The following is a 72,089-nucleotide window of genomic DNA, read 5'->3' as shown; positions in this document are numbered from 1 at the left end:
ATACAGGTTGCTGGGCACATCTGTTCATAACCAGCATCCCAACGGATAACGCACACGTAGGAACACTGAGCATTTCTAAATGGATGCCAGTATCAATATTGTGATCCTTCAAATCACGCTTTTCATATAAATAAGGTCTGCTCGTCCCGTCCCGTCCCGTCCCGTCCCGTCTTAACCCGCCGGTATTAATATTGTGATCCTTCAAATCACGCTTTTCATATAAATAAGGTCTGCTTCGTAGTTATGAGAAAAACAATAGCTATGGATAGAGAAAGAATCGTGTATTATATCGTCCCCATCCTGTCCCATCCCGTCATAGCATTTCAGGAAATGAGTAAGTTTGGTTTAACCCTCATATACACTGAACGAACAAAGTCAGGGAAAGTGAATATTTTGGAGGATGTTTTTGTTGTGAAGATCGGAGTAGAATACGTCTTCAGCAACCCATGCTTGCCGAAAAAGGCGACTATGCATGTCGTAAGAGGTGACTAACGGAATCGGGTGGTCAGGCTCTCTGACTTGGTTGATGCATGTCATCGTATCCCAATTGCGCAGATCGATGTTCATGTTGTCAATCTCTGGATTGTCTGGTTTAGACTCGATTATTTACAAACCACTGTCATATAGCTGGAATATTGCTGAGTTTGGCGTTAAACAACAAACAAACAAACAAACAAAGTGAAGACCGAGCATCCATCTAATACCCCCCCCCCCCCCCCCCCCCCCCCACAAAAAAAAAAAAAAAAAAAAACACCAAAAAACCACCCGGCCACACTGCTTGTGGTCTGGAAATGCAACAATTACAAATTATTTCACAGTGGGAAATATACCTTGTTATATATCGGAATGCAGTTATACGCCTGACTATCTTTCAACTATGGGCTATAACAAATTGAACTAGTCAATGTAGTACATTGTTTGAGTTTTTGGAAGTCTATTTTGTCTGTTGAGGCCGTTTGTATATTTGTGACAGGGATGCAAAGGTCGTGATCCTTGTTGATAACTTAGAAAGTCAAAAGACGGTTACCAGTGCCTGCTATGCTGATTTGCTTCATCGACTGAGAGATTCTATGAAAGAAAAAGCTGCGAAGAATGCTGAATCTTCATGACAATGCCTCTTCTCACACCTCTCGACTTGCAAAGGCTGCTGTGCGACAATGTGGGTTCGAAGAGCTTCCTCACCCTCTATACTCGCAAGACCTGGCACCAAGTAATTTCCACCTGTTTCCTAAACTGAAAGAACACCTTCTTGGAAAGTGCTATGACGACAACGATGACCTCAAAGATGCGGTGAGTGGGTTTTTCAGGGTGGTTTCAGGAAACTTCTTCCTGGCTGGAATTGAAAAGCTTCACCATCGATATGAACAATCGCCCAAATGCAACATGACCACAACCACAACGCAGTTTTTCGAACGCAGCTTTCCAAATCATGCATTGTGCAGAGTTCGAGTTTTTCGCTCCAAACTGCATTAGATATTGCATTCTCCGCATTACAATGCATTTTCATTCTAATTCATGGAAAATGATTTCTGTTTATAAATTAATCATCATAAATCTCACATATGCCTTTGTTTTTGGTGTTTGGTCAAGTGAAGTCGGTGAAAACCTTCTTTTGCCCGGTAGTTTTATATGCTACCTTACGTCTATTTGGCGTCCAGAAACTATGATAGGGGTGTCAACATAATGGACACCGGGATTCAGCCTCCGTGATATATCTGAACCCGCATGATTGCAAAATGTGGAGAGAAAAGCAACCAAATCGAAGTTTTTCTCATAAATATCGATCAAACGTAATATATGATTAATTCATTAATCACTTCGTCGAATGCACTGACCAAGGAAGACTGCGACGATGTCTCAATACTGAATTGAATCATTGATTTATTAACGAAGGACCAAAGAAGCACTTAAATGAATTGTTGTACGTTTTTTTTACATAATGTTTTATTTATTTCCACATTATTAATTGGTGTGCTTTGTTTAATGGACTCGAGATTAAACAGTGCTACTTCAGACACAGGTACCTGTCACAACCTTTCATTGGTAGAAGCCAAAGACAGCAAAAGGCCCGCTATATTCGACAGCCGATGGTTTTGTCATGTCTGGTCCATTCTATTACGATAAATAACACGTCCCTATTCGGCAACATGGAGATATTATGGAGACTGAAATATAACGGGGTTTAACGTCGCAATGAAGATTACTCTCTCTCTCTCTCTCTCTCTCTCTCTCTCTCTCTCTCTCTCTCTCTCTCTCTCTCTCTCTCTCTCTCTCTTCTCTCTCTCTCTCTCTCTCTCTCTCTCTCTCTCTCATAACGGGGCAACCAGTTTCTTTCAAGATCTGATTCCTGTTTGCTATATGACGGCGGTCTGTAAATGTGCAATTTGGATCGATGGCATGCATCAACTAAGTCAGCGAGCCTGACCACCCGATCCCGTTAGTCGCCTGTTACGGCAAGCATGGTCGCCTTTTACGGCAAGCATGGTCGCCTGTTACGGCAAGCATGGGTTGCTACCCCGGATCTTCACGGGTCGCCTGATTCTTGAGTGAGTGAGTGAGTGAGTGAGTGAGTGAGGTTTTACGCCGCTTTTAGCAATATTCCAGCAATATCACGGCGGGGGACACCACAAATGGGCTTCACACATTGTACCCATGTCGGGAATCGAACCCGGGTCTTCGGCGTGACGAGCGAACGCTTTAACCACTAGGCTACCCGACCGCCCCCCTGATTCTTGAGACTGATTTGGTGAGGTGGGGTGGGGTGGGGTGGGGTGGGGTGGGGTGGGGTGAGGTGAGTTTAAATGGGGTTGGACGTCGCGTCCAAGATTATTTTACTTATATAGCGACGGGCATGTACGTCTGTTTGTGTGTGTGGCTGCTTGTACTAGTCCGGACTGATGCCGATTTATAGTGCTAGTCCACTGAGATACCATGCCGCAGTTTAACATGAATACCCCACTCAGACACAGTATACTGACTCCGAGCCGACCAGTCCTTGTTTTAGCCCGTCAATGCCGAGCGCCAGACGGTAAAAATAATTTCCATCTTTTAACGTCTTTTGTTATGACGCGGCCGGAGATCAAACCCATGACCTTCCGCTCTCCGGAAGGACGCTCTACCATTAGACCACGGAGGCGGTCTGAGACTGATGACTACACACTGATAGATCCATTGTTTGACATTTGGATTTTATCAACTTTATGTGAAAGAATTGCTTTAATGCCACGGTCACCAGTCACCAATGTCACCAATATTCCAGCTTTATGACGACGGCCTGTAAATAATCGAGTGTGGACCAGACAAACGAGTGATTGAAAGCATGAACAATGATGCACGCCATCGGGGCAAAATGACACTCAATCACCGAGTAACCGATCCTGACCACTCGATCCGACCGATCCCTTCGGTCAGCAAGGGGCGTGAGGACCCTTCCCCCGAATCCCACAGCGTCCAGACGAAATTAGTTTTTGTCATCCCAAACTAGCTACCACAGGAGATGGGTGCATAGATGAGTGAGTGAGTGTGGTTTTACGCCGCTTTTAGCAATATTCCAGCAATATCACGGCGGGGGACACTAGAAATGGGTTTCACCCATTGTACCCATGTCGGGAATCGAACCCGGGTCTTCGGCGTGACGAGTTAACGCTTTAACCACTAGGCTACCCAACCGCCCCGGTGCATAGATGAGGTTTAGATAATAACATACTAGTTTCGAGGAATTGGGGAGTATCTGTTCGAGTAAACGATGTGTGGTTATCCTGTTTGCTTGCTTGTGTGTTGTTTAACGCCGCACTCAACAACATTCCAGCTATATGATTGGTTTGTTGTTTAACGCCACTCTCAGCAATATTCCAGCTATATGACGGCGGTCTGTAAATAATCAAGTCTGGTCCAGACAATCCAGTGATTGACATCATGAGCATCGATCCACGCCATTGGGGTCGATGGCTTGCATCAACCATGTCAGCGAGCCTGACCACCCAATTCCGTTAGTCGCCTTTTACGACAAGCATAGTCGCCTTTTACGGCAAGCATGGGTTGCTGAAGACCTATTCTACTCCGGGTCTTCACGGGTCGTATCGGTCCAGCTATGTGACGGCGGTCTGGACCAGACAATCCAGTGATTGACATCATGAGCATCGATCCACGCAATTGGGAAACGATGACATGCATCAGCCAAATCAGCGAGTCAGACCACCCGATCCTGTTAGTCGCCTCGTACGACAAGCACAGGTTGCTAAAGGCATATTCTTTATCCGGATATTCACGGGTCTTGTGTCAATCACGAGTCTTCAGTGCGAGACAGCAGTCTTTCAGCTATTCCGCCATTCCGAGTTTCGAGTAGGTTATTCTATATATAACTAATGACGTTGTAAGCGATAAAATTAAGAAAAAAACATATATAAAAGGTCAACCATACAGAAATACTTCCCTGAAGGAAGCCTATTGTTCACGATGGCGTAATGAAACCATATTGTGACGTCATCAACAATGGATGACGCCATATCGTACTTTTCTCAACAGTGTAGCACTGTGACGTCATATATCTTCATTTCACCAATCTGCCTCGAGAATAGCTCAAATACACACGTGTAGATATCGGAATGTTATTACAGATGATCAATCTACCCTTATGGGTAATAGATATAGAATACTAAACGAGCTCCCGTGTAATACCGATTTTATGAAATGAGTGAATAGTTGTGGTATGTGACGAGCGAAAGCGAGTCAGATACCACAACTATTTACGACACCTACACGATCCACGGCATTGACAGAATAATACTACAAACACGTCAAAAGTATGAGTTTAATACCATACAACGGTCCATTCAGGCGTCCGTTCCACAAAATTGTCGTGGGGCTAAGACTATCGCAACTCACATACTTTACTTAGACTAACGACTGTCGTTGCGCTACAATACGATCGCCTCGAGGAACGGCCTTGCACCTAAATGTTTACAATCACGTCACAATACCCGATGACGTAAATTGTTGAATTTTGTTGCACGATCCATCGGCGTAACAATGCAATGTGACATCAGCCTTGCAACAAGGTTGCTGGGGTCATCAAGTGTGCATAAGCTCCTCTCAGTGATCCATCAACTCCGCACGCAATGTCGTTGAATTAGCCAAGGGATGTTGAGAGCTTTCAATATTTGTTCATGAAACGTGTTCCGAGAGTACATAAGCAGGCGTTTTGGTATTACACAATGTGTAATACAGCTGTATGTTTATTAAACGGGTGATCTCTTCACGGGCAAGTAATAGAAAGCGATATCTCCTTAGATATGTGGTCGTAATGATGTTGCATCGCAATGCTTTTCAAACCATTGCGATGCCAATGGTTACCATGACGTCACAATCAAATGACATCACTAATCTTTCGGCCAATGAAGCTGGTTAGCTGTATTTATTTCACCCAAGACACTGGTTATTACTGTATATAAGATAGCTACGCGATAAATCACAACGAACAATGAAGAACGAAGCGTGGTTTATTTCACGATAAAACATTGTTCTATCATGACGTCATTTTTGGAGATTCGAACATACGCTCGCAACTGATGACATCGTAAATAATACGACCTTTTATGTGTCTATTAAGTTGTTCCCAATAGATGTAGCTGGACAACGCAGATGAACGCAATGGCGGAACGATAGCACACAAAAGTGGGAGAGATATATGACAATCGGTATTGGGATAAAATGTGCAGATAATTGACGTGAAAATAGTGAGTATACAAAACTTAACACACACACACACACACACACACACACACACACACACACACACACACACACACACACACACACACCCCCCCCCTGTACATACAATGGAGTTGCAGAGGTCGGATTGAATTCCAGTGGATTTATCATTATTTAAATACGGGTAAATAATTTTAATCTTGTACAGTTCATTGACATCCTTAAAAAGGCTGTATAAAATTGTGATGTCTCATGTAAGAAATAAACGACACGTAGTCGTTGTTTATCGTATAATAAAACGCAGTAGTGTACGATAAACAACGACCACGAGTCGTTTATTTCTTAATTACAAAGTGAAAAAGTAGGAAGAATGATTTTTGGTGATTGTGTCTTTTGATATTAAATATATAAAAGTATATTTATCAGCTGGTGTTGGTATATTTGATGTCAGAAGACACAAAGATGACATTCTCTTTATTCTGTCATTTTATATATTTCTGTCATCAAATTAATGATGTTAAAAAATCAAGTTTGAATTTGCTTTGTTTATATCAAATTTTGAAAACATTCACACATCTATATTTCGCAAAACAATATTGCATCCTGACCAATATCATTACATACCTAAGCAGGTATATCCACTAAATCGTATTAAGTGCCCATGGTATATCTAATGCGGAGGCTATATGTACCACTCCATTCTTCCTTGATCGTATCTCAAAGTATAAGAAATTTGTACGACAATATAGCACCGTGCGATCTCTTTGTGGAACAGACCTTTCTCGTTCAATTAACCGTACGTTTTGTCAAGATATAGCGTTAGAGGGTGATAGTTTATCACTGGACGAATTATTGCAATAATTCATTCAAGTACCAACTCAAAATAGTTTTCTTTTTTGTTTAACGCCGCACTCAACAATATCCCCACTATGACACCATATAAAACACCAGCCTCGGGTTGAGATAGGAGATTAGGAAGGGTAAACGTTTTCTTAAAATCTCAAAATGTTTTCTTCGAGACACACCTGCATTCGTTTCCTTGAAGTGAGTTTGTAACGCATGAAACTTGAAATCATCAAGCAGGTGGACTAGATGGTTATGGGGTTGATCGGTGCGTCTTTCATTGTATACAGCAATAAGCAAGAGCGCGTGTGTAGTGGGCTTGAAAGCGTTGAGGGAGTTTTTGGACTTGAACGTATATTGGGTGATTATTGTTGCACACATGGATGACAGCGATAATAACTATTTACCCCATATTTCAGCTTCATCTTGTCTGGCGAAGTTTTTCTTGTTTGTCGGGAAGCATTTCTTAACAAAAGGAATACCTCGCGCTTGACTGACTTTTGATTCGGGAGCGTGTCGTGGCCATTGGGGCGCTCTGTGGAGTAAGGGAGACAACCCACTACAGATTTTATGACGGATGTGTTAACTGGTGTAACTAAGAATCAGAGTGAGTGAGTGAGTGAGTGAGTGAGTGAGTTTGGTTTTACGCCGCTTTTAGCAATATTCCAGCAATATCACGGCGGGGGACACCAGGAATGGGCTTCACACATTGTACCCATGTCTGGAATCGAACCCGGGTCTTCTGCGTGACGAGCGAACGCTTTAACCTCTAGGCTACCCGACCGCCCCACTATGAATCAGAGACCATTTTCCGTCGGTATATGGTCTCTGGGTTAATGTTTGTAATATTTGGTCAATATTGGTTTTGAAATGTTTGATATGAAGTGATATGAAAGTTATTTAGCATGTTCGTATAACTGATGGCCTTAATTATTTCTATCACTTACAAGTTTGATTGTTTTTACATTCTATGGTACGTATAAAAAAAAACAACTATACACATAAAAATGGAAACGGCGGAAATCTATCGATGAGCATGTCAATGAGCCACGATGAATATTTGACCGTATGTTTGTACTGTCTATGCCTACATCTAAGACAAAATGTCGGCTTAACATTTTAGGTTGTTACATGTCTGATATACGTAACTGTTGGGAAGAACAAAGTCTTAGAATTATTCTCATTCTATTCGGAGTGTCCTCACTTTTGACATCAGAGGTGACGTCACAGTAGAGGGAGCGTCACAATGAATCACTGTTGACGTCATGTTAACTTAAAAACAAAAGCCCCCCGGCACTGTAGCTCACGCGAGATGTTCAGTGTCCTGACTGCCGATTCTTTATTTGTTTGTTGTTTAACGCCGCACTCAGCTATATTCCAGCTATATGACGGCGGTCTGTAAATAATCGAGAATGGACCAGACAATCCAGTGATTGGTATCATGAGCATCGATCATATGGGATACGATGACATGCATCAACCAAGTCAGCGAGCCTGGCCACCCGATCCCGTTAGTCGCCTCTTACGACAAGCATAGTCGCCTCTTACGACAAGCATGGGTTGCAGAAGACCTTTTCTACCCTGGATCTTCACGGGGGACAAGCATGGGTTGGAGAAGACCTTTTCTATCCCGGATCTTCACGGGAGACAAGCATGGGTTGCAGAAGACCTGTTCTACCCCGGATCTTCACGGAGACAAGCATGGGTTGCAGAAGACCTTTTCTATCCCGGATCTTCACGGGGGACAGGCATGGGTTGCAGAAGACCTATTCTACCCCGGATCTTCACGGGGGACAAACATGGGTTGCAGAAGACCTTTTCTACCCCGGATCTTCACGGGGGACATGCATGGGTTGCAGAAGACCTTTTCTACCCCGGATCTTCACGGGTCCACTCTGCCAATGTCAGAGTGAGGGAAGATGTCTACAGAGCCCAAAATGCATGTTGAGCAGTACATGTTTGGCAAAACTGTCAAAACATGTTTAGCAAAACAGTGGCCACCTCTTTCAAAATAGCTGCCGTGGTGGCCATATTGAATCAGAATCAAACATTTCCAGATGACATCGTTGATGGGAACAAGAATGTGACGTTTAAGCTTCATTGGTCAAGTGGCTACTGAGGAGATGTCTACAGTGCGAGGAAATTCATTTTGAGGACAATTGTCAGCATGATCAAAGTGCAAAGGTGAAATAACGGTACAAACTCAAAATATTTTTTTATATCGCAAATACTGGAACACATGTCTCGAGGACCACGAAACTAACAACACATATATCAAATATCATTACACTTTCAAAAATAATGGGGGCGGTCGGGTAGCCTAGTGGTTGAAGCGCTCGCTCGTCACGCCGACGACCCGGTCTTGATTAGACTTTGCATTTTGACCATACGGAAACACGAAACTGAGTGAGTGAGTATGGTTTTACGCCGCTTTTAGCAATATTCCAGCAATATCACGGCGGGGGACACCAGAAATGGGCTTCACACATTGTACCCATGTCGGGAATCGAACCCGGGTCTTCGGCGTGACGAGCGAACGCTTTAACCACTAGGCTACCCGACCGCCCCCAATGCTCGCATGAACGTCAATTTGGTTTGGTATCAAATATCATTAAACACACGCAGTTTGTCACTGAAGACTGCAGCAAATACAATAGTATTCATATTTTATAAAAAATAAACGATAATCATCTACATCCGCTCGTTTTACCGCTATACACCAATTGGTTTAGAAGGGCTGTAAAATATATTTCTTTAATAACTCATCGAGGTGAGTTTTCAAATTTTCTATACTGTTGAACATTTTTATTTTCTTTACTTTTTTGACAATGTTTGTAAGATATGTTGACTTACTTTCATATGTCATATAAAACCATATGTGCATTTAACTCAAAAACTAAGATTAGGACTCACAGACGCAGGCTAGAATCAAGGGACATAACTCCTCCAACCTTATAGGACGAACTGTTGCTGCTATGGTTCTCACTGCTTGTTTGTTTATTTGTTTGTTTGTTTGTTGTTTAACGCCACTCAGCAGTATTCAAGCTATATGACGGCGGTCTGTAAATAATCGAGTCTGGACTAGACAATCCAGTGATTGACATCATGAGCATCGATCCTCGCAATTGGGAAAAGATGACATGCTTCAACCAAGTCAGCGAGCCTGATCCTGTTAGTCGCCTTTTACGGCAAGCATGGGTTGCTGAAGACCTATTCTACCCCGGATCTTCACGGGTTGTTCTCACTGCTTTTCCTTATCGTCCACTATTCCAAGGACAAACAACGATGTACCCGGTCAGGTCAAACGTCCTCGGTCTCGAGGGGAACCAAGAGCAGGCCACTAATAAGTACATGACATATAACAGTTCTGTGTCTGCTGACTTCAAACTATGTTTCACAAAACAAATCGAAATAATAAATGTGTACCACTCAGAAACTTTTAAATCCGCCAGGGAACAAGATGGAAGCAGATTTCGAAATTATTTTTAAGACCAGTCAAGAGGACTAGTGGAAATCTTATCTCACAAGTCGGCAAAGTTTGTAGCTAGTCCTGCTCGAAGAAGACAAAACTGTTTACTATGTTTAATTTTCTACTAGTTTTATTCGGTTCAAATGTTCAGTCAAATCGATGCATTGTGAGACCGCCTCCGCGGTCTAGTGGTAGAGCGTCCGCACGGAGAGTGGAAGGTCCGGAGTTCGATCCCCGGCCGCGTCATACCAAAAGACGTTGAAAGATGGTACTTGTTGTTACCCTGTCTGGCGCTCGGCATTAAGGGGCTAAAACAAGGACTTGTCGGCTCGGAGTCAGTATATTGTGTCTGAGTGGGGTATTCATGTTAAACTGCGGCATGGTATCTCAGTGGGCTAGCACTATAAATCAGCATCAGTCCGGACTAGTACATGCAAGCAACCACACACACACGTGAATGCACGTCGCTATGTAAGTGCAATAATCTTGGACGCGACGTTAAAACCCAATTTCACTTCACCTCACCGATGCATTGTGAACTGGTTCAGAATTATATTCCTACTAGTCAATAAGGACTTTTACCACTGGATTTTCACTTGTCCCCAGCACAATTTTGTTGTCTCGGGCTAGCGGACTAGCGTGAATTTCGAAGGCTGTGGAAGGACCACGAAACTAACAACACATATATCGTTACACTTTCAAAGATAATGGGGACGGTCGGGTAGCCTAGTGGTTAAAGCGCTCGCTCGTCACGCCGACGACCCGGTCTTGATTAGACTTTGCATTTTGACCATACGCAAACACGAAACTGCGCATGACCAAGACATGTAATTACTCAGCCATTATCTTTGAGTGAGTGAGTGAGTATGGTTTTACGCCGCTTTTAGCAATATTCCAGCAATATCATGGCGGGGGACACCAGAAAAGGGCTTCACACATTGTACCCATGTCGGGATTCGAACCCGGGTCTTCGGCGTGACGAGCGAACGCTTTAACCACTAGGCTACCCGACCGCCCCCAATGCTCGCATGAACGTCAATTTGGTTTGGTATCAAATATGATTAAACACACGCAGTTTGTCACTGAAGACTGCAGCAAATACAATAGTATTCATATTTTATAAAAATACCGAGAGGTTGTGTGAATAATTATAGATTGTTAACTTCTGTTTGACAGAAAATATTAAAGCACTTCAAAAGTCTCGAACTTTTCTCATGTAAAATACCCATTCAAACACCCATCTTCCCAATTCCTTCAAGTTGTAAGTAAGTTTTCTCTGCCTGATGTAAGAATGGTTTCTAGGAGTTGTATCCGACGTGTATAAACGATAATCATCTACATCCGCTTGTTTTACCGCTATACACCAATTGGTTTAGAAGGGATGTAAAATCTATTTCTTTAATAACTTATCGAGGTGAGTTTTCAAATTTTCTATACTGTTGAACATTTTTATTTTCTTTACTTTTTTGACAATGTTTGTAAGATATGTTGACTTACTTCCATATGTCATATAAAACCATATGTGCATTTAACTCAAAAACTAAGATTAGGACTCACAGACGCAGGCTAGGATCAAGGGACATAACTCCTCCAACCTTAAAGGACGAACTGTTGCTGCTATGGTTCTCACTGCTTGTTTGTTTATTTGTTTGTTTGTTTGTTGTTTAACGCCACTCAGCAGTATTCCAGCTATATGACGGCGGTCTGTAAATAATCGAGTCTGGACTAGACAACCCAGTGATTGACATCATGAGCATCAATCCTCGCAATTGGGATACGATGACATGCATCAACCAAGTCAGTGAGCCTGACCACTCGATCCCGTCAGTCGCCTCTTACGACAAGCATAGTCGCCTTTTACGGCAAGCATGGGTTGCTGAAGACCTATTCTACCCCGGATCTTCACGGGTCGTTCTCACTGCTTTTCCTTATCGTCCACTGTTCCAAGGACAAACAACGATATACCCGGTCAGGTCAAACGTCCTCGGTCACAAGGGGAACCAAGAGAAGGACTCTAATAAGTATAATAGTTCTGTGTCTGCTGACTTCAAACTATGTCTCACAAAAAATCGAAATAATAGAATGTGTACCACTCAGAAACTTTTAAACCCGCCAGGGGTCAAGATGGAAGCAGATTTCGAAATTCTTTTTAAGACCAGTCAAGAGGACTAGCGTAAATCTTATCTCACAAGTCCGAACAGTTTGTAGCCAGTCCTGTTCGTTCCCCGGCCGCGTCGTACCAAAAGACGTTAAAAGATGGTACTTGTTGTTACCCTGCCTGGCGCTTGGCATTAATGGGCTAAAACAAGGACTGGTCAGCTCGGAGTCAGTATACTGTGTCTGAGTTTGGGTATTCATGTTAAACTGCGGCATGGTATCTCAGTGTGCTAGCACTATAAATCGGCATCAGTCCGGACTAGTACAATCAGCCACACACACACGTACATGCACGTCGCTATATAAGTGCAATAATCTTGGACGCGACGTTAAAGGGGAAGTGTACACGCAAAAAATCACTTTCTTTCTTTTTCTAAACAAAACGCAATTTTAGAATTAGTTAGTATCTGTGTTTGAAAATATACACTCATTTTTTTTCACAGTGAAAGTAGGAAGCTCACAATAGTGTGAAAGTGATATGCCGTTATGAGGCCTTCGTTTTACGAGCGAAATAGGCCTGAGTTATCCCCCTTAGATTATGACGTAATTGGTGCCAATTCAACTGGGTCCCTGTCTATTCTCAACGCAAAAGATATCAAGGACCAGTTTGCGGTAAAACAACATGGTCTACGACACACTCCGGCGCAGTGGTGACTCAGCATAACACAATTCTGGCTGGCATCTGAGATGCTAGAATCACAAAACTGTACCTACACCACGTGAAGCGGCTCTAACAAAGCATGATGACGTCATAATGTTTATCAATTGGCACCAATGACGTCATATTGCAAGGGGCATAAGCCATGGTGTTTTTGTTATGGAAATAGAACACTTGGTAAATGTGAAAAATATAAATCGTTTTAGTGCAATAAATATGTTAATTAAATATGATGTTTTTATATTTTTGTCTATGACACTTCTATGTTAACACTTTTAATGTGGAAAAAGTACAAGAAAAAATGGTTCATTTGTTCATGAACTTGCCCCTTAAAACCCAATTTCACCTCACCTCACCCGTGCATTGTGAACTGGTTCAGAATTATATTTCTCCCAACTACTAGTCAATAAGCTCGCTGCGAATAGCTGCAAAATTGCTGATGCCGCGTTAAGCAATATTCACTCACTCACTAGTCAATAAGGACTATTATCACTGGATTTTCACTTGTCCCCAGCACAATTTTGTTGTCTCGGGGTAGCGGACTAGCGTAATGGCCGTGGAAGGGGAAATGGTGATCTCCAATAGCGAGCAGTGATAAGGTTCTTAATACCAGGCACCCAACAGGAATTGCATGGTCGGATGTTACAATGTTATGGACATTCGTCACCACTCGCCCCTTTCCGTAACCGCTATTCGGCTTGTCCCGGAATAACACGAGTTGGTCACGAATGAGTTATGGAGACAACGTCAATCACCTGCTATCACCTGTAGCAATCCATATCTTTCTTATCATTTGATGTCCATCTTTTGAGTAGCCAGAAAAACGAGTTGATGCATACATTATTGTTAATTATTTAAGTTGATTTTTTTGTTAATATTGACATGATGGTGAAAGAAGTAAAACAACTTTCACTAAAAATATTAGAAACGATATCTTTAAATGTATGCATATATGAGGAAAATAAAGAGTAAGAAATTATGACGTGCATCTTTCCAGCCTGTCTTTGAATGTATTAAAGAAGCATACGTTTTATACTTTCCCAATACTTTCCACATAAATAACAAATACCATAACGTATAACGATACAGGACTTCTCGCTGTCAGAAAACACGTATAAATCATATAATACTCTTTCAAAAAATGTTTGACCGACGGTATAAAACATACGTCAAATAATAGTCTAAACACCGCAGTGCCTGAAAGAAAACAAATCAAGCGCATAATTTTCAGTGACATCAATGCCATGCGTTCGTTTGACTGGGCACCTGTCTACCTAAAAGAGCAAAGCTTGCTGCGCGACTTAACAGTAGAACCAGTTTAATCCTGTTTCTCACTCTTGACAACATTTTATTCAGTTTATATATTTGCGACTTCTTGTAATGTGTGTTAGAGATATATAATAATACACTTCATGAGATCTGAGCATTTGAAATGTCCATCGCAAACGAGATTTCAATGTCGCCATGGTCACGGCGTAATCACCGCCATCTTGTTTGTGGATAATGGCTGGACGTACTTCGAAGCTAAGATATGCGTGAAATTTTACAGTAGCAGTACTTCCTAAACATTAAAATGGCAACTCAAACACAAACACTACGTGGGAAAGCTAGCGTTAATCCTTCCAGGACCCACGATTACCTGTATGGTATGTATTTAGATTTTAATATGATACAATTTCGAGTTTGACGGTCAATGTTTACACTAAGTTAGGGTTATTTATCCCTTCTTACAGACAAGTTAAATCGTTGCTGTTTTCGTTGAATCAGAATGTGGTCACATGATAAATATGTTGTCTTAATTCTGATTTCATCATTGCTGTGAAAATACTTGGACGAAATGAGCAGATCAATCATAGAACCTTTGGAAATGTTGCAGGTAGATCTACAGTTATGTGACTTGACTATGAAAAGTATAGTATAGACTCCCTTGACGTCCATTCTTGCAAAAATAATTTCCACAGGTTTATTTGCGGATAAAAAAACATTCGGTTTGGAAGTGAAAAATAATATGTATGACTCACGACTAAAAGAGATGAAGGTTATTGCTTCCCACAAGTAGTGTATTAACCACTTTGATCTTGAAAATAACAAGAAAAAATGGGCACTATATTTTTTTAATGTATCTGCAAGTTACGGGTTTTCAAGCCCCTAAGAATTTTTGCATAGGTAATATAATGGGGGAAAAACAGGTTGGGGGAACAAAAGGAACTCTTATTGTATTTCTGATTAAGTGTCTAAGAGCAATCCCAATACACTTAAATTAAGTCTTACCTTTCAGAACTTATTTCCATTAACACTTGGATGAATATCCATGTCTTGTTAATTTTGTAATTCTTTGCCAAGTGAGTCAAGTCGATCAGACACCATCTTGTTACTGTCACTTGATTTTGAGTCCTCCATTACAGTCAAGTTAAAAGTAGTTGCACGATATGGTTAGTCACTTGACTTTACAGCCAGGAAGTTAACAAACAGCAGCCGTCAGTGCATACAATTGTTTTGATGAAAAATTATCATCAGATCTAGTTTGATTAAAATGTGCAAATGAGTAAGTTTTGAGGTATGTTTTCATTACTTACCCGCCTACCGAATATCTTTTCTTGTGTAGCTTAATTCACAACACATCTTCAGCGGCAAGTGGCAAACACTTTGATGTCTTCATAGGTTTTGAAGCGTCTACTTTGATTATATCATAAAGCATGTGGTCACGTATATAGTCTCAAAATGAGGTGAGGCTTGAAAATGTGTGACGTGAGGATACTGCAACTGTCTTTTGAAATGCAGGCCAGTTGGTTGGAACACTGTTCTTAATGTTTGGGGCCCAGTTGGCCCAGTTGTCTAATACCCCGTTCACATGACAACATTTACTAATGGAAGTAATTTTACACGTTTAACTATACATACGTTTATATATGTAAATTTATTATGCGTTGTGAAAGGGGTATAAGGTGCAGCACTTCACTGTGCAGGGTTGTGTCCCTTAGGTGTCCCAGGAACCTATGATTTGGGGTTTACAGATTTTATTTCTAGGTTTTTCAGCACCATACCCGTGCTCGTGGGTTTCACCGAAGTGGTAAACGTCTGAGACCTGCATCAGTTCGGGCTTCCGCCCACATCAAGCTGACAAGCAGTGTTATAACTGAATTAATGCTCAAAGCGACCATAAAGACTCTAAAAGATGTTATTAAGGGACAAAAACAAGGATTGGTCAGCTAGGAGTCAGTATACTGCGTATGGAGTATCCATGTTAAATTGCCGCATGGTGTTTCAGTGGACTAGCAATATAAAACCAGTAGAAGTCTGGACTAGTACAAGCAGCCACACACATGCATGCTCATCGTTATAGGCCATCTCACCTCACCTGAAAGCCAGACTCACTCATTGACTGTTACTGTTTCAGACTCCCACTATGTGCTGGCCAGTGAGAGGGATCATGCAAGGGCCACGTTTAAAGCCCACACAAGCACAGACAGGGTTGTAAGTAAAATGGAAAAACTACCTGTTACAATTTGGTAACACTGTTATGTTGTTTGAACCAATGCTCAAGAGGCGACCGTGGTCTAGTGGAAGAGCGTCCGCCCGAAGAGCGGAAGGTACGGGGTTCGATCCCCAACCGCGTCATACCAAAAGACGTTAAAAGATTGTACTTGTTGTTACCCTGTTGTCAGTATACTGTGTCTGAGTGGGGTACTCATGTTAAATTGCGGCATGGTATCTCAGTGAGCTAGCACTTTAAATCGGCATCAGTCCGGACTAGTACAAACAGCCACACAAACACACACACGCACATGCACGTCGCTATATAAGTGCAATAATCTTGGATGCGACGTTAAACCCCATTTCACCTCACCTCACCCGATACTCAAGAACGCATCACATGTGACGTCATAGATCTATGACACGAGATGCACCATTTGTCTCGTGCAGGATTAGCGTGTAAAGTTTGGAAATCACGTGCAGCATATCGTGATAAGAATAAGATAAGATTGTTAGTTCTGTCATTAATTAGTACACAATAGTACTCTCCTAATGTACATACCATATTCGACGTAATAAGCGCCCCGCTCTAATAAGCGTCCACAGCGATATTTGCTAATATACTGGCTAGTGAACAATCCCAATTGGCACCCCTTCCGATTGATCAATATACACAAGACCTATTTATTCATGTATAATACGCACTTGTGTGTAATATGCACCCTCAATTATGGGCAATTAAATTCTGGAAAAATATATCTGTCGTACTTCTCTTTGTTTCTATGGTACACGTTTCTTTTGCCGGTGAGTATATGTACAGCCTTTTGACTGATATTGAAGTCTGTGTTATGACTGCAAGCTTGAAATATTATTCATGAGACAAGGTGCATCATGGGATGCAATACCTTATTTAGACTGTCAGTCTGTTGTCATTCAGGGTTATCTACACACAGTGGGAGTCATCGTCCTTATCAAGACTCACTGTTATTTTTTAATAAGCTTTGTAAACACAATTTTTAAAGTTACGCATCAGTGTATTTCTTTGTCTTTAAAATATTGGCGATGATTATAAATTAAAGCAAATATGTTTCAATATTTGTCAACATAATAGTTTAGAAATTCTATGCATGGTAAGGATCAGGAGCAGTGTGTTAATTGAAGCAAGTTATAAAAAAAACAAAAACATATAGCATTTCTGTTACCTTGGTTACAGGCCCCAATGCTAATATTGGCTGATGAAAATGGGTTGTGTCAAATGTGACTTTTGGAAAATGATTTTGATTATTTTGGATTAGAATCACGTCAAATGTGCATAGGGGTGGTCGGGTAGCCTAGTGGTTAAAGCGTTCGCTCGTCACGCAAGAGACCCGGGTTCGATTCCCGACATTGGTACAATGTGTGAAGCCCATTTCTGGAGTCCCCCGCCGTGATATTGCTGGAATATTGCTAAAAGCGGCGTAAAACCAAACTCTCTCACTCACTCAAATGTGCATTATTTCTGCATCCTGGTCATTGGTGTCAAAATTGCAGCAGTGCACAATCCTGCACCTCCTGATAATGAACTCGCCAATAACATTCTCTCCCCAGAAACGTGTGCCCAACTATACGACGATGTTCAGCGAGCTTCGTCATCACCCCAGATTTGGAATGCGTCTGGATGTGACGGATCCTGTGCCAAAGTTTATCTCCCGCCAGTGGCGCGGCTATGCAGACCAGCAGAGAGAAGCTCTCATCAGATACACAACGTGAGGAAATCTAACAAACCTAGCTTCGAGTCTGAAGTTGAAATAATTTGAGATGTTATTTCTGAATAGCAAATGTTACAATGAGCCAAAACTAAGAGTGGATGTTAGGTTGCTGTTATGTTTATTACCTGTATAGAGAATGTTTGAATCTAACACTGGTCCGTTGTCCCAGTTGAGTAAATCTTCACAGGGACCAGTTGTATAACTGTGCTAGTGGGCCTGTGGTCAAGTCTTATGTTAATTAAGTAAGAAACGAAAATCTGGCACAAACTGTACCCATTTGCAACCTCAACAACACTGCATGGCAGAGTTGATGAAAGTTGAAGGGTGGTCAGGTAGTCTAGTGGTTAAAGCGTTCGCTTGTCACGCCTAAAACCCAGGTTCAATTCCCAACCTGGGTACAATGTGTGAAGCCCATTTCTCATGTCCCCTGCCGTAATATTTGCTGGAATATTCTTAAATATTGCGGCATATAACCAAACTCACTCCCTCACTGATGAAAGTTTAAAACTAGTTTTGTGGAGGAGTGTTAAACTTATATTGACTGTTGTTGATATATTTAACATCCAACAACACATTGGTTTTCTTCCTGGTTGGACCTGCGAAGAGCTGGGTAGAGGATAGGTTTTTAACAGCTCATGCTTGTCGTAAAAGACGACTGTGCTTGTCGTGAGAGGCGACTAATGGGATTGGGTCATTGATTGATGCATGTTATCGTATCCGAACAGCATGGATCGATGCTCATGATGTCAATCACTGGATTGTCTGGTCCAGACACATTTATTTTTCAGACAGCCGTCATATAGCTCAATTATTGCGTTAACAAACAAACAAATCTTTCTGGTTGTTGATTGTGGCTGAGGGGGCACGGGTGGCCTAGTCGTCTAAGGCGCCGCGATTCGCTGTGCAGAGTTGTGTCCCTTGGGCACGCCAGAAACCTATGATTGTGGGTTCGAATCCTGGTTCACCCGGATTATGTTTCTAGGTTTTTCAGCACCATACCCGTGATCGTGGGTTTCACCAAAGTGGTAAACGTCGGAGACCTGCATCACTTTGGGCTCTCCTCCCACATTAAGCTGACACCGTGATATAACTGGAATACTGTTAAAAGCCGCGTTAACCCCAACTCACTCACTCACTGATTGTGGCTGTGGTTGGACACACCAGGAAACCAAAGAGTATATAAAGTGTTGCAATAGTTAGTATTTGATGACACTGGACTTGAAAACAGAAGAAGTGGGCTTTGAGTGTGCTGGTACTGTTCCTGCAAGTTTAGTGCAACTGTTTTTCCGTTTAGCTTCAACTATGACCCGTCTGTGCAAGTTTCATCCAAGCATTTTGCCAATGCTGAAGTTGCTGGCAGAAACAGATACAAGTTCTTCAAGAGGTAAGATTGAGATTCCTTAAAACAAGTTACACTAATATGAAGTAATTAACAGATTTACCATGGTTTTGCTGGAGAGAAAAATGGAAATATGACATTTTCATGATTTTATCAGCCTTTGATAGGATTTTTTCTATATCAATAACAAATTTGGAAAATATCTTTAGGAAATTTTGGATGGTAATCAGTAAATATCTTAGAAAGTGGACAGGCCCTGATGATAAGTTAAAAAATGGATTTAAGTCGGAGTTTTGACTCAAATTTGAAAAAACTGAGCAAAATGCAATTCTAAAACAAAACTGAGTTCAGTTTTTTTCTTAGACTTAGTTCAAACCATGTAAAGCCTATGTATGTTAGCCTACATGGTAACTTATGTTTTAATATGGATATAAATGGCGATTGCTAATAGACATAAGGGGAGATTGAGATGGAGACATTTTTTTTTAGGGGCTTACCGATCATGAAACACCTCGGACAAAGATTTATTCCTTAGATTTAGGCTTTGGACATAAACGACTATACATCGTGTCTCGTGTCCAACAGCTCTTATTTTGCTGAGTTTAATTCAAGAAACCGCTGTTGAGTTATAAAATCAGCTGAGTCTTCTTTGCAAACTCTTTGTAAGATTTGAGTAAAAATCGGGGCCAGATCTGTTACCCTGAATAAGTGTTTAGTTTGGTTCTGAAGCTGACAGGGGCTTGGTGGCCCATTTGTCTAAGGCATCATAATGTGCAGAGTTGTGTCCCCTTGGCATGTTGATCATGTGTTTTGCTCTCATTGTGATCCATGGTTTGTCTACACCATATTGTTTCACCAAAGTGTTGAGTGTCTAAGACCTGCATCACAGCAGACTTTCACCCACATTAAGCTGACCTGCGATGTTTAACTGAAATACAGTTGCAGAAAGAGGAAACAGCATCCTTTGGTGGTATCACAGCAACATCGTCACAGCATTCAAAATTCATGCTAGTCTGCTAGCCTGAGACTACTAAATTGTGCTGTGGACAAGTTATAATGCAATGATGTTAGAGGGCCATTTTTCTTAACCGGTTCTCAATGCTTACAATTTGCTACAAATTGGAACTGTATAAAACTGACAGTACATGTAAACTTAGTAACAGCGTTAGAAATTGGCACTAGTCCTGTGATCCTTACCAAACTGCCCAATAGTAAAGGTATCCTAAGGACTAGTAGAAATTGGCCCATTTTAAGGGTTTTGCTATAGGTTATGATTATAAGTACTAGTGGGCCATTTTTCTTAACCAGTTCTCAATGGTTACAATTTGCTACGAACTGGAACTGTATAAAACTGACAGTACATGTAAACGTAGTAAACGTAGTAAACAGTGTAAACAGTTAAGTCTCAGTCATTCAAGCAGGATCTGTTTTAGACCAAGAAACCTTGTGTTACTAGTCCTCTGGACTAGTCTTAGATATATTTCTGAGGCTGCCGTAATGGCAGTTATTATAGTTGTGTACATTTCTGCTAGAATCAGACAACTTGCCACAGTCAGATACATACATGTGGCTCCGGTGCTCTGAAGTTTGTCTCTTCAATTTCAGACCAATCATCCCGTTTCTGCAGCAAGTTCCTCCTGAAGTCCTGCTGGCCACATCAAGGTAGAGAACAGTCTTTTAACATCTGCTGGGGATTCCACAGAGAAGAGGTCCCCATGCTTGTCTCCCAATGGGTTTCCAGGGCAGTACAGGTCCCCAGTACCCCTTGCTTGTCTCCCATTGGGGATTACAGGGCAGAATAGGTCCCCAGTACCCCATGCTTGTCTGCAAGGGGGGATTTCAGGGCAGAATAGGTCCCCAGTACCCCATGCTTGTCTCCCAGTGGGGATTACAGGGCAGAATAGGTCCCCAGTATCCCATGCTTGTCTCCCATTGGGGATTACAGGGCAGAATAGGTCCCCAGTACCCCATGCTTGTCTCCCTTTAGGATGCCAGGGCAGAATAGGTCCCCAGTACCCCATGCTTGTTTCCCAGTGGGGATTACAGGGCAGAATAGGTCCCCAGTACCCCATGCTTGTCTGCAAGGGGGGATTTCAGGGCAGAATAGGTCCCCAGTACCCCATGCTTGTCTCCCATTGGGGATTACAGGACAGAATAGGTCCCCAGTACCCCATGCTTGTCTCCCATTGGGGATTACAGGACAGAATAGGTCCCCAGTACCCCATGCTTGTCTCCCAGTGGGGATTACAGGACAGAATAGATCCCCAGTACCCTGTGCTTGTCTCCCAGTAGGAATTTCAGAGCAGAACAGGTCCCCAGTTCCTGATTTTAACAATACTTTAAACTTGCTGACCACAGTAACACTTTGTTTCTATTTATTTTAAAGTTTAATTACAACATTAAAACATTTCATTAAAACTCATCGATTTCCCTGCCAGACAAGATCCCCTGGCCGGTCCTGACCAGATCCAGATGGAGCGACCTCCGACACCCCTGGTGAAGACCGTGGAGACACAGACTGATTATCGTGACTCTGAGGCTCAGACTGACCCCTACACCCCCGAGTATGTGGTGAGACCAGGGGAGGCGCCGGAACTCCTGACTCTAGCTACATTGTCATATGGTGAGTTGTACACTGTTATCATGACTGACCCCTACACCCCCGAGTATGTGGTGAGATCAGGGGAGGCGCCGGAACTCCTGACTCTAGCTACATTGTCATACAGTGAGTTGTACACTGGTGGCATGACTGACCCTTACGCCCCCGAGAATGAGGAGTAATGAATATCTTATATCGCTAGTCCTCAGACTTTTAAGCCAGTTCTGCTTGAACAAGACAAAAATGTTTGGTATGTTTGATTCAGTTCCGATTTATAGCAAAATTGAAGCTTTGAGAACTGGTTCCGAATCATGGACCTCAGATGTTAATAGTACTCATTAAGGACTAAAGTCATGAATGTTTTACTTGTCACAGTTTAGTAGTCTAAGGCAAGCAGGCAAGCGTGAATTTTGATATACTGTAAATCTTGAAATTAACGCGAGCGTGAGTAAAATGCGAAAGATGCGAGTGGTCTTCGCTTGCATTTTTAAACATCGCATTTAATTAAGGTGAGGATTCTAAACCTGACTGAGGACATCTTTAGATAGAAATCCACTGATGCTTGAGAGGAGCGAGTGTTGCATTCATATTGAGTCACATTTTTGGCTAGGGTCCAGTGGTCGCATTCTTTTGGAGACGCATTAATTTCACGATTTACAGTAATTATAATACAGATATAACACTGTGGATAGTAGAGGATGGACTTCACCGCCTATGAGTAATGCTATCTAAATATGACACTGTGTATAACGTCTTGGAATCTGCTCAGGTCGGGGTCTCCCAGCTGGGCTTGCTGAGGTTGAAATGATTGAACGTGCACGAGCCAAGCGGGCATGGGAGGCAACTCTGCCGCCCCTGAGCGACACGTCTCAGCTGGACAAGAGACGTCGCATGATGGATGAGATGGAGACGAAGGAATGGGCGCTGAGAGAACAGGAGATTGAAAAGTAAGTAGGGACATTTCTGACTTCAAGTTGTTATTTGGATCTGTCAGTTGTGTTTTGGCTGTCTAGCCAGGATCAATTGAAATGTGACTGCCTCCCTGGTCTAGTGGCAGAGCGTCCATCCGGAGAGAGGAAGGTCTGGGGTTTGAACCCCGGCTGCGTCATACCAAAAGACGTTATGATTGTTTGTTGTTGGTTTGGTGTTTAACACCGCACTCAGCAATATTCCAGCTATATGACGGCGGTCTGTAAATAATCGAGTCTGGACCGGACAATCCAGTGATTGACGTCATGAGCATCGATCCATGCAATTGGGACCGATGACATGCGTCAACCAAGTCAGTGAGCCTGACCACCTGATCCCGTTAGTCGCCTTTTACCGTAAAACAAGCAAAGGCGTTATGAGATGGTACTTGTTCTTACCCTGAACTTGTTGTTCCACAGCAGAGGCATCCAGAATGGTTTTGTACAAGAACTAGAGTTATCTGCCCTTGTGGAGAACATGGACACTGATGGAACTGTTTCTAGTAGAATGGCTATACCCATATACGAACAAGGGAAATTCAAGTCTTTTATTGACCTTATCTCATTAAAATCAGACCATAGATCTCACTACCGCTAAACAAAGATCTCAGGTCATCCCATTGGTATCATCCAATAATGTTGGAGGGCAACAGAGTCAGATATATGCATGTGTCTCCAATGCTCTGAAGTTTGTCAAATTCCATTGCGGGTCACTTGACATCCCCAATCTCATTAAAATCAGATCTTAGTTTTCGCTACTGCTAACCAAAGATCTGAGGACATCCCATTATGGGTACGTCAGAACGACCTTTCGCGAACATTGACTGACCAATGAAATGACTGACATGAAATCGACATTAGCCAATCAGAAGGCAGCTATCTCGAGCTTTACAGCACTAGTTTCAAACTGGCGACTACGCTTCGAAACATATTTTGACGTATTCTTGATTAAAAAATTTAAAACTGACCAAAACAACATTCTGGAATGGCTCATAGATGGCCTAGAATGTATGGATTAATCATAAAACCTGTAACTGTCGTTCAGAATACCTCGTGTTAAATATATCGTGGTTGCATGATTAGAAAACACATTCCAACTGTCACTTTCAGTATCTGGTAAGCAACGCTCTGATTGGTTGGATGAAAGGTCGTGCTGACGTGACCCTTAATGGGATGTCCTCAGATCTTTGTTTAGCGGTAGCGAGAACTAAGATCTGATTTTAATGAGATTGTTGACGCCCATTTCAGTGTCCAACCAAGACCGTGCGATTGCGTTATTCACGCTAAAAAAATCAAATCGCCCCTCATAAAAAACTCAAAGCACGATCTATCGCGCACAGTAATTTCTTGTACAGTCACTTACTTTATCAGCTGTTTATCCCTACCTTTAGATTCAATACTCACTAAATCTTTAATCAATTAACGAAGAAAGACAGTTCACAACAAACATTGTAAACAACTGTCGAAGACCGATTGATAATAACGGGAAGTTCGATTACGAGTTACGTCCCTTGGGTTGCTGAATAAATTATCGACAGGATTTGCACAGGAAACGAAATTTAATTTAATTTAGTAGTAAGTGTATCAAAACTTTGATCAAAATTATGTTGTATTTTGTTGTTTAGTAATCAAAAACTTTTCACAAGATGTTAATAGACAATAAATATTCTATCTTGAATAGTTCTGAAAATATTTCGTTTTAGTTTCGAAAAAATCACAAAGCATTGTTATTCATTTCAGTTCTTTATTCTGATCTGTTACACTTTTATATGATGATGTACCAGTACATAATACAAAATAAGACATTTTTTAAGAAAGCAGTTATTCCCCCCTACTTTTTCAAAATCCCCCCTATTTTCTACATAATGGGGGGACAAGTCCCCCCTTGATTTTCAATTTTGGGTTGAACACTGCCTTTTACCAGCCGTTCAGGGATTTGCCGCCACTGATAATGACCGCGAATAAATTCACAACAGTTTCATTCCCACCAAAATGACTGACCTGTGATACGGTGTTCAGACTGCAGGAGGCCAGGCTGGAGGTCCTGAAGAAGCTGCTGAAACACAGGGAGGAGAACCACCAGGAGCTCAACATAAAGAGACTCGATAAACTCTGGTCAGTGCCACTCACAAATTAGACAACATCAACAGGTTTATGGATTGTTGGTATGAAATTAAAATTAAACCCTGTATAATTCTACCAAGGTTGCACTTCATAAATGTTTTAATGATTGAATATTGTTATAAAGCAGTTATTAGTGTTTTGATATTAATTCCCATCAACTGTAATCCGTAAATATATCATGGTCAAAAGGGAGGTAATTTGATTAGGGTGAAGCAGTTGTCTCCCTTGATCTGGAACTAATTCTTGTCTCTGTTTCCTCAAAGGTCCAAGAAACAGAGAGAGAAGGAACACCGTGTGAGGAAAATCAGGAATGAGCACATCAAGAGTAAGTGGGAAAAACAAACATAACTGAAATACAGCTTAGACAGGCACGAGGACTTTGGCAGTGCAGCGTTCTTACTTCCGGATAGCATTTTCACCCGAAAACTAGGAAAAGTCTATCTATCCTCCTTTGCTGAAGTCAACCAATTGTTTGTTTTTTGGGGCAAGTGAGATGAGAGTTTGACCTCTTTGTAGTGGTATGCTGCCATGTGTATAGCACAGGTCGCAAATCTGTTTATTTACAGATATGCCTGCTTTGGAAAGTTGGTAGATAAGTAACTTGGCAACATTGACTCCGGAAACATTGGCCACACTGTCACACAGCTTATTTAACTGTTTTTTTAACTGAATTTGTGTGGAATTTGCAGTGAGTGGGTACCCGGTAGGATGTGAATGCAGACTTTGCCTTACAGGCAGTTTGAGTTTTATTCTTCCCAGGAAGCTGAAAAAGCAATTTGAATACATACAGATCTGTTGACTGGGTTAATAATTGTGTTATACCATGAACATGTATTATTATTATTGTTATCATGGTTATTGCTGTTGTTGTTGTTATAATAATAATAATAATAATAATAATAATAATAATTTTTTCTTCTAATAAATAATGATATTATTATTATCATTATTATTTTCATTATTATTATCATTATTATTTTTATTATTATTTTTATTATTATTCAGTGATCAGGAAACTAACGGGGAAACGTGAACACGTTGAAGGGAAACTCCAGCGCCGAGACGTGATTCAGGACTACTCCGACTTTGCCTCCCAGAGCTATGCCCCCAAGACGAGAGTGGGCATCTTCATTGACAGGGGTTCTGAGCAGTTTGTTGTCAAGAGCAGGCATCTCACCACGTACCAGGGTTGGTAACAGTTTACTTCATGTTAAAAGGGGCGGTCGGGTAGCCTAGTGGTTAAAGCGTTCGCTCGTCACGCCGAAGACCCGGGTTCGATTCCCGACATGGGTACAATGTGTGAAGCCCATTTCTTGTGTCCCCCGCCATGATATTGCTGGAATATTGCTAAAAGCGGCGTAAAACCATACTCACTCACTCACTCACTTCATGTTAAAAGTTAAGGATATGTATTTCGGGGATCAGTCTGGCATCTCACCACATACCAAGGTTGGTAACAGTTTACTTCATGTTAAAAGTTAAGGATACGTTTTTCGGAGATCAGCCTGGCATCTAAAACCTGAGCATCACATTTTCCTGGAGGGGGGGTTCTGGGTTGGAATAGGTCCTCAGCAACCCATTCGGGTGGTCAAACTTGGTGACTTCCCAAATTGCTTGTCATCAAACCCTATTTTTAAGGTGCCTAGAGAATCATGCAATAAATATATATATACATGTTTATTTATCATTTCAAATTTGAGGCTCAGGAGTAAACTACCTTTGTAACAAACACACTAATAAAAAAACTTATTTTTTTATCCTGGTCATTTGCCGTATATGTTGTATATATGTTGTATATATGTTGTATATATGCTTATAATGAACTATGGTTATAATGAACTAATATTAGTTCGAGTTCGTTGTAGCCGTAGTTTACTATATTACAATGCTTTAATTATCAATAAGTGAGATGTAGCACCTTGTGATTGCAATATTCACAGCAGTAAATAAGATCTGTGAGGAAATGGAGGTAGACAAGTTGAAAATTTACCACAGTGTTACTACTTGGTTTTTGAAATTGTTCATGTGTATTTGTATGGAAACAGCTCAACATTAATTGGGTAATGGTGATTTAATTTAAATATTTTATGCAAGTACGGTGGTTATATGGAGCAGTGGTGTCTACTTTAGGTCTGTTGGAGTTGGAGGCGTCACTGCCCGACTTTGTGATGCAGCCCCGGGTGAAGGCCCCGAAGCCCAAGACGGTCACCAAGGCCGGCTTCATCAAGCGCAAGTACCGCCAGCAGAGGGAGCTGATGGAGATGCACGAGGTAGGATGCTGACATGTCACTCTCTCCGTCCCCGGACAACAGTTGGCCTTGCAGAGTTGTGTCCCTTACTTGTTCCAGGATCCTATGATTTTGGGTTTGAATTTGCCCTGGTTACGATCCTTGGTTTGTCAGCACTAACATTTAAAACCCGAATCAGTTTGGTGATCCTTCCCAAATATATATGACACAATGAGATGCCAACAATTAGTATTTTGGCAGAATCACAAAGTGGTTGTATGTGTCGTATGAAAGAATATAGTATGAAACGGTCAAGTATTGACGATGACAAGTGATTGAGTGAATAGTGTGTACACAGTGAGTCACAATGCATGAGTCTCTCCTTTTGTCCCCTAGTCCATCAAGGAGGCCAAGTTCCGAGGGGAGGAGGCTGCCAAGCCTCTGCGATTCCTTCAAAAGATTGAGAAGCCAGTGCCCCGCCCACCTACACCCTCAGTGGAGGTGCCATCACAGGTAGGAGCTGTCCCCCTTCTTCTCTGTATCCCTTACATGATTTGTTCGTCATCGTTAACATGTACATGTACATCTCCACATCTTCCTCTAATAATGGAGCACCAATTCACCGTGTCAAGCTCCTTCCCAGCGTGTAACACCTTTGTTGCCCTCCCATTACATCTCTGCCACCAGTGTGCAGCCAGCCATTACATCTGCAAATGTAACGACATAAATGTGAATAAAGTTGATGGTGATGATGATGGTGATGGTGATAACGACGACGGCGGCGGTGGCAGTGGTGGTGGTGTTTAGGATGATGATGATGATGATGACGGTGATGATGACGATGGCGAAGACGATGGTAATGATGGTGATGATGATGCTGCTGCTGATGATGATGATGGTGATGGTGATGATGATGATGATGATGACGACGGCGGTGGCAGTGGTGGTGGTGTTTAGGATGATGATGATGATTATGATGATGATGATGACGGTGATGATGACGGTGATGATGACGGTGATGATGACGATGATGATGATGATGATGATGATGATGATGGTGATGATGATGATGTTTCAGCTGGATGAGGAGAGAGAGCTGGCCACCATCTTCCTCCAGCAGGTGATCCGAGGCAGAGCCATCCAGAACATGGTAAGCCCTTCTGTAACCATGGTTACAGCACATTAACATGGAGTATGGGGACATCAGCATCAGTCAGCGCTGTGATACACCTGTAATTAGTGCTGCTGGTGCAGGTGCAGCTGTGATACACCTGTAATTAGTGCTGCTGGTGCAGGTGCAGCTGTGATACACCTGTAATTAGTGCTGCTGGTGCAGGTGCAGCTGTGATACACCTGTAATTAGTGCTGCTGGTGCAGGTGCAGCTGTGATACACCTGTAATTAGTGCTGCTGGTGCAGGTGCAGCTGTGATACACCTGTAATTAGTGCTGCTGGTGCAGGTGCAGCTGTGATGGCTCAGATGAAGTAAATGCCTGGTGCCTGAAGGGCAGGTTAAGAAGCAATAGGTTTTTTAACACCACAATGTTTTAATGATGTAACCAAACCCAGATGTGACATACACATGGACAGTGAAGATCAGGGGAACCTGCTATGCACAGTAGGAGTCACAAAATTCATTTGGGTATTCAGGTCTAATGACAAGGAAGTGTTCCCTGGGACACACTTGAAAAGACATAAATTTTGTAGCTTTTTATGCATTTAAAAGAAGGACAAAATATTTGCATTTGGTAATACCCTGCCTAAAGTAAAATAATTATATTGCTAGTGCTTCCATGGCATTTGATGCACTTAACATGCAATCTTGACTTGCATTTGTTCCCATAAACCTAAAAACAATAAGGCGACACACTCTATCGGACTACTGTTTCCTGATTGGCTGACAATAGAGTGGGTGGGGCTTGATGTTACATTATAACGCTGACTGATGTCACTGGTTTTGTGGCCCGTGAAGATCCGGGGTAGTATAGGTCTTCAGCAACCCACGCTTGCGGTAAAAGGCGACTATGCTTGTCGTAAGAGGCGACTAACGGGATCTGGTGGTCAGGCTCGCTGACTTGGTTGATGCATGTCATCGATCCCAATTGCGTGAATCGATGCTCATGTTGGATTGTCTGGTCCAGACTCGATTATTTACAGACCTCCATATCGCTGGAATATTGCTGAGAGCGACGTTGAACAACAGACAAACAAACAAACAAAAACTGGTTTTGTATCAGGTCTACATGTTCTTATGCTTTTGATTAATTAAGCTGTCTTCTTGAGCTGAAGTTGTTATTGTTGACTTTATAAAAACTGACTTCAATATTATTTTGCGTTTATGGATGTATATGTGACAAACCTGGTATACGTCCATAAAGTCAGTTAAAAGATATTGGGATATAACTATTAAGTGAAATGTATTACCATATTCGACATTATAAGCGCCCAGGACGAAAGTTGAAAGATAGCCTGAAATGTTTATGTACGACAGATATATTTTTCCGGAATTTAATTGCCCATAATTAAGGGTGCATATAACACGCGAGTGTGTATTATACGCGAATAAATAAGTCTTTTGTACATTGATCAATCGGAAGGGGTGGTAATTGGGATTGTTCACTAGCCAATATATTAGCAAATATCGCCGTGGGTGCTTATTAGAAAGGGGCGCTTATTACGTCGAATACGGTAGTCTTGTGGACACAATTCATACATTGTGTCAGGTCCATGTGTCAGTGTCAGGTAATGGAGTGTGGTTGTGTTGTCAGATGTTCGAGGGCAAGGAGAAGAGGATGGAGCTGATCCATGAGCTGCGGTCCACACACGCCCTGCAGGAGGCGGAGCAGACGGTCAAGAAGCAGGAGATGCAAGCCACCATCGCCCTCCAGCGACAGAGAAGGCTTCACGAACACAAGGTGGGTTGTCTCCCCTTGGGGATAGCAATTTGCACTGGGCTGATTGAGTGGTTTCATTTGTGTGCCATTGTACCCTAGATTGTTACTCAAGCAGTGACTGAATAAACTCTATGAATACAAAGTGGGTTGTCTCCCCTTGGGGTTACAGGGAAGCAAAGGTGTTGGAAAAAAATGTCTCTCGTTTTACTAACAGGGTAAGCGTTTATGTTGCAGTAATATCCCCATGCGACATTCTTGGTCTCAATAGACCCCTTACACCCTATACTTGACTTAACTAGACTAGGGGGTGGTGGGGTAGCCTGGTGGTTAAAGCGTTCGCTCGTCATGCTGAAGACCTGGGTTCGATTCCCCACATGGGTACAATGTGTGAAGCTCATTTCTGTGAATACTGCTAAAAAAGCAGTGTAAGACCATACTCACACACTCACTCACTAAACTCATCTAAAATGAGGATGGGATGTCACAACTGTATGTTAACTGGATCCTGCTCTGGATTGTTTCTCCAGCTGTCTAGAGTTTATTGGTTCGAAAGAAATCTCACTCTGGCTGTGGACTTGTGACCTAAGTTGCAAACACGAAGCCTCTGACCCATATAGACCTGTGCTCACAGGTGCTTTTCATTATTACTGCCGTAGTCCATTGTGTGCAGATTGATTATTTATTCTCAGCTCCCTTGGGAGTATATTATTCAGCGGTAGACACTAACATTTGTAGTCCACTAGTCCTTATAATGATAACATATAGCAAAACCCCCCAAAAAGGGGACATGTCTACTAGTCCTTATGATTGGGCAGTTTGGCAAGGACTACAGCACTAGTGCCAATTTCTATCGCTGTATTATTATCCCCCGCCCAACAAAGTTGGCAGGGGATATAGAAACGTCCGTACGTCACATTTCGTTTCCGGAGCATAACTCAAAAACCGTTCAATATTTTTTCATGAAACTTTGCAGGTCTGTCAAGTACATGCTGAACTGGTGCCTTTTGCTATTTTGAAATTTTAGAAATTTTTATTTTTTACGTTTCCATGGCAACAAGATGGACTTAGGTTCTGTGAGGGTAGGGTTCGTTTCCTGAGCATAACTCATAAACCGTTCAATAATTTTTTAATCAAACTTTGCAGGTCTGTCAGGTACATGCTGAACTGGTGCCTTTTGCTAATTAGAAATTTTAGAATTTTTTACGTTTCTATGCAACAAGATGGACTTAGGTTCCAAACTCTTCTTTTTTTTACAATTTCCATGACAAGTTCCAGCTCGGTTAAAAAAGGTCAGGGTTTGTTTAGATTTAATTATGTCATAAATTCTGCCACAGGGGCGGGGATTTAGCCACATAAGTGGCAAACTCTTGTTATTATTAGAGCTTGTGTCTGAGCTCTTAGCTAGTTGGAACCCCTGTTTAGTTTTATAAAGGTTTGCATGCCCTGATGCTAGTCAAACAAGAACATCTTGATACATAAAAAATATGTTCCCAAGCAGACTGAAAAGAATTTAAAACTAGAATGAACACTTGTTATTTCTTTAAGAGTTGTCTCCCCTTGTTTTGGTGCTTCATGGCCTCCCACTTGATTACTACACAGTCAGGATGAGAATTAGGCATAATTCTGTTTAACAGACAACAGCAGCAGGCCAGTAGGAGATGAAGTTGATCAATTATGCAGTAGACATCGATCAAGACATCAAATGGGGGAAATACAGTGAATTAATTATAAGCCCAAGTGATTGAGTTCTATTGTGTCTGTAGAAAGGCAGATGGCTGAGAGTTTAGGGAGACGTGGTGGCTGTAGGTTGCTCATGGTAAAACTGCCAGTGTTCATGTAGTTGGCTTCACTTCTGGATGGGGCACTGATTCAGGTGAGACGTGGCTGTAGGTTGCTCATGGTAAAACTGCCAGTGTTCATGTAGTTGGCCTCACTTCTGGATGGGGTCGTGTTGATGACTGTAAGCATGGTATCAGTCTGAGCCACAGACTGACTCAGATCTGAGTGGTAATTTTGTGGTATGTACTGGGTATGTTTCTCATGGACAGGTTAAAGGCTTGACTCCATCATGTTAATTACTATCACTGCAGCAGACATGATGTTAGACTGACCACTGTGTATGATGACATGTTTGACTGACCACTGTGTATGATGACATGTTTGACTGACCACTATGTATGATGCAGGAGACATGTTTGACTGACCACTGTGTATGATGACATGTTTGACTGACCACTATGTATGATACAGGAGGCATGTTTGACTGACCACTGTGTATGATGACATGTTTGACTGACCACTGTGTATGATACAGGAGACATGTTTGACTGACCACTGTGTATGATGCAGGAGGCATGTTTGACTGACCACTGTGTATGATGCAGGAGGCATGTTTGACTGACCACTGTGTATGATGACATGTTTGACTGACCACTGTGTATGATGCATGTTTGACTGACCACTGTGTATGATGACATGTTTGACTGACCACTGTGTATGATGACATGTTTGACTGACCACTGTGTATGATGCATGTTTGACTGACCACTGTGTATGTTGACATGTTTGACTGACCACTGTGTATGATGACATGTTTGACTGACCACTGTGTATGATACAGGAGGCATGTTTGACTGACCACTGTGTATGATGCAGGAGACATGTTTGACTGACCACTGTGTATGATGCAGGAGACATGTTTGACTGAACACTGTGTACGATGCAGGAGACATGTTTGACTGACCACTGTGAATGATGACATGTTTGACTGACCACTGTGTATGATGCATGTTTGACTGACCACTGTGACATGTAGGAGGCATGTTTGACTGACCACTGTGTATGATGCAGGAGACATGTTTGACTGACCACTGTGTATGATGCAGGAGACATGTTCGAGTGACCACTGTGTATGATGACATGTTTGACTGACCACTGTGTATGATGCAGGAGACATGTTTGACTGACCACTGTGTGTTATGCAGGAGACATGTTTGACTGACCACTGTGTATAATCCAGGAGACATGTTTGACTGACCACTGTGTGTTATGCAGGAGACATGTTTGACTGACCACTGTGTGTGATGCAGGAGACATGTTTGACTGACCACTGTGTGTGATGCAGGAGACATGTTTGACTGACCACTGTGTATGATGCAGGTGACACTTTTGACTGACCACTGTGTATGATGCGGGAAACATGTGTGACTGACCACTGTGTGTGATGACATGTTTGACTGACCACTGTGTATGATGCAGGAGACATGTTTGACTGACCACTGTGTATGATGCAGGAGACATGTTTGACTGACCACTGTGTATGATGACATGTTTGACTGACCACTGTGTATGATGCAGGAGACATGTTTGACTGAACACTGTGTATGATGTAGGAGGCATGTTTGACTGACCTCTGTGTATGATGCATGTTTGACTGACCACTGTGTATGATGACATGTTTGACTGACCACTGTGTATGATGACATGTTTGACTGACCACTGTGTATGATGCAGGAGACATGTTTGACTGACCACTGTGTATTATGCAGGAGTCCCTGGTGGATGAGGCACTCAGCCAGGTGGAGGGCTCCAGCCTGGGAGACATGTTTGACTTCCTCAGCAAGGAGCTGATACGCCTGCAGGAGGAGCGGCGGATCCATGCCTTCTCCATGCTGGCAGAGAGACAGCGGCGTATCCGGGAGGCGGAGGAGAGTGGGAGGAGACAGGTGGAGGAGAGGAGAAGGAGGGAAGAAGATGAGGTCTTTAAACAGGTGAGAAGAAAATGCCACGAAAGCCAACCTGGCATGAAACAATGAAGGCATTTAGGCTTGTTCTAACACAAAACAGGAAATTCTTAGGCAATTGTACTGACGTTCCATTAATGGCAGGAATGTAATTGAAAATATTAGAATAGCCTCTGTTGATATTTTTGTGAAAACTGTTGAACTGAGAACTAAAACCATCAAACCGAATTTGAATGGAATATCCACAATATTTTTGTGAAAACAGTGGAAAAAATAACTGAAGCATCAAATTCCCCCTTGGGAGATACTAAGGCAGAAGAGGTCCAATGCTTGTCACAGGAGCTGACCAATAAGGATTGGGTGGTTGTGTGATTTGGTTTATGTGTCATTGCGACCCTGTTGGATTATTTGCTCATGCTGTCAACCACAGATTAACCTGCCCCAGATCATTAACAGCCTTCTGTGATGTGATTTAGCTGGAATATCGCTGACTGTGGCATAAAACAATATTCACTCCCTCATTAGACTGATGCCCACTGCTTTGTCCAGGGTAGAACAGGTTTAGTCCAAGTGCAGGGGACTGTCATTAGTTAGGGGTACAAGGCATGATGGCATGTGTAGCTGTGTTCTTCCTGCCCCCAGGCGGTGAAGGTCCATCAGAACTCCGTGGACACCTTCCTGGAAGACATCATCCTCGGCTCCATCAACAACACCGCCGACCAGCAGGCCCGACAGGAGATCCAGGAGATAGCTGTGACCATCAACGATGTGGCATATGACATCGAGGAGAAGTAAGTTAACATGTTTCCCTGACACACATGATAGTGTTTCCCTGACACACCTGATTGTATTTCGCTGACACACATTATTGTGCTTCCCTGACACACATTATTGTGTTTCCCTGACACACCTGATTGTGTTTCCCTGACACACCTGACACACCTGACTGTGTTTCCCTGACACACCTGATTGTGTTTCCCTGACACACCTGATTGTGTCTCGCTGACACACATAATTGTGTTTCCCTGACACACCCAATTGTGTTTCCCTGACACACCTGATTGTGTTTCCCTGACACACCTGATTGTGTTTCCCTGACACATATTATTGTTTCCCTGACACACCTGATTGTGTTTCCCTGACACACCTGATTGTGTTTCCCTACCACACGTGATTGTGTTTCCCCTTACACATATTATTGTTTCCCTGACACACATTATTGTGTTTCCCTGACACACATTATTGTGTATCCCTGACACATATTATTGTGTTTTGCTGACACACCTTATTGTATTTCCCTGACACACATTATTGTGTTTCCCTGACACACATTATTGTGTTTCCCTGACGCACATTATTGTTTCCCTGACACACATTATAGTGTTTCCCTACCACACCTGATTGTGTTTCCCTGACACACATTATTGTGTTTTCAGACGTTCCCAGCTGGAGTCGGAGGAGATTGTGGCTGACCTTGTCCACTGCTTCCTGCTTCCAGAGGTGCAGAAGACAACCGTCCGGGAGAAAGGTAAGGGTTACCTCCCCTGTTCTACTTGCCATCAGAAGGTTTATCCTGTGATTCAATGGTGTTCAGATAATTGCAAACCTAAAAACTCCTTATCTAATTTAATAATTCTATTGTTTCCAAAGTCCATTGTTTCCTTTTGAAACCTTTTTGGGGATCCGAAATACTCCTTGTATCATGTTTTGAATTGAAATCACAGTGTATGAATTTTATGTTTAAGTATTGATATGGATCCAGAAATATTTACTTTTTTCAATCAAAATGTATGGACATTTTTCATAAAATAATATAATTTCTCCATAATAACTGACTTGAAAATCTCAATGTGTGAATGTAATGTATGATAAATTATTTTGAATTTTTAAAATATTTATTTTTATATTACAAAATGATTATGATTCAAACTTATTAATTTGAGACGTTCCTGATTCAGTGAGGAGACAACAGAGGAAGTATTTGCTCGCTGCCCACAAACAAATTCACAAGGAAGGGGAGGAGATCATTGACATGAATGCCAAGGCTCTTCCTTCCTCCGCCCCACGACTTCTGACCGCCGGGCAGGAGGAGGAAGAGTTGATTGAAGCACCCGTCAGGGACTCGGATAGTCGTCATAGCGACACAAGCGTCATTCTCCCAGAAAAACCAAGAACAGTTTAAAGACATTATTACAAGAACAATTGAATGTTTTGTACAGTTGTCAAGAAGATAGGATTCCTTGTTTTGCAAACACATGTCCTGAATATATTTATCAACGTTTGTTTGCTTTGTGTTCTCTGATCTTACAACAGACTGATTAGAATCAGTAATAAACGATTTAAAGAAGTTGAAACAAATGCAAGATTATTACATCTGAAGTCATCTAAAACCATTCATTTCAAGGATATGTTGTCAATGTTAACACATCCTAATCCTTTATTTATTCATAATAATTTAGTTCTGTTTTTAATTTTTTGGATATTAATTAACCACTTTTTTTTAATCAAATGACAATATCAAGTTTTGTTGTGGACATTTTTTATCTGACTAGGTGAATGTATAGCATCATGATATGGTATATTTGAAATTGGATATTGAAGCATGATGTGACTTGTGTACAGGCCTTTCTTATGTGTACATACCATTGTCTGTGATAGTGTTCTCACATTCCGTCCGTGATGGCCAGTGTAAATACATATTTATCAACACTCAGATTGTTGTGTCGTTGTTTTCCTTTAGCACCAGACTGAGGGAGTTTTGCGCTGCTCTGAACGGCATTTCAGTTATATCACGGCGTGTAAGCCTTATTTGGGAGAAGGTGAGTGAGTGAGTTGGGTTTAACGCTGCTCTGAACAGTATTTCAGTTCTATCACGGCGTGTCAGCTTGACGTGGGAGGAGTGAGTGAGTGAGTGAGTTGGGTCTAACTCTGCTCTGAACAGTATTTCAGTTATATCACGGCGTGTAAGCCTTATGTGGGAGGAGTGAGTGAGTTAATGATTTTATCGCTGCTTTTAACAGTAATCCAGTTATATCATGGCGTGTCAGCTTGATGTGGGAGGAGTGAGTGAATGAGTTTAGTGTTACAATGCTTATAAAAGCTTGATGTGGGAAGGAAGAGAGGGATGCAGGTCTGGTGCAGACAAACCAAGAATCAAACTCAAGAATTCTGGAACCATCAGGTTTTGGCATGCCTAAGGGACATAGCTCTACACCATGAATTGTGGTGTCTTACACGACTGGGACACTCCAACTGTAGACATTTACCACGTTCGTGAAAACAATCCTGACAGAACTAAGGAAGGCAACTCTTCACAGCCTACTATGGCGCCATAGACTACTATGCCACCTGTGTCACTTAATTCATAAATCTCAGATTTATAGTTAAGAGATAAATATTATGTGTTTTTAGATTTGAAGTATATTTTCAGTATTTGATAACCGAAAGTTTGAAATGTTAAAATTGCAGGGCATTGATAACTCAATTAAACCCACAAATCTGAAAATACCGGATGTTTATCTCAATTAGTGGCATAGGTGCCTCCGTCGTATACAAAAGTCATCAGTCATTTACTGAAGCTTTTCTTATATGAACTCTCACAGTTAGAGACAGACATGATGGCAGTCTGGAAGATATCTGTGATAACAACTCGCCTGGTTATCAGAGTGTACTGTTAACATGATGCTACTGATGAAGGAGTGAGTGAGTTTGGTTTTACGCCGTTTTTAGCAATATTCCAGCATTATCACGGCGGGGGACACCGGAAATGGGCTTCACACATTGTACCCATGTCGGGAATAGAACCCGGGTCTTCCGCGTGACAAGCTAACACTTTAATCACCAGGCTACCTGACAACCCCTACTGATGAAGGAAGTACAAGTTCTGAATGCAGATCATTTCAAGGGACCATGATGCAACAGGCTTCCTAGCCTTGCTCCAAGGCTGTTCTGAAAGAAGAGTCCATGGATGTGTAGTAATTGTATCCTCCTAATAGGCAAGTCTCCAGGACAGGACTCCAGTCTCTTATAGGGACAACTTGTTCTTATTTACAACATCTGGAAATTATGATTTAAACTAATGATTATTGCCTTAGAGACTTGTGCAAGTCTACAGGCTTCCCACAGACAACAGTAATGGCAACTTGGAACAAATATAGAAAATTACTAGCATGTAACTTCTTTCCAATTCTTCCAGTATATTTACAAGTCAGGGTTACCATCTGCTCATAAAGCTTGTACACTATAGCTTTACGCCAAATCAACCTGTATCAAAGCTGTCTAATATCCTTTTACTTCCCAGTTTTGTTTTTGAGATCACCCCTATACCTGTTTTGTGTTCTTATCATGCAGTAGACTTGATGGTATGAATTGAAAACCCCATAGCTTTGCCAGTTCGGTAATTCACCCTATCTAAATTAATAAATGGTTTCCCTCTATCCCTCTGTGTAAAGAGTGTAAAGAACTTGTATACATTTCCAAGTACAGATTCCATATTGTGTACCTTGGTTATGGCTATGCAAGTGTAATGTAACATGCATCATGGGAGCAATGTTAACAAAAAAAAACCGCTGAACCATTTTGTCCTTTTAGAAGATGCACATCTAGAATTTTCTCAAAATGATTTTTGTGCGTGGATTAGATGTTTTATGAAGACAACATTATTATCATTATAACTGAGTCACATGCGCATATTTCTATAGTCCGTTTCAGACTGTCATCATTGGACTTAAATAAATGTGAACATCCTGTTTTCGTTCGAATTTGTCTTCTGTTAGCCTGTCGATAGGATTCCTTGTGACTGAAACACTTTAAACCACAGGTAGGGCGATCGGTAGTTACTCGATATTTCAATAACAACAGTCTGTGAAAAATTATATCCTTTTTTAACAGGAAAAAAGCAGTTTTCTGGCATTTCCGATAGTACATCCATCTACGCCACCACCCCCAAATGAATTAAAGTAACTTTGGAAAGCACACTTGGGCTGTGACCCTTGCCTCCAGGTTGGTGGTTCAAGTTTAGTAAACCGCCTCCCTGGTCTAGAGGTAGAGCGTCATACCAAACAACGTTAAAAAATGGTACTTTTTGTTATCCTGCCTGGCGCTCTGCATTAAGGGGCTTAAACAAGGACTGGTCGGCTCGGAGTCAGTAAACTGTGTCTGAGTGGGGTATTCATGTTAAACTGCAGCATGGTATCTCAGTGGGTTAGCACTTTAAATCGGCATCAGTCCAGACTAGTACAAGCAGCCGCACAAACACACACACATACATGCACGTCACTATATAAGTCACGACAAGCGTAGGTTGCTTGAGACCAGTGAACATGAATGAATGAGTTGGGTTTAACGCAGCTTTTAACATTATTCCAGTTATATCACGGTGTGTCAGCTTAATGTGGGAGGAAAACCCGAAGTGATGCAGGTCTCAGACGTTTACCACATCCATGAAACCCACGAGCACGGGTATGGTGCTGACAAACCTAGAAACATAATCATGGCGAACCGGGATTCGAACACACAATCAAATGTTTCTGGCGTGCCCAAGGGACGCATCACTGCACAGCAAATTGCGGCGCCTTAGACGACTGGGCCACCCGTGCCCCCTCTTGAGACCAGAGAGCATAAAACAGATCTATTAATATGGTCTCTGTTCAGACCCCTGTTTTTATCTTGCTTATCCGGAATCCCTCCTTGTTGAATCCAGGAATAGTGCATTCTAAGACAGCAATGTCTGGGGAAGAAGGCAGTAACTATTAAAACTTCTTGGTTGACCTAAAAGGAACATGAGATATTTGTTTCAGGAGACGAGGAAAACAACAAACAAATGCTTATATATTTAGTTTTTATTCTTTTAAAAAAATTGCAGTGTATTTTTTCAATATACAATAATATACAACAGTAATTGTGAATGAATCTAACAAGCCGATTGCATAGTAATAACAAACCAATGGAAGACATTGCATGCCCTCGTAAAGCATCGTAATACAGTCCACAGAATTAAGTACACCATAAACACCCTGGTCTCATCAAGAACCAGTTCTACTTAAGTCAATACTTGTACAGGAGATTGCACCACAGATTTCCTTCGTTTTCTTAAGTCCGGGATAAAAAACCTTGTTGGTGAGTCAGCGAACAGGATGTGAGTTTTGTCCACTGCTTGTCAGCTTGATATGGGAGGTAAGCCTAACATTATACAGGCCTCAGACGTTTACCACTTTGGCCAGTATGAATCTGGGATTTGAGCCTACAATCATCAGATTCTGACACAACCAAGGGACGCAACTCTTTCAAGTTAAATACTCAATTGTGCCTTTTTTCTTTATCTGGTATCAAAGTATCGATGTACATTGACAGTCTGATTGTGTCTGTGTTTTCTTCTTGTTCTACGCCGCACTCAGCAAAACTAGTGACTGATATTATGAGCATCGACTAGTGACTGATATTATGAGCAATCTGTCTTGTCACCTCTTGCAACCAGCACAGGTTGTGCTTTGGATTTTTATAAGTTTAAAAAAACCAAACCTATTTTACATTTGGTTTCATTATCTTATTGACTTTCAGATAGGCTTGTGAGGAAAAAGATGACAATCCTTCATCAATAATTGAAATAAATAATCATAAGATACAATAACATACTTCCCTAATAAGTGATGCAAATCCGTCCATTCGAGATACGTCAACAGGTTTGATACCTCATAGTGACCAATAAGATTCACCAAAGTAGAACAAAACAAAGCTGACTCTATTGTAGGTGACATTAACTGTTTCAAAACTTTGGCAACACTTTTTTATATATACCAGTTCAAGGATATCGTAAGTCTGTGCTTATCGCTGCATTTGCAACGGGGCCCTGTAGTTCCAGAGACTAGCTGCAGTGCTATGACTGTCTTAAGTCCATGATTAAGTATAGGAGTTACGAAAGTCGTAGAATTACGATCATGTAATTACGATCAAGTTATTCAAAAGCTTTCTATTTCAAAGTTGGTAAATACTCAAGCCCTAGAACAGGCAAAGTGGTCTTAAATCATTTTCTCTTTCCTGAAAATCAAGGTTATTTCGTAAGTAAGAAAGTTGAAATATTGTTTTCAGCTGATCTCAAAGAAAATATCCAAGTCCACTGAAAACGATTCTTCTTTGCACATTTGCAGACTAGTGTTGTTACACAAACCAGTGGGTGAGTGAGTGAGTGAGTTGGGTTTAATGCCGCTTTTAACATTATTCCAGTTATATCACGGTGTGTCAGCTTAATATGGGAGGAAAGCCCGAAATGTCCCCGCAGGTCTCAGACGTTTACCACTTCAGTGAAACCCACGAGCACGGGTATGGTGCTGACAAACCTAGAAACATAATCGGGGTGAACCGGGATTCGAACCCACAATCATAGGTTTCTGGCGTGCACAAACCAGACTGGACTTGTACAACAGTATGACATTAATACCCAAGCGGTTATACCTGGAATACAAGAACTCTGTTTTGACTCTTACAAAATAAGACCTGTTACTTTGAGGTTGAAAACTACTAAAGCCAGTCCTCGTACATCAGATCTAGAGTCAAATAGCACCATCAGTTGGCCCTGGCATTATGCTGACAAGTGAGGAAGCCATCAAGCAGCACTCAAAGGCTGGAAGACCTCAAGTAACATGTGACCTAACTATGCCACAAAGGAATTCTATACACAACAGTATGAGTGAGTGAGTGAGTGAGTATGGTTTTATGCTGCTTTTAGCAATTTCCGCTTATATCACAAGCCATCGGCGTGACAAGCGAATGTTTTATCACCTGGCTACTTTACCGCCCCTCTATCATAATTACAAATGCACATGCGCAGAAAGCTCATGTGATGCTATAAAATAGTACAATAGTGTAAGCCTCGTTTGGACATAAGCAGACCTAGAATGGGTACTTGATGACTACCTTTTTCAAAGCTAAACCGGGCAAGAAATAGCAAGGATACAGGCTGGGGGAGTGAGTGAGTGAGTGAGTCTGGTTTAACGCCTATTTTACCAATTTTCCAGCAATATCGCATCAGTCTCGACACATTTACCCATGTGGCGAATCGAACCCGCGTCATTGTCGTGATAGCGAATTCTATTTTTCAGACTTTTATTTTTCAAAAATACGGATTTAACAAGGAAATCGGAAATACTAAACAGCTTGAGCAATACCAACGCGTTACAGGCACCATTACTGAGATCTCAATCAGGGCTAAAGCCAAAGAGTGCACAGCCCTTACTCTGTATACTCAAAAGCCTGAGCAACACCAATGTACTCCTGGCACCATTACTGAGATCTCAATCAGGGCTAAAGCCAAAGAGTGCACAGCCCTTACTCTGTATACTCAAAAGCCTGAGCAACACCAATGTACTCCTGGCACCATTACTCAGATCTCAATCAGGGCTAAAGCCAAAGAGTGCACAGCCCTTACTCTGTATACTCAAAAGCCTGAGCAACACCAATGTACTCCTGGCACCATTTCTGAGATCTCAATCAGAGCTGAGCACAAAGTCTTCATGGCCCTTATCCTGTATAGTCAACAGATTGTATTTTCATTTGGATCTAAAGCATATCACTACCTAGATCCACGAGTAATCATATCCATAGTCTGGGTCAAAACTAATAAACTCTTAAACAGTAATACCAAGATGTTTGTTGCCATGGTTTCTTCTGTTTGATTGTAATTGTAAAGACAGACATACCAACAGCGGGAGTGAATACCAGTGCATAATTAGGAGATAAACCTACTGTGTTGAAAATAGAGGATTGTTACATATACGCCAGCAATATGGCAGCAATATGGCAGCAATATCATGGCGGGTCAGTGAGAAGGGTTCTACGTTGTTTTTAGCAATACAGGAGCAATATCATGGCACCACACCAGAAATGGGCTTCACATACTGTACCCATGTAGGAACAGAAAACATGTTTTTGGTGTGACAAGCAAACGCTTTAACCACTAGGCTACCGACCCTCCCTGGTCTCGTCACCTACTCTAGTGACAATTGTATGTGCACAACTGACTAATTCCCCCGTTCCGAATGGACCCTGTATAAATTGTAAATAACACAAAAACTGGACAACAAGGAAAAACAGATCATGATTCAAAATGGCAGATAGTGTAAGTATCAAAAGGATAACTGTTTCTCTATCAATGAATCATTACTTGGTCAATTACAAAAACCTCTAACTTTCAAACACGCGGACCTGTCCGAGACCTCGTAACGTCCTCACGTTCTCCCAAAAGTGGACAACAAACTTGAACATTTAAAGCCAGTGTAAGGACAAGGGGAAGGCATGCACAAAACAACCGTCAGAGAAGATTAATCTTAAACGATGAGACCTGATACTTTTGATGGATTGAGTGAGCATGATTTGATGAAGCTTTTAGCAATATGTCCGCAATATCACAACGTCCCATTCCAGAAATGGGCTTCACACATCTACCCATGTGGGGAATCGAAACGGGGCTCTCGGCGGGATAAGCGAACGCTTTAACCACTAGGTTATGCAAATGCTTTTTCCGGAAAGATGTTCCAGTGTGTTGTTGAACCTAATCCTTACTACTACTTACATGGCAACTACTCACAAATGTAAGAAGAAACAAGAGCGAGAGTCTGACAATTCGGGTAACAGTCCCATCCATAAAATACTGGTGTTTCTAGCACCATCAGTTGTGTCAGTATTTCTCTCCATCATCTGTAACCATGGTAACAAGTCGTCAAGGAAACTTACCATATTTTTTGAAAAATATGAGATTATTATTACGATCTACAGACTGATATCTTAGGAAACCTCATGAGTGAGTGAGTGAGTTGGGTTTAACGCCGCTTTTAACAGTATTCCAGTTATATCACAGCGTGTCAGCTTAATGTGGGAGGAAAGCCCGAAGTGATGCAGGTCTCAGACGTTTACCACTTCGGTGAAACCCACGAGCACGGGTATGGTGCTGACAAACCTAGAAACATAATCGTGGCGAACCGGGATTCAAACCAACAATCATAGGTTTCTAGCATACTCAAGGGACGCAACTCTGCCCAGCGAATCGCGGCTTCTTAGACGACTGGGCCACCCGTGCCCCCAGGAAACCTCATGTGAAACATATGCAGGTATATATGCATATCTTTTGTAGGACTTGTTTGCACTGGAAAAATCACACTCGGCCACAGTCATCACTTGCTGAAGGGGTCCATGTTAGTTATAGCCGGAAACAAGAATTCTTTGTAGCCATGCCACATACACAGATTATTTACAAACACTCGGAAGGTAAAGATTCGCCATGCAAACACCCATTGAAGGAGGAAAACAAAGATGTTCGTTATAATTGAATATTGCATTATGGGACTTGGCATATCATAGGAAGCTAACATGATGAGAATGAACAATGACATGCTCACTTGGTGAGCAATTGTAACCATGGTAACAAGAAAACACATCTAACTGTCATCTTTACTGGAGTCCGAATCGTCTCCCACGAGCTCTGCCTCCATCTTGATTCCGTCGTCGTCTTGAGGGGAGCTGGAAGCCTGGTGAATATGTGGAAGTGACGTGATTATCTGCCCTTCTGATGTCATCACTGAAACAGAGTTATCTCCCTTGTAAACATACACCTGACATTCATGCAAATACTATTTTTAATTTGGTCTCAATTGGTATACTTCAACTGAACAAGAGTTATCTCCCTTGTAAACAACCCTACAACTTAGGTTTATGTATAATTTATGAAACAATCATTTTAACTGTCTCAATTCAAACTTGATCCAGTCTCACTTCCTTTCCTCACTGAAGCAAGAGTTATCTCCCTTGTAGACATCCCTCCAACTGAGGTTTGATTGTTTGTTTGTTTGTTTGTTTGTTTGTTGTTGTTAAACGCCACACTCAGGAATATTCCAGCCATATGATGGCGGTCTGTAAATAATTGAGTCTGGACCAGACAATCCAGTGATTGACAACATGAACATCGATCCACGCAACTGGGATACAATGACATGCATGAACTAAGTCAGCAAGCCTGACCACCTGATCCCGTTAGTGTCCTTTTACGACAACCATAGTCGCATGCATGGGTTGCTCCAACTGCCGTGACGTGTATAGAGGATATTTGGATTTTCTTGTCAAATAACAATAATAACAATAACAACAACAACAACAACAATAATAATAATAATCATAATGTTCTTTGATGTGATTGGTTGGATTTAATTGCTGTCCAACACCCACTCAGTAATGTTCCGGCTGGTCTGTAAATAACTGAGTCTGGGTCAGACAATCCAATGGCTAATATCATGAGCAGCAATCCACAGAGTTGAGATATGATGACACGTTATGAAACAAATCAGACTCAAGTCGCCTCCCACAAGCAAAGGTTGTCGTGGACCAATTCTAAAAATGAGTCTGGCCAAAGCATTCTTACCCGGCAGCACAAGCTGTTGTCCCTGTGACACAATGACATGCATTCTTACCCGGCAGCACAAGCTGTTGTCCCTGTGACACAATGACAAGCATTCTTACCCGGCAGCACAAGCTGTTGTCCCTGTGACACAATGACATGCATTCTTACCAGGCAGCACAAGCTGTTGTCCCTGTGACACAATGACATGCATTCTTACCAGGCAGCACAAGCTGTTGTCCCTGTGACACAATGACATGCATTCTTACCAGGCAGCACAAGCTGTTGTCCCTGTGACACAATGACATGCATTCTTACCCGGCAGCACAAGCTGTTGTCCCTGGGACACAATGACATGCATTCTTACCCGGCAGCACAAGCTGTTGTCCCTGTGACACAATGACATGATGCTGTTGCTGGTCGTCACACAGCTTGTCCATCGGGTCGTCCCCTTGTCCGTCTGGCGCCGGCAGTTGGGGTGTGATATTGGCTATACTGTCCGGCCAGAACCTCTGTTGGGGGCGGGTCTGGGGCTTGCTCTTTTTCGTCTTTGTGGTTTCGGGGTTACTGGCGTCTAACATGGGCTGCAGTATCCGGCGTCGGGCGTTGATGAACCTGTAGCAAATATTATTGTTTTAAAAGTTTGGGGAAGGTTAAATGGGGGTTAACGTCGCATTCAAGATTATTGCACTATTTTAGCGACGTACGTACATGCATGTGTGTATGACTGTATGACTATATGTATTTATGTACTTGTGTCTGCTTATACTTGTCTGGAAAAATGCCGGTATTATTGTATTGTATGTGACCGTAGGTACCCACGAGCACGGGTATGGTGCTAACAAACCAAGATACATAAGCAGGGCAAAGAAGTATCCATGCATTGATGTATCCCATGTGGAGAACAGAACCCCGATAGGAGGGTGCAGTGCCAGCTTGGCTACTCACCAATTATTTACTTGAAGCAGGGTCAAGTTCGTCTGACTGGCTATTTGTCTCTTCTCATCCTCCGTTGGGTACGGATGCTGAAACATCATGCATAATTTCTGAAACCTAGGATTCAAACCAGTGTCCAACAAGACCTATTGTTAATCTATTAATCTCCTTGTTGTTAATAATATTTGTTTACAGTTTTAACAATACCATTCATTACTGCAATCTTTGATTCTATGGTACATATCATTCTATGTACATTAATAATATCCTATCTGGGACAGTAAGTTGCATTTGATGACTCTCTCATACAAAACTGGCTTCCACAGGAGATATCACTTACAATGACATTGCATCACAATGCTTTGAAGACCATTGTGATGTCATTGGTAACCATCAGAATCAAATGACATCGCTAACCTCCCTGCCACTGAAGCTTTTTAACTGTACTTTTTACACAAAAGACACTGGTCATTACTGTTAGTTAAGTGAAAAGAATGATTTTGAATGATAAATAGAATTTCACTGTAGTACAGCACTTCTTGATGAAAGTTGAAAACGTCTCGGCAAGCTTTCGAGAATTAAACATTTATTGACTTTAATATTTCATATCAACAGATGCTCTGGTGAGATTCTCTATTTCCAAATTTGGATGACTGTGAGAGTGCTCCATCGTCAGTAACGGCACTTACCACTATGTGCTGAAACAGCCATGTCTTCATGACCTGAGTGGCCTGTTTGGGCAGAACTCCTCGCTTGCTCTTCTTTTTACCAAAGTCGTCATCATCAAACAAAGCACTGAGGTTGGCGGCCGACATCTGTGGTGGGACTTGGGGAGTCACAGGGGCTGCAACACAGACAAACTAAATCGTTTTAAATTCTGAAATATACTACCATATTTGTTGCTTAGAAAATAGACAAATGGTGGCATTCATTCAAACTAGTAACAGCAATTTTTATCTTTTTTCATAGAACAAACTTAGTAAATACCGTATTCGACGTAATAAGCGCCCACAGCGATATTTGCTGATAGATTGGCTAGTGAACAAAGCCCAATTAGCACCCCTTCCGATTGATCAATGTACACAAGACTTATGTATTCGGTATAATACGCACACATGTGTTATATGCACCCTTATTTCTGGGCAATTAAATTCTGGGGAAAATATATCTGTCGTACATAAACATTTCAGGCTGTCAGTATAAACCACAAAATTTATCTTTTGTTTCACCAAAATAATATTCTAATAAGAGCCCCCTATTTCTAATTTTGAGAGGGTCCCAGGCGCTTATTACGTCGAATACGGTACAAGTCGTGAAAAGTATATGAAACTTGTTGCAGTGGAAACCAAAAAACTATTTATCTAAAAAAATTCAAACCATCTAATAGCACCAGTCCACCATTAGGCCTATCTATGTGCCAAGTTTGGTAAAAGAAATAATGATGTTTTCAAGATCTGCTCCAGAAACACGCACTACCACTGTTAACAACCTACGTCAAAGTTGTTGCAAAGGTAACTTGAAAAATATATTTTTAAAAATTCCCCCCAAAATTCAAAGGTCACCTGTTCACCACTAGGCCTATTAATTAATCAAGTCTAGTGAAGAGACATGCGGTTTTCAAGATCTGCTCCGGAAACAAACATTACCGCAATATGCAGCCTTGTTAAAGTAGTAGCCAAACACTTGTAAAATGTGTTTTTAAAAATCCCAAATACCAAAAGGCACCAGTTCACCACTGGACCTATCTATATACCACGTTTGTTGAAGACATAGTGTACAGTTTTCAAGATCTGCTCTGGAAACGAGCATTTCTGCCATTTTCAGCCGAAATCAAAGTTGTTGCCAAACTATCAAAAGGGACCAGTTCACCATTAGAACTTTCTATGTACCAAGTTTGGTGAAGAAATATTCTACAGTTTTCAAAATCTGCATGGGGGGACGGACTGCATCCATTTTCATACCCCTTGCAGGATAATTAGATACCCCTTCTATCCTACTGTTTTCAGTAATATACACCAGAAAATACAGACTGTCATGTATACTTTCGGCCATAGAAGGAGGCGCTTATAAAGATTACTTACACAGATATGTCCAGCATTTGATCAGGGGGTGCCGTATGGAGCAGGATGTGTAATATGGCGATTAAGGTAAACATACAATTCCCCATGGGCACCAACAGACTGGAAAGCCAGTGTTTTATCAGACGCATAAAAAAAGCTGAATGCAAACAATGAGGAGTGGGAGTCCCGAGATACAAAGAAAAAAGGTTGAATTAATATGGTGAGGTGAGGTGAGGTGAGGTGAGGTGAGGTGAGGTGAGGTGAGGTGAGGTGAAATGGGGTTTAACTTCGCGTCCAAGATTATTGCACTTATATAGCGACGTGTGTGTGTGTGTGTGTGTGTGTGTGTGGGTGCTTGTACTAGTCCGGACTAATGCTGATTTATAGTGCTAGCTCACTGAGATACCATGCTGCAGTTTAACATGAATACCCCACTCAGACACAGTATACTGACTCCGAGACGACCAGTCCTTGTTTTAGCCCCTTAATGCGGAGCGCCAGACAGGGTAAGAACAAGTACCATCTTTTAACGTCTTTTGGTATGACGCGGCTTGGGATCGAACCCCGGACCTTCGCGGGGCTGACGCTCTACCACTAGACCACGGAGGCGGTCTCTGAATTAATAAACCAACTCCATTGCGCTGAGGTAGCTGCACATTGACTCTACTGTCCTACTCAGACTTTCTTCATTGAATCACTCAGTTTTGTTTCAAACACAGAAGATTCCACTCCTGTCTTGATCACGCCTATCTGAGACAGAGGTGTACTACACTCACCGATAGATGTACTGACTTGAGACACAACAGGTGCCCCGACCACGCCTATCTGAGACAAAGGTGTACTACACTCACCGATAGATGTACTGACTTGAGACACAACAGGTGCCCCGACCACGCCTATCTGAGACAGAGGTGTACTACACTCACCAGTAGACGTACTGACTTGAGACACAACAGGTGCCCCGACCACGCCTATCTGAGACAAAGGTGTACTACACTCACCGGTAGATGTACTGACTTGAGACACAACAGGTGCCCCGACCACGCCTATCTGATACAAAGGTGTACTACACTCACCGGTAGATGTACTGACTTGAGACACAACAGGTGCCCCGACCACGCCTATCTGATACAAAGGTGTACTACACTCACCGGTAGATGTACTGACTTGAGACACAACAGGTGCCCCGACCACGCCTATCTGATACAAAGGTGTACTACACTCACCGGTAGATGTACTGACTTGAGACACAACAGGTGCCCAGACCACGCCTATCGGAGACAAAGGTGTACTACACTCACCGGTAGATGTACTGACTTGAGACACAACAGGTGCCCCGACCACGCCTATCTGAGACAAAGGTGTACTACACTTACCGGTAGATGTACTGACTTGAGACACAACAGGTGCCCCGACCACGCCTATCTGAGACAGAGGTGTACTACACTCACCGGTAGATGTACTGACTTGAGACACAACAGGTGCCCCGACCACGCCTATCTGAGACAAAGGTGTACTACACTCACCAGTAGATGTACTGACTTGAGACACAACAGGTGCCCCGACCACGCCTATCTGAGACAAAGGTGTACTACACTCACCGGTAGATGTACTGACTTGAGACACAACAGGTGCCCCGACCACGCCTATCTGAGACAGAGGTGTACTGCACTCACCGGTAGATGTACTGACTTGAGACACAACAGGTGCCCCGACCACGCCTATCTGAGACAGAGGTGTACTGCACTCACCGGTAGATGTACTGACTTGAGACACAACAGGTGCCCCGACCACGCCTATCTGAGACAGAGGTGTACTACACTCACCGGTAGATGTACTGACTTGAGACACAACAGGTGCCCCGACCACGCCTATCTGAGACAAAGGTGTACTACACTCACCGGTAGATGTACTGACTTGAGACACAACAGGTGCCCCGACCACGCCTATCTGAGACAGAGGTGTACTGCACTCACCGGTAGATGTACTGACTTGTGACACAACAGGTGCCCCGACCACGCCTATCTGAGACAGAGGTGTACTACACTCACCGGTAGATGTACTGACTTGAGACACAACAGGTGCCCCGACCACGCCTATCTGAGACAGAGGGGTGCTCCCATGTATCACAGTCGCTGTGGGGGTCATGATAGGGGCTTGTACTGAAGGCGTACTTTGAATCTGAGAAAAGATAACAAATCACATGAACATAACAAGTTACTATGGTTAAACAAAATTAAACAAATTAGCTAGTGAACAGGACCTGGTTCAGGAAAGCAGTGGTCAATATTCTGAGCATCAAACTTGACCAGTGGATACCAACAAGGTAACCATGGCAACAGGACCTCGATAAGGCAAACCTCGGGTCAATGGTCTGGCGTTGCAGTCTTACCTGAATGGGTTGTGCTACTATTCCTTGAGGCGTGTGCACCATCTGATAGACTGTATTCCCCGATACGATTTGTCCTTGGTTTATAGTTGCCATGGAAACAGTAGGCTGGGCTATCCCTTGCTGTATCACGACATTGCCATTAACAGAGGTCACGACCCCAGGGGTCATGACCTGTTGCTGAACCTGCATCTGATTGGCTTGTTGACTAGGCTGGGGTGTTCCCGGCAAGGGCGGTGATGAATCGTCGTATATGTTATCTATACGCAGCAGGTTCTCGCTCTGCAGCTTTCCCTTCAAACACGCGATATAGCGTGTACAGAAGTCCTTACACAGTTCATTCACTTTCTCCAACTCTAGGAGATGAATTCGTAGCACTTGTATCGCTTTTACCATCTGAAAACGAAATTGTTATGCAGATCATGATGTTTAAACGTAACACAATGACAGGACACAGTATTTGCTGCTAAGTCATGCCGCAAACATGGCAATATAGCCACATATAACACACTATTAGTTAGGTGAGGTGAAAAGGGGTTTAACGTCGCGTCCACGATTATTGCACTTATATAGTGACGTGCATGTATGTGCGTGTGTGTGTTCGTGTGGCTGCTTGTACTAGTCCGGACTGATGCCGATTTATAGTGCTAGCTCACTGAGATACCATGCCCCAGTTTAACATGAATATCCCACTCAGACACAGTATACTGACTCCGAGCCGACCAGTCCTTGATTTAGCCCCTTAATGCCGAGCGCCAGACAGGGTAAGAACAAGTACCATCTTTGAACGTCTTTTGGTATGACGCGGCCGGGGATCGAACCCCGGACCTTCCGCTCTCTGGGCGGACGCTCTACCACTAGACCACGGAGGCGGTCCACAATTAGTTTAGACATGAGGGAGTGATTGGCTGAAGGCATGGGCCACACATCTAATTGAGCTGGTTATGGATAAACATGGGCTATAGTGTTTATAACCTCTGACTTAGCTTACAACAAACATGGGCTATATTGTTTATACCCTCTGACTTAGCGTTCAACAAACATGGGCTATATTATTTATACCCTCTGACTTAGCGTTCAACAAACATGGACTATATTATTTATACCCTCTGACTTAGCGTTCAACAAACATGGGCTATATTATTTATACCCTCTGACGTAGCTTTCAACAAACATGGCTATATTGTTTATACCCTCTGACTTAGCTTTCAACAAACATGGGCTATATTGCTTATACCCTCTAACTTAGCTTTCAACAAACATTGGTTATATTGCTTATAGTTATACCCTCTGACTTAGCTTTCAACAAACATGGGCTATATTGTTTATACCCTCTGACTTAGCTTTCAACAAACATGGGCTATATTGTTTATACCCTCTGACTCAGCTTTCAACAAACATGGGCTATATTGTTTATACCCTATGACTTAGCTTTCAACAAACATGGGCTATATTGTTTATACCCTATGACTTAGCTTTCAACAAACATGGGCTATATTGTTTATACCCTCTGACTTAGCTTTCAACAAACATGGGCTATATTGTTTATACCCTCTAACGTAGCTTTCAACAAACATGGGCTATATTGTTTATACCCTCTGACTTAGCTTTCAACAAACATGGGCTATATTGTTTATACCGTCTGACTTAGCTTTCAACAAACATGGGCTATATTGCTTATACAGTAGTTATACCCTCTGACTTAGCTTTCAACATAGCTATATTTCTTATACTCTCTGATTTAGCTTTCAACAAACATGGGCTATATTGTTTATACCCTCTGACTTAGCTTTCAACAAACATGGGCTAATATTGCTTACACTCTCTGACTTAGCTTTCAACAAACATTGGTTATATTGCTTTTAGTTATACCCTCTGACTTAGCTTTCAACAAACATGGGCTATATTGCTTATACTCTCTGACTTAGCTTTCAACAAACATGGGTTATAGTGCTTATAACCCCTGACTTAGCTTTCAACAAACATGGGCTATATTGCTTATACTCTCTGACTTAGCGTTCAACAAACATGGGCTAATATTGCTTATACTCTCTGACTTAGCTTTCAACAAACATTGGTTATATTGCTTATAGTTATACCTTCTGACTTAGCTTTCAACAAACATGGGCTATATTGTTTATATATATGACTTAGCTTTCATATATTCATGGCCAGCTTCACTGTCTCCAGTGCTGCTCACATTACTGGACTTCTGGAAGTATGTTCTGATAGATGGGGGGGCGGTTGGGTAGCCTAGTGGTAAAAGTGTTCGCTCGTCACTCACTCACTCTGATAGATGGTTGCTTCAAAACTGACATTTTACATTCATAGATTCAAATTCTTTTCCATATGGTCAGTGAGCAAATCAGTCGATAAATTCAACTTGTCACTATTATGAGCGACACATTAGCCAGTGACGTATCTGACGTCTGGTTTGTTGGTTTGTTGTTTAGCGCGGAACTCAGCAATATTCCAGTTATATGACGGCGGTCTGTAAATAATCGAGTCTGGACCAGATAATCCAGTGATAAATGTCATGAGCATCGATCCACGCAATTGGGATCGATGACAAGCATCAACCAAGTCAGCAAGCCTGACCACCCGATCTCGTTAGTCGCCTTTTACGACAAGCATAGTCACCTTTTACGGCAAGCATGGGTTGCTGAAGACCTACTCTACCCAGGAATCTTCACGGGTCTGACGTTCCATGAAACATCACAAGATTGTGTACACAGCATGTGGTCTTCGTACCTGATTTATGGGCATGAGAACAGACCTATTTACGTTGTTTACTTCCGGTAACCGATTTTAACCTGCCCCACACGATAGGAGTAGACTGACTGACTTACTGATATAGAAGATTTAACGTGCGCTTTCCGTCTGTAGCGTATTTTGCACACGGGCCTGGCCAGACCATTTAGTGTATTCCGAAAAGGGTGAAAGTGGTGTGTGCAACCCAAGAGGGGGCTTTTAGGGGCTGCTTAATTATATTGAATTTTTGGAATTTTTAAATTTGGAATAAATGACAATAATTACGGTAAACTAATACAACCAAAATGGCTGCCATGCACTTGTTGTGGCAATGTCACCTGACAATAAACGTTACCTGCACCAGGTATAGTTCGCCTGCACTGGTCCAGTTTGGATATGGCAAAATCAAGCTGACATAGCTTTCAACTATAGTGCTTACAGCCCTGACCTGACAAGGACCAATCAGTGTCAAGACTCCCACTGTCACAATCCCCCAAGCTCAGTGATCAGCCCAGTGGGGCTTTTCAGGTGTCAACAATCTCGCTAACTAGACCCTTTTTAACAACAGTATTTCTATAAAGTCTAATCACTTCTTTCCAATTGAAACAGGGCACAAAACAAAATGTAAAAAAAATTAGAAAAAGGAAGAAGAGTGATGATGAGTTTCATATTAATTTAAATGTGATTACTTAACAGCATCATTCTCCGACTTAAAACTTGTTGAATTAAGCAAAATGTTTTTATTTCTGGGTTATAAACAATCCCTCAAAATCCCTGAAATAAGCTTAGAGCTACCCATATCCAAATCAGAGATCAAAAGTATCAACAAACGAAAAATCACCCCAAAATGGCATAACCTCTATCTAAAATCAAATAGCCAAATTAAAAAAGTTCTCAAAAAACCCTTAACCAAACCAAAAACCCTTCATCCATCCAAAAAAATCGATAGAATAATCACTAAACAGGACACACCAACCTAAATAGCCACCTCAAAAAAATTAAAAAACACGCAACAGGAAAGTGCCCACACTGCAAACACCTAGAAACCCCAGTACACGCACTCATACACTGCACCCACTACCTAACACACTGAAACTACACTACAAACCACCCTATATCTAAATAAGGCTCTTATTCTAGAAGCAATCCTAAACCCACAAAATAAAATAGAAAAATTTGAAGCCTTAGGCGTATACTTAATCAAAACAGGACTAATAAATCGCATTTAAAACCCCAATAAACTACCAAAACCAGACCACATAATCAAACTAACAAACTTCCATACTCAGGTCCCTTAGTTCGTCCCCCAAACCCTCTTGGCATTTTTTCCAAATTTCCAAAATTCTATATAAGCAGCCACTAACACCCCTTCTGGTTTGCCAAACAACTTTTTCCCCTTTTCGTAAACACATTAAATGGCTTGGCCGGGCCTGTGTGCGAAATACGCTGCAGTCGGAAAGCGCACGTAAAATCTCCAATATAAGTAAGTAAGTAAGTCAAATTGAAACAGGGCACAAAACAAAATGTATAAAAAAATAGAAAAAAGAAGAAGAGTGAAATACTCTGGAATGTATGTAAGCAACAAACTTGGATGATGAGTTTCATATTTATTTAAATGTGATTACTTAATAGCATCATTCTCCGACTTAAAACTTGTCGAAATTAAGCAAAATGTTTTTATTTCTGGGTTATAATGCACAAAGAAATGTCTCTGGCCTTTTCTGAACCAGCAAATTTGTTAATTTTGAACCCTGCTTGTTTTTCTGATGTGAATACTCTTCCTGCAAACAAGCTAAGAGAATTAGAGTTCAGTTAAACAGTAAATTTCAGTCAACATCAGTTAATTTTAATTCAGTTCAATTAATTTCATTTCAGTTAATTTTAATTAGTTTCCTTTCATCTAATTGCGATTACCGTCTTCAACGTAATAAGCACCCATGGCGCTCTCAAAATTAGAAATAGGGGGCTCTTATTAGAATATTATTTTGGTGAGAAAAAAACAGAATTGAAAGATAAATTTCATGGTTTATGCTGACAGCCTGAAATGTTTATGTACGACAGATATATTTTTCCAGAATTTAATTGCCAATAATAAAGGGTGCATAGAACACATGGGTGCTTATTATACGCAAATAGGGGAAGGAAGAGGTGTTAATTGGGATTGTTCACTAGCCAATATATTAGCAAATCTCAATGTAGGTGCTTATTACGTCGAATACGGTAATTCTATTTTAATTAATTTCAGTGAGTAGATGTTGGTTTTCCAGGTGTCAGCCAAGTAATCGAACCAACAGGACTCTGTGTAAGTGGAAGGCGGTGTGAGTCTGACACTACTTACCAAATTATCAAGTTCGTTATCATCGCTGAAAAAGGCCTTGCGCTCCTTCTCCTGGTGCTGGACGAAGGCCTGGATGTCCACGTCAAAGCTCTCGGAGGTCGGGCAGTCGTGGGAATGGGAGGCTTGCTCACATTTCTCAAACAGTAACGCCATAAGCGGAAACAATGGGTGTCTGAAAAACATACAGAATTCCGTTAACTTAATGCCTTAGATTTGTATAACTGTTCTAAATATATAGGCTTGACTCGGAAAGTAAATTAGCTAGTAATTGTGTTTCGGAAATTAGCTCCTTTGTATGCATGCTGAAAAAGCTTCATTGGGTATTTACACAAGCTGCTTCTATACATTTGAGTTTTTTCGTTTAATGCATCTGTTTCTGTACGCAAGTTAATTGAATGTAATTGGGTTTTGAATATATATATATTATTTTTTTTTTTCACACACACAAACACACACCCACACACACAGTATTAAATAGTTAAAGGCTTGCTTTTCTTAGTAATTGAACATCTTTCCATCAACTGTACCAAACTGTTGACAACTCGTGTTTGTTCGGTTTTAATGTATATATATAACCCACGTATATCAATAATACTTGATAAATATAATTTGGCTTCTATTACTTTGTACTGGAGCGTTATTAAAATAAGTCAGATGACTTTTTAGCCAACCCAGATGCATTTATGGCACAAAAATATGTATAAATCCAATCCCATGTGCATGCATGTTGCTATATAAGTGCAATAATCTCGCCTCCCATTACTTAGAGTAATACCTGTATATGGCCTGTTTATAATTTTCCACCTGGAGAGTCTCGGCCTCGGACACAGTCGCAGGTTGACCAACTGTTATGATGGTGGCTCTGAAATTAGAATAATTAAAAAATGAGCGAGTGAGTGAGTGAGTGAGTGAGTGAGTGAGTGAGTGAGTTGGGTTTATCGTCACACTGAACACTATCCCAGTTATATCACGGCGTGTCAGCTTAATGTGGGAGGAAAACCCCAATTGATGCAAATCCCAGGCTTTTTTTTTAATTTTCAGGATTTTTAACCAAGGGCAGATAACTCTACCCTGTTTCTCAAACCCAAAAGGACACACTGCACATGGCGCACAACATCTCTCGTGTCTGCTGGTTGTGTGTGTGGAGATTATAAGGCTTTTTGAGGATTGTCGATTTCAGTTTAAACATTGTTATCATCATACTACTTTAAAATAAAACGACATATTTACACCGGAGACAACTATGCTTTTCATGCATGCAAATGAGCTTGGAACCCCGCCCCCTGCCAAAAACAGAACTGTAATACTTTGGGCTTTGGGGATGAAAGGGGCTGAAACATAAAACACATGCAAAGAAGGGTAATGTGATTTTAACGTTCAGCTATCAATATCCCAGCAGCAGCATAAACCTGGGACAAGGGAGGTAACTCTCGACTGTCAGACCACATGAGAGTGAAAGCTCACAACTCCACTAATCATGCCATAATACTGCTTAATTTCGCTTGTATTTTAAAATACAAGAAAATATCTTAAATGTCTTGCGTATCATGTTGTATGAAGCGCTTGACACTAATTAGTTTCACTTGTGATAGCAAAAACATAACATTCTGTTGGATTGATACACAATAAACAGGAGTCAACGGGAGATGACATGTCCCCGGTCTGGTGCAATTCGGAAATGGAGATAGGCTACTTATACCCCACTATTGGTTCATTGCCATTCAGTGAACAAAAAAAAAATGTATCAAGTCATCAAAAGGCACCAGTTCACCACTAGACTGATCTGCATAGCAAGTTTCATCAAGATATATTTAACAAGTTTTTACTTCTGCTCTGAAAAAGCACTACCCTCTTTGTCAGTACGGGTCAACTTGTGGTCATGAAATTTAAAAAAATAATAATTCCAAATCATCAAAAGACACTTCATCACCAGACTGATCTGTATAGCAAGTCTCATCAAGAAATATTCAATGGTTTAGGAGTTCAGTTCCAGAAACAGACAGCAGATGGACATGCTGTTAGCTATTATGAATATATCCCCCATTTTACAAACCAGAGGATAAAAAGAAACAATTTCTGTTACCATGGTTACAGTCACTTGGCTGTTTTGTGGGACATAGTCGCCTGACTAAAACATGTTGCCTAAAAATGATGACGCACACTTCAACCAGGACTATTTCTAGTACATGGATTTTAGGAGTAGTTCGGAGAATAATTGCATCCAACACGTAGGTAGGCTTGCTGTGCCAGGTAAAACCAGGGGATCTGTCCCCCTACGATATGGTTGACCTTGACTGTGATCGTCACTCACCCTCCAACATCCTGCACAACGGAGGTTCCAGCTGCCACAGCCTGTGCTTGAGCCAAGATCTGTGCTTCCTGATACGATGGGGGCTGGGGCACCACCGACATGGCCCCGCCCTGCGTGTGTCACATGTAGCCTGGGGGATGACAAGAACCATGTTAACGTACACATTACAGTGAGTAGCCCAGACGCCTAAGCCTTAGGTGCAGCGATTCGCTGTGCAGCATTGCGTCCCTTGAGCACGCCAGAAACCTATGATTGTGGGTTCGAATCCCGGTTCTCCCTGATTATGTTTCTAGGTTTGTCAGCACCATACCCATGCTCGTGGGTTTCACCGAAGTGGAAAATGCCTGAGACCTGCATCACTTCGGGCTTTCAGCCCACATTATGCTGACACGCTGTGATATAAATGGAATACTGTTAAAAGCTGCGTAAAACCCCACTCACTCACTGTTAAATGTTGCAGCTATATGAGAGTGTTTGTCAATAATTGAGACTGGACTAGACGAAGCAGTGATGACATTGTGAGCGATGTACAATGCTGTTAGGTTCAATGACAGGCTCAATACATTATTGTCTGAAGTTCCCAATACGTTTAGAGTTTTCTGATGTATGTGTGTTTGTGCAGACAACCCCGTTAAAATCCAGGTAGGGTTGGTTGGTTGGTTAGTTTGTTGTTTAACGCCGCACTCAGCAATATTCCAGCTATATGACGGCGGTCTGTAAATAATCGCGTCTAGGCCAGACAATCCAGTGATTAATATCATGAGCATCGATCCACGCAATTGGGATCGATGACATGCATCAACCAAGTCAGCAAGCCTGACCACCTGATCCCATTAGTCGCCTTTTAAGACAAGCGTAGTCGCCTTCCAGGTAAGTAATAGGTCTTCAGCAACACATACTTCTGTAAGAGGCGACTATGCTTGTCGTAAGAGGCGACTAAAAGGATCGGGTGGTCAGACTTGCCGACTTATCAATGCTCATATCAATAACTAGATTGTCTGGTCCAGACTCGATTATTAACAGACCACTGTCATATAGCTGAAATAGCAGCATTAAACAACAAACAAACAACATAGAAATTATCAGCTGAGTGTGTTTGAGTAAATTAGTGTGAATATCATACACAAAAAACAAATTTCTTATGCGAACATTTGGTAAACGTAGTTCATATTATTATTCCAAACATATAAATTGAGTGAGTGAGTGAGTTGGGTTTAACGCAGCTTTTAACAGTATTACAGTTATGTCGCGGCGTGTTAGCTGAATGTGGGAGGAAAGCCCGAAGCCAAACATATATATATATATATGATACATGATGGTAATAGTTCTTTTTACAAATTATGTCTTTCTTAAAATAATTGAAATTTAACATATCTCTATTCACCGTAGTTACTTAAGAGACTGTGTAGGAATACAAAGGTTGAGCGAACTGCCCCATTTATGATATAGTATTGCCTGATGACTTGCAGCCACGTATGGTCACATAAACACTAACACATGTGAGGATACCATGAACTATAGATGTAGGGAAATTTATGCAATAGGTTTGTGCTAGGGGACCTCATTTGCATATTTATTTGATGATGATACCAAGATATTTGGATTGGTTTATCACATCGATGGAAATCCATTACATGATTAAATATTAAGTCCAGTTGTAAGAATATTTACATATTTATGTGAGAAGTCATTTTTCTCCATTATTATTGCAATTAACATATTTGTATGTTGACAGGCTAGTTTGATTTAATCAACATTGTCAGAATTATATAACAATGCTAACTTGGGATTATGAATGCTTCTAAAATTCTGACACTGTTGATTAAATCAAATTGAAAAAAAAGAAGTTTTAATTGGCAGATGATTGGATTTGTTGAGATTGTTTATTCGTTTAAAGTTCCGCTCCCCATTACGTATAGTAAACATTTGAATGTGATGAAATAAAACACGTAAATCCGGATCCCGTCTCCCACAAAATAAATCCGACCAAACACTTTTAATCTGACAAAAACCTTCCAACTCCCCTCACACTGTTACAGGCTAAACCGGCAGGACCCACCATGCATCGCTGCGTGCAACAACCATCACGTTCTCCACAAAACACTTCAGGTCTACATAGACCGCCATTGCTGGGCTACTCGGTTTTCACCGCTGCGAGGTAGATATTTACGCCGGCACCAATCAAGTGTAGAGAACGTTCTCCTGTCAATCAGTCATAATTAATCCACACAAAACTCATCACCAAGGTCCACCCACAATCATCACTGGTTGTCAATCACCCGACAGTGACGGTCGCTGTCAACGTGCGGCCGTTCAACCCACAGCGAAAGCGACGATTGTTCTTCTGCATTTCTGTAAACTGTTGGACAGTGTTTCTCAATTTATTCAAGCGCGATGTGATGTTGGGTAGTATTTGGTTTCATTTCACTTCCTAAAGTCAATCGCATATTTACTCACGACTTTCCGTCACAAACCCCCAAAGTTTACAATAAAAGTCTATCCCTTCACGCGCTTAGGTTACCATAATCATGAGAAAATAACAGATTGCGCCTTTAAGATTCGATTTACTAACTCGATGGCTAAGAAAAACATTATGCTGTCTAATATATCACCACATACTGTTTAAGCAGAATTAATGAACGGCTATTTGCAAGCGTTTATGTAACCCTAAACTACTATGTCCTCCGATATAAGGAAATATTCATCTCGAAACTCGCCGCATTTCTCTCCGTATCTAAGTAGCTAAATCGCCAGATAAAATAAACACACAAAATGGCCAGAGACGATCGAAATGCCAGCGAAACATTCCGACTACGCACCGGCTTGTTCAATCATGACTATGTTAATGAATGACATTAATTCAGCTCGGAAGATAAATGGAAATTGTGGAACTAATTCTGAGGAGGGAATACTGCTTGGTTATTGGCAGCTTACCTTGCAAAGCGACAGTGTCACTCTTCGTCAAAATGGCGCGCGTCAATTAGCGATACTGCCCACCCCGTCACGTGACCTTGACGTCACTCGCACCTTGCAACAAAGGCATGCACGGGAATGGGAGTGCGTCTACAAATCCCAGCACCGGTTACCTCCCTTATATTATTAAACATTGCAACCTCACAGCGGTATTGTACACGTGCATTAGTCAGTCTGGACAAAATAATCCCGTCTGGTTGTTTTGACCCATTTTACATCATGCCGAGATACAACTTTTTCAGCAAACGTTTGCGAACACGAGAAGCAAAATATCAAAACTCGTAACGTCTGATAAAAGTCGATTTTATAACTGAAAGGCGAGTCGTAGCTCGGGGAAGGCTTGAGCGTTTGTCGATATCAGAAAATTGATGGACACATGTCATTGCGAGAGAAATAGATGAGCTTTCTCGCGGCGGTGTCAAACAATGGGCTGACGGCACGAGGGGGTGTTGTGGCTAGTTTGAGTGGCAGAGCGATGTCAGTTTAACCGTACGCCGGGCGGCCCCACGGAAAGGCCGTGCCGTTATGCTCTAATTGGCACATGATTATCGTGTAAATCTATTTCAGTGTACGCCCATATGCTCAATATGGGCGACGACTGCGACGTTTGATTTATAGTTATTCTCTGTGTACACAGCAACAGTAAATGGTATAGATGTTAAACTTGCTTATTGAGTAAACAGATTTGTTATTGTTTTCTATGGATAATTTGAACAGTTATGCCTCATATCAAGATATTATATACAAGAAAGGCCTAAATTTACTTAGTATAATTTTATTGAAGAAAAAAAAAGATTGATATAATTTTTATACCACCATCAGTGTTAACTAATTATTCATTGAGTAACAACAATTGATACATACAGGGCAGTGCTGACATATTATGCAATTATTAAGGTGATTGCGATATGCTTGTGTATTGTTTTACCCAACACTCCAGCTACATGGCGGCGGTCTGTAAATAATCGTGTCTGGACCAGAAAACCCAGTGATTGGCATCTTGGACATCGATCTACACAATTGGGATACGATGACAAGCATCAATCAAGTCACCCAATCCGATACCGTCCGTCGCATGTTCCAAGCATGGGTTACCGAAAACCACCAACCCAGATCTTCACGGGGGATAGCTCGATCTTGTACGGGCGGTGGCCTTGTGGTTAAAGTGTTCGCTCGTGTACGTCGACGGCCCTGGTTCTTTTCTCCACATGGGTACAGTGTGTGTGAAACCTGGTTCTACTGTGCCAGAAGGGTAATGTTGCGGGAATATGGTTAAAAGATGCGGAGAACCCTACCCAATCACTCAATATGACATGGGAGTTGGATTAAGAGAATTTGAGCTTTAGGAGTATATTTTCCTTGATAAATTTATAAATTACCAAATTGACTAAAATGGATAACCCATAACTATATTTGTTTGTTTGTTTGTTGTTTAACACCACACTCGGCAATATTCCAGCTACATGACGGAGGTCTGTAAATAATCGAGTCTGGACCAGACAATCCAGTGATTGATATCATGAGCATCGATCTACACAATTGGGATATGATGACATTGCGTCGACCAAGTCAGCGAGCCTGACCACCCGATCCCGTTAGTCGCCTCTTAGGACGAGGGTTGCTGAAGACCTATTCTTACCCGGATCTTCACGGGTCCCATAATTATAAGATCAAGGGAGGTGCTGACTTTATTCCTCATTCCTGTGATGTAAACATACATGCTCTACCTCATACAGGTAAACGACACGGACGGCCGAGTGGTTTTCGGTGCGGCAATATGAAGTGCAGAGTTGCGTCCCTTAGCTGACCCACTTTTACAAATATGGAAACGTCATAGAACAAACCAGATGACGTCACTATTGAACGTGACGTCACCTATCCCTATCCGATGACGTCACCCAACAGGGGGCGTGATAAAGGCCCGTCGTCAAGCAATATGAGGGCTTTATCAAGTTACAGTGGCCCGCTCATTTCTGATAACATGCGGGCGGTTTAATGATAATTCTATCCATTTTAGCTATAATATGGAACAGTAGGCGGTTTATCAGGTAATAAGGTTTATCAAATACCGTATTTTCTGCTACAGCCAAGCAACTGAGAACAAAACCAACCATACCACCGGGGACAATAGCTACATAAAAGCGACAAAACCATTTCCATAATTATAAGAAGTCTCTTCTAAATGCAGAGTCGATTGTACGATTCTGACTATATCATAAGCATGTGTTTATGAATCACTATCAAATAGTGATGATACCAGATGTTCGCGAAAAAGTGAGCATATCTTGCCCCAACCGGTGGCACCCGTCACAAACCCATGCAAAGGCAAGTCAAATGTTTGCATGAAAATAACACGGGCACATATGATACAAGTCAACATAGGGAATTGCATAATTTTTGTTCCTGATGCGTCAAATTTGGATACACATGCACACTTGAAGTGGATGTGACAAAGTAAGGGACATCTTCCTGAGGCAAGGGAGTTAACTGACTTATAAGGTCCAGTTTCCACCCTTGTCGAAATAGGCTGGAATTATGGAGTTGTATTTTGGCTGGACTAACGAGTCTATGCATAGTCCAATCAAAACGATTCGTAAACCGTCGTGCAGATTTCGGTCGATTGCAGGATTTGCAAAACATGTGTACCGCCAACTTGGCGTCAACAGATATTTTCCAAATCTGTTCATGTTTTTAATCAAGGTGCTCACGTGATTTGATGCAGTTCACGAAATAAGACCTTTGATATTACAAAATAGATTTGATTAGCGATCAGATCGTCTTCACTGGGCGCCGCCATTTTTTTTGACGCAGGTGAAATATTATGAGAGGAGGAATCTGATTGGTCAATAGGATGGACATAGAAGGGACATAACTCGCAATAGCCAGATATTCCAGCCTTGTTCGTCAAGGATTGAAACTGGACTTTCACAGCCAGTTAACTCCCTTGCCTCGGGAAGATGGTATGTCTGTCAACTAATTGTTTTTCTATCCCTTGGCACCTTTGGACGTATGACCTGGTCAAATACTGATTTGTGGCTAAAATGAATGAAACGGCCAATTATTCTACCTTCGGGAAACTCTAACATTGCACGGGGGCATGGGTGGCCCAGTCGTCTAAGGCGCCGCGATTCGCTGTACCGAGTTGCGTCCCTTGGGCGCGCCAGAAACCGATGATTGTGGGTTCGAATCCCGGTTCGCCCCGATTATGTTTCTAGGTTTGTCAGCATCATACCCATGCTCGTGGGTTTCACCGAAGTGTTTAACGTCTGAGACCTGCATCACTTGGGGCTTTCCTCCCACATTAAGCTGACACACCGTGATATAACTGGAATACTGTTAAAAGCGGCGTTAAACCCAACTCACTCACTCACTCACACATTGCGCAAGTCCCTGACCGAAGATTTGTTCATGTGAGAATATCTTGTGAGATGAGTTGTTTACTCTTAGTCCAAATATGCAAATATGAGAGAGAGTGTCTGTGTACTTGTATTAGTCTGGACCTATGCCGGTTGTATAGTGCTTGCCCGCTGATATACCATGCCGCAGTTGACATACATGTAGATATCCCACTAAGACACAGTATACTAACTCTTACAATAAGAAGAAGTTGTTTACTTAGCGAGACATACGGATACAAAGTAACGTGACTATAGTTTGTTGAGCATACGCAGTCCACATTTTACATTCATGGCTGGTCGTAGGATTTGTTTGTTTGTTTGATGTTTAACGCCGAACTCAGCAATATTCCAGCTATATGACGGCGGTCTGTAAATAATCGAGTCTGGACGAGACAATCCAGTGATTGATGTCATGAGCATCGATCCACGCAACTGGGATACGATGACATGCATCAATCAAGTCAGCGAGCCTGACCACCCGATCCCGTTAGTCGCCCCTTACGCTAGTCGTAAGAGAAGAGGTTTATAAAAACAGGTCAAAAGTGAAACACATTTTTCAGTATTTGGGAATTTACAATAATAAAAATGTGAGATATTTATTTCTTAAAGTATCCAATTCATAGTATTCTAGTATAAAATGAAATTCATCACCAACTTTACTTTTACACAGAGAGAGCAAAGCCTATCTTCCCTTATGAGGTTATACCATCTACCAGTTTCAACTGGTTCTGATTTTAGTAGTGAGTGAGTATAGTTTTACGCCGCTTTTAGCAATATCACAGCGGAGGACACCAGAAATGGGCTTCACACATTGTACCCATGTCGGGATTCGAACCCGGGTCTTCGGCGTGACGAGCGAACTGATTTTAGTAAGCCAAATGCGTAAATTATGAGGTAGATACAATAAATAGTCTTCTACTGAGAGGATATAATACTAAACTCCAGGCAGAGTAACAACAAGTACCATCTCTTAATGTCGTTGGTATGACGGGGCCATGGGATCGAACCAGACAGACGCTCTGTCCACTGAACCACGGACGCGGGGCCATTAACATGAACACATCTGGTAAACTTTATACTGATTTCTACAAGCGTTTCTCAATTTTAACCATCACGCAGACCCAGTGGGCCAAAGAGGATCCCCATCACTTCTTGGTCTGATTTTTTACAATTCGGATCGTTGCTAAGGCAACAAACATTAAGGCAACGCCGCAGCCAGCAATATTCCCATCTATAAGACAGCTGTTTAAATAAAACGTTTCAAATTAAAATTAAACGATTAATCAAGATACTGATGGCGTACGTTCGTTCCCGGCTAGCTGTGCGCAAATCAACTTGCGATACGAAGAAACGAGGCCCAGTTAATTGCAGCGATTTTACCGGGAGGGTTAGGAAAGGTGTCACGTGCAAGGAAGGAGATTGCCGTTTCATGTTCAAAGGGAAACAACTCGGTAAGATAATGCCATAGGATAGTTTGGGTTGATGATTCTTTCCGTACTGGTTCAAGTCCATGAAAAGATTTGTTGCGGACATTTGGTTCTTTTTACGAATGACTCAATCTCATTACAATCAGATCTTAGTTCTCGCTGCCGCTAAACATAAACCTGAGGACATCCCATTACGACCTTTGACCGACCACTGAAATGACTCACAAGAAGTCGACATCCGCCAATAAGAAAACAGCTTTCTCGAGCTTTACGGCACTCGTTTCAACCTGCCGACTTCCATTTTAGACAACGCTTGAAAAATATGTTGACACAGTTCTCGAAGACCCGGGTTCGATTCCCGACATGGGTACAATGTGTGAAGCCCATTTCTGGTGTCCCCCTCCGTGATATTGCTGGAATATTGCTAAAAGCGGCGTAAAACCAAACTCACTTACTCACTCATCCCTTGGCAGCAATATTGACTCATGTTGCACCCGTCCTTCACATGGCCGCAGACGTTCACAAAGGCTTCAGCGTTCACACAGCCTCAGGTTTTCAAGGGTTCACGTAGTCTACAACATTCACACCCTAGATGGTTACAAGGTGCGTTACCAGAAGCAACTGCTAATTCAGACTTAGTAGCCAGCGTTTCCCAGCAAGTTTACTTGCTCTGCAGCAGTGAGTGAGAGAGTTGGGTTTAACGCAGCTTTTAACAGTATTACAGTTACGGCGTGTCAGCTTAATGTGGGAGGAAAGCCCGAAGTGATGCAGGTCTCAGACGTTTACCACTTCGGTGAAACCCACGAGCACGGGTATGGTGCTGACAAACCTAGAAACATAAGCGTGGCGAATCGGGATACGAACCAACAATCATAGGTTTCTGGCGTGCCCATGGGACGCAACTCTGCAGCAGCACATTCCAATGTCTAAGGATGAAGAGATGTCACAGTCTTCAAGCTCCGATTCCTAACGCCTCGTTCCTTTTACAGGATGAGGATGTGTTCGAGCCAAACTTTGAAGAAGAGTTATCAAGATAGGAAGATCCTCCCTCAGTCTATGAAGAGGAGGAACTGCTATCCTGGATTGATGGACGTAGAAACCCCACCACGTCACCCTCCATACTGTATCAAAGAGGAAGATATCGACACTTTGGCTATTCCACCTATCTAACCCGTCACCCGTGAAGATTCCGGGGTAGAATACGTCTACCCATGCTTGCCGTAAAAGGTGACTATGCTTGTCGTAAAAGGCGACTAACAGGATCGGGTGGTCAGGCTTGCTGACTTGGTTAATGCATGTCATCGATCCCAATTGCGTGGATCGATGATCATGATATTAATCACTGGATTGTCTGATCCAGACTCGATTATTTACAGACCGCCGTCATATAGCTGTAATATTGCTGAGTGCGGTGTTAAACAACAAACCAACCAACCAACCACACAAGTAGCGAAGAATCTTGTTGTATCCTTCATCAAGGCCACCAGATCTCAAGGACTGTCAACCCCGGGGTTTAACCCAAAGAAGTTCCTTCTCCATGGTATGACACCCTTTCCCCGAGCTCCGGAAGTAGACAAGGACTACACCATTATGTCAGACACTAGCAATAGGTCTTACAGAGTGGCACAATTAGACACGACTACTAAACGCTCCTTCTTTGGCCTAACGATGTCACGATCTATCAACGAGGTGATATTAGATGAGCTTAAAAATCTACAGACCAACAGAGAAAGAATGTTCATGTCAGCAATGGTCACCCAAAAGAAGATTCAGGAATTCATCTCAGATCATATAAGCTGGACTTACTTCGTCCTTAGGGCTTAATAGCCAACTCTCACTGGTTAGAACTATACTCATCCTCTACTTCTCCTCAACCATTTTTGATGGACACATCAGAAGTGCCAACAAGTGCCAACAAGGCTCAAGGACCAGTTGTTCATCAAATCTCTCAATGCAGTCTATGCAGAGGACACAGTTTAAAACCAGATTCTCTGGTTTCCAGACAGCCAGGGACAATCGATCTACCCACACAGGGGGCAAATCTTCTGCCTTTCGTAGGGCACAAGACACATCACGTGGCTTTCTTCACACATTAAGCTGACACGCCGTGATGTAACTGGAATACTGTTAAAAACGATGTTGAACCCAACTCACTCACTATTGAAAGGAGTTGGTCCATCTCAGTGCGTCCCTTGCACTAGTCAAATTACTATTAAGCACATTGTGCTTAAGAGTGTGGACTTTGCACTGTATACAATGCTTTGATAGTAATGTTCATACCTTGTCTAAACTTTTAAGAACAGTTTCTATCAACCTGATTTCAGCATATTTGAAAGAAATACGTCTCAATGACAAAATATAAATCTGAATTTGGACGGTCAGTTTTCCGTTGATATATTAGTGCCACAAACATAACTTTTATTATGGTAAGCCAATAGACATGGTAAGCCAATAGACATGGTAAGCCAATAGACATGGTAAGCCAATAGACATGTTAAGCCAATAGACATGGTAAGCCAATAGACATGTTAAGCCAATAGACATGGTAAGCCAATAGACATGTTAAGCCAATAGACATGGTAAGCCAATAGACATGTTAAGCCAATATACATGGTAAGCCAATAGACATGTTAAGCCAATAGACATGGTAAGCCAATAGACATGTTAAGCCAATAGACATGTTAAGCCAATAGACATGTTAAGCCAATAGACATGGTAAGCCAATAGACATGTTAAGCCAATAGACATGTTAAGCCAATAAACATGGTAAGCCAATAGACATGGTAAGCCAATAGACATGTTAAGCCAATAGACATGGTAAGCCAATAGACATGGTAAGCCAATAGACATGGTAAGCCAATAGACATGTTTCGCCGCCAATAGCAGCAAAAGTGCTGGTGCTGAGTTTTACAATAATCACTCGCTTACAATTGAGCTTTTCAATCAAGGTTTCATCAAATAGCCTGGTTAAATCCTTCCGGAAATGGCACAGTTGACATTCAGAGGAATTTTCTGATATGATACGTCGCTTGTCTACACGATCCGCATCAAGAAATACATATATTATTCACAAACCACGTCAAGTATTTGATTGTATATTCAACAACACCTCTGTCTTGATGTCAGAGCTCCACAATGCTTTCCAACGTGTGGATCTGGTTGGCCTTAAAGGGCAAGTTCACACGGAAATGAACCTTTTTTTCTTGTACTTTTTCCACATTTAAAGTGTTAACATAGAAGTGTCATAGACAAAAATATAAAAACATCATATTTAATTAACATATTTTTTGCACTAAAACGATTTATATTTTTCACATTTACCAAGTGTTCTATTTCCATAACAAAAACACCATGGCTTATGTCCCTTGCAATATAACGTCATTGGTGCCAATTGATAAACATTATGACATCATCATGCTTTGTTAGAGCCGCTTCACGTGGTGTAGGTATAGTTTTGTGATTCTAGCATCTCAGATGCCAGCCAGAATTGTGTTATGCTGAGTCACCACTGCGCCGGAGTGTGTCGTAGACCATGTTGTTTTACAGCAAACTGGTCCTTGATATCTTTGGCGTTGAGAATAGACAGGGACCCAGTTGAATTGGCACCAATTACGTCATAATCTAAGGGGGATAACTCAGGCCTATTTCGCTCGTAAAACGAAGATCTCATAACGGCATTTCACTTTCACACTATTGTGAGCTTCCTACTTTCACTGTGAAAAAAAATGAGTGTATATTTTCAAACACAGATACTAACTAATTCTAAAATTGCGTTTTGTTTAGAAAAAGAAAGAAAGTGATTTTTGCGTGTACACTTCCCCTTTAACGATCCATTTCGGCATAAAATGTGCGCAACAGTGTCGTTTCAACAACTTATACAGTATCAAGAACATAAGCCATGAGTATACCTCCTTGTTACACCTAGAGAGGAATGTGAACGTGATTGAATGTGCCATGTCTGTGTCCAAACACCCCCATCGGATGTGGTACGTCTACAACAAGAAGAACAGGGAATGCGTTACTAGCGACTGCTGGGCCATACCCGTCCAAACTCAGCTGGCCACTGGTCAAAACTACTACTTAAAGCAAGGTAGGAGATATTTAACTCTGTACACAGGGAAACATAGACAACCACTATTTAATGATATCTGCTATTTAAAGTAGATAGCAGATATTTAACTCTGTGCACACAGAAACATAGACAACCACTATTTAATGAAATCTACTATTTAAAGTAGATGGGAGATATTTAACTCTGTACACACAGAAACATAGACAACCACTATTTAATGATATCTGCTATTTAAAGTAGACAGGAGATATTTAACTCTGTACACACAGAAACATAGACAACCACTATTTAATGATATCTGCTATTTAAAGTAGATAGGAGATATTTAACTCTGTACACACAGAAACATAGTCAACCACTATTTAATGATATCTGCTATTTAAAGTAGACAGGAGATAATTAACTCTGTACACACAGAAACATAGACAACCACTATTTAATGATATCTACTATTTAAAGTAGATAGCAGATATTTAACTCTGTGCACACAGAAACATAGACAACCACTATTTAATGAAATCTACTATTTAAAGTAGATGGGAGATATTTAACTCTGTACACACAGAAACATAGACGACCACTATTTAATGATATCTGCTATTTAAAGTAGATAGGAGATATTTAACTCTGTACACACAGAAACATAGACAACCACTATTTAATGAAATCTACTATTTAAAGTAGATGGGAGATATTTAACTCTGTACACACAGAAACATAGACAACCACTATTTAATGATATCTGCTATTTAAAGTAGATAGGAGATATTTAACTATATACACAAAGAAATCCAGGAAAAGCAATATTTAATGATATCTGCTATTTAAAGTAGATAGCAGATATTTAACTCTGTACACACAGAAACATAGACAAGCACTTTTTAATAATATCTACTATTTAAAGTAGATAGGAGATATTTAACTCTGTACACACAGAAACATAGACAGCCACTATTTAATGAAATCTGCTATTTAAAGTAGAAAGGAGATATTTTACTATATACACACAGAAACATAGACAAGCACTATTCAATGATATCTGTTATTTAAAGTAGATAGGAGATATTTTACTATATACACACAGAAACATAGACAACCACTATTTAAAATATCTGTTATTTAAAGTAGATAGGAGATATTTTACGATATACACACAGTAATCCAGACAAGCAGTATTTAATAATATCCATTATTTAAAGTAGATAGTAATAGTTAACTCTGTACACACAGAAACATAGACAAGCACTATTTAATGAAATCTGCTATTTAAAGTAGATAGGATATATTTTACTATATACACACAGAAATCCAGACAAGCACTATTTAATAATATCTACTATTTAAAGTAGATAGGAGATACTTAACTATATACACGCTCGATTATTTACAGACTGCCGTCATATAGCTGGAATATTGCTCAGTGCGGCGTTAAACAACAAATCAATCAATCAACCAACCATACAAACACTATTTAATAATATCTACTATTCAAAGTAGATAGGAGATATTTTACTATATACACACAGAAATCCAGACAAACACTATTTAATAATATCTACTGTATCAGATTTAGTTGTAAACTTACCATGAAAGTACTTGAACCATTGGTTTATGTCCGGTTTTGGAATAGGCTGAGTATTAGATAAACGCTTCAACGAAAAACAGAACAATTTACCATCATGTATGTTATTAACAATTGCGCTTTTGATGTCCCCTTGATATTGTCTCTTTAGGAGGAAATATTAAAAATATACACACAGAAATCCAGAAAACGCAAGTACGCGAGGTTCGACTGCACGTGTAACCTTGTGCGAGAAGTATGATTGAATGTGTCATCTAACGGTGCATTTGATAGAACATATGCTTTCATGTTGATTTAAGAAATGTCATTTTAAATTGACAGAACAGTTTATTCAATCACGTCTTTGATTGAACAGACTTCTTAATGTGCTCATCGCCCGGAGACGTCATAAGATAGTACTTGTTGTTACCCTGTCTTGCGCTCGGCATTAAGGGGCTAAAATAAGGACTGGTCGGCTCGGAGTCAGTATACTGTGTCTGAGTGGGGTATTCATGTTAAAGTGCTGAATGGTACCTCAGTG

General features: G+C 41.5%; 2 protein-coding genes across 2 annotated transcripts; one reads left to right on the top strand and one right to left on the bottom strand.

Annotated features, from left to right (window-relative positions):
• The first annotated feature begins 14,328 nt into the window (after positions 1 to 14,328).
• On the top strand, positions 14,329 to 36,639 carry LOC139457504 (cilia- and flagella-associated protein 91-like). The gene is made up of 18 exons (XM_071238891.1): positions 14,329 to 14,482; positions 16,234 to 16,310; positions 17,898 to 18,055; positions 19,353 to 19,442; positions 21,003 to 21,059; positions 21,836 to 22,020; positions 22,766 to 22,943; positions 24,984 to 25,079; positions 25,352 to 25,413; positions 26,094 to 26,276; positions 27,219 to 27,358; positions 27,713 to 27,829; positions 28,395 to 28,466; positions 30,084 to 30,230; positions 33,758 to 33,979; positions 34,595 to 34,743; positions 35,389 to 35,480; positions 35,911 to 36,639. The coding sequence occupies exons 1-18, from the start codon at positions 14,410 to 14,412 to the stop codon at positions 36,132 to 36,134; spliced, it is 2,322 nt and encodes a 773-aa protein (XP_071094992.1). The 5' UTR covers positions 14,329 to 14,409; the 3' UTR covers positions 36,135 to 36,639.
• Positions 36,640 to 43,984: 7,345 nt separating this feature from the next.
• On the bottom strand, positions 43,985 to 61,138 carry LOC139457503 (homeobox protein PKNOX1-like). The gene is made up of 10 exons (XM_071238890.1): positions 61,052 to 61,138; positions 58,118 to 58,247; positions 56,582 to 56,668; positions 55,807 to 55,978; positions 50,721 to 51,113; positions 50,380 to 50,509; positions 46,958 to 47,112; positions 46,281 to 46,357; positions 45,700 to 45,947; positions 43,985 to 44,519 (listed from the first exon to the last, which is right to left on the bottom strand). The coding sequence occupies exons 2-10, from the start codon at positions 58,216 to 58,218 to the stop codon at positions 44,380 to 44,382; spliced, it is 1,503 nt and encodes a 500-aa protein (XP_071094991.1). The 5' UTR covers positions 58,219 to 58,247; positions 61,052 to 61,138; the 3' UTR covers positions 43,985 to 44,379.
• Between the last annotated feature and the right edge of the window lie 10,951 nt (positions 61,139 to 72,089).

The sequence above is a fragment of the Haliotis cracherodii genome, unplaced genomic scaffold, assembly GCF_022045235.1.
Source record: "Haliotis cracherodii isolate W230 unplaced genomic scaffold, xgHalCrac1.p SCAF_12, whole genome shotgun sequence".
NCBI classification, from domain to species: domain Eukaryota; kingdom Metazoa; phylum Mollusca; class Gastropoda; order Lepetellida; family Haliotidae; genus Haliotis; species Haliotis cracherodii.
The sequence above is the reverse complement of the archived record's forward strand: the minus strand, read 5'-3'. Positions and strand labels throughout refer to the sequence as shown.

Coding starts and splice junctions, on each gene's coding strand:
- LOC139457504 (XM_071238891.1), top strand. CDS start 14,410: ATGGCAACTCAAACACAAACACTACGTGGGAAAGCTAGCGTTAATCCT. Junction 22,944..24,983: donor AGAGAACAGGAGATTGAAAA/GTAAGTAGGGAC, acceptor TACGGTGTTCAG/ACTGCAGGAGGCCAGGCTGG. Junction 34,744..35,388: donor GCATATGACATCGAGGAGAA/GTAAGTTAACAT, acceptor TTGTGTTTTCAG/ACGTTCCCAGCTGGAGTCGG.
- LOC139457503 (XM_071238890.1), bottom strand. CDS start 58,218: ATGTCGGTGGTGCCCCAGCCCCCATCGTATCAGGAAGCACAGATCTTG. Junction 56,669..58,117: donor GTTGTGCAGGATGTTGGAGG/GTGAGTGACGAT, acceptor TTCTAATTTCAG/AGCCACCATCATAACAGTTG. Junction 47,113..50,379: donor TCAAGTCAGTACATCTACCG/GTGAGTGTAGTA, acceptor TCTGTGTTGCAG/CCCCTGTGACTCCCCAAGTC.